Source organism: Onychostoma macrolepis, chromosome 03 (assembly GCF_012432095.1).
Source record: "Onychostoma macrolepis isolate SWU-2019 chromosome 03, ASM1243209v1, whole genome shotgun sequence".
Taxonomy (NCBI): Eukaryota; Metazoa; Chordata; class Actinopteri; order Cypriniformes; family Cyprinidae; genus Onychostoma; species Onychostoma macrolepis.
In genome coordinates, this window is record NC_081157.1 from 3,350,489 (window position 1) to 3,422,577 (window position 72,089).

General features: G+C 38.9%; 1 protein-coding gene and 1 pseudogene across 1 annotated transcript; both read left to right on the top strand.

Annotated features, from left to right (window-relative positions):
- Nucleotides 1-3,544: 3,544 nt before the first annotated feature.
- LOC131536785 (gastrula zinc finger protein XlCGF49.1-like) lies at nt 3,545-4,664 on the top strand. The gene has a single exon (XM_058769912.1). The coding sequence runs from the start codon at nt 3,738-3,740 to the stop codon at nt 4,194-4,196; it is 459 nt and encodes a 152-aa protein (XP_058625895.1). The 5' UTR covers nt 3,545-3,737; the 3' UTR covers nt 4,197-4,664.
- Nucleotides 4,665-26,560: 21,896 nt separating this feature from the next.
- On the top strand, nt 26,561-34,972 carry LOC131536775 (gastrula zinc finger protein XlCGF8.2DB-like; annotated as a pseudogene).
- The last annotated feature ends 37,117 nt before the right edge of the window (nt 34,973-72,089 follow it).

Consider the following 72,089-nt stretch of genomic DNA (forward strand, 5'->3'; position numbering starts at 1 on the left):
GTGAAAGGTTCTGTTTCCTTAAACTAGTTTCATACATTTCTCTTTCAACACATTTACAGGTAAATTTGCGATTAATCATGATTAATCACAGCCCGTGACTGTGATTAACGCGATTAAATTTTTTAATCGATTGACAGCACTAATATATATATATATATATATATATATATATATATATATATATATATATATACATACATACATACAGGTGCTGGTCATATAATTAGAATATCATCAAAAAGTTGATTTATTTCACTAATTCCATTCAAAAAGTGAAACTTGTATATTATATTCATTCATTACACACAGACTGATATATTTCAAATGTTTATTTCTTTTAATTTTGATGATTATAACTGACAACTAAGGAAAATCCCAAATTCAGTATCTCAGAAAATTAGAATATTACTTAAAACCAATACAAAGAAAGGATTTTTAGAAATCTTGGCCAACTGAAAAGTATGAACATGAAAAGTATGAGCATGTACAGCACTCAATACTTAGTTAGGGCTCCTTTTGCCTGAATTACTGCAGCAATGCGGCGTGGCATGGAGCCGATCAGTCTGTGGCACTGCTCAGGTGTTATGAGAGCCCAGGTTGCTCTGATAGTGGCCTTCAGCTCTTCTGCATTGTTGGGTCTGGCATGTTGCATCTTCCTCTTCACGATACCCCATAGATTTTGACGAGTTTGCTGGTCAATTAAGAACAGGGATACCATGGTCCTTAAACCAGATACTGGTTGCTTTGGCACTGTGTGCAGGTGCCAAGTCCTGTTGGAAAATTAAATCTGCATCTCCATAAAGTTGGTCAGCAGCAGGAAGCATGAAGTGCTCTAAAACTTCCTGGTATACGGTTGCGTTGACCTTGAACCTCAGAAAACACAGTGGACCAACACCAGCAGATGACATGGCACCCCAAACCATCACTGACTGTGGAAACTTTACACTGGACCTCAAGCAACGTGGATTGTGTGCCTCTCCTCTCTTCCTCCAGATTCTGGGACCCTGATTTCCAAAGGAAATGCAAAATTTACTTTCATCAGAGAACATAACTTTGGACCACTCAGCAGCAGTCCAGTCCTTTTTGTCTTTAGCCCAGGCAAGACGCTTCTCACGCTGTCCGTTGTTCAAGAGTGGCTTGACACAAGGAATGCGACAGCTGAAACCCATGTCTTGCATACGTCTGTGCGTAGTGGTTCTTGAAGCACTGACTCCAGCTGCAGTCCACTCTTTGTGAATCTCCCCCACATTTTTGAATGGCTTTTGTTTCACAATCCTCTCCAGGGTGCGGTTATCTCTATTGCTTGTACACTTTTTTCTACCAAATCTTTTCCTTCCCGTCGCATCTCTATTAATGTGCTTGGACACAGAGCTCTGTGAACAGTCAACCTCTTTTGCAATGACCTTTTGTGTCTTGCCCTCCTTGTGCAACGTGTCAATGGTCATCTTTTGGACAACTGTCAAGTCAGCAGTCTTCCCCATGATTGTGTAGCCTACAGAACTAGACTGAGAGACCATTTAAAGGCCTTTGCAGGTGTTTTGAGTTAATTAGCTGATTAGAGTGTGGCACCAGGTGTCTTCAATATTGAACCTTTTCACAATATTCTAATTTTCTGAGATACTGAATTTGGGATTTTCCTTAGTTGTCAGTTATAATCATCAAAATTAAAAGAAAAAAACATTTCAAATATATCAGTCTGTGTGTAATGAATGAATATAATATACAAGTTTGACTTTTTTAATGGAATTAGTGAAATAAATCAACTTTTTGATGATATTCTAATTATATGACCAGCACCTGTATAGCGCCTAGCTTTATTATGTTTTTCTCCGCTCGCAGAAGTACTGCAGGTGCGTGATGTGATAGCTATGATGATCATGTGAATCCTCATGTTCTGTTGTTTGCTGCTTTTTGCGCATGTAAAATTATTCCCCAGAAAACAAATGTTAGTATTTTTAAAGTCCCCCTGTAGTCAAATATTTTATCCTTTAAAACTTATCTTTGATCATCAAAATGACATATTTAAATGTTTTTTCTTGTGAAAATAATTCTCATGCCTTAAAATAGCTTGAATGTAACTCAACACCCTTGCCTCATTTACTATACGGTGATCTATGAATATGCAAATTAGCCCCGCCTCCACACAGTCGCACCAGCCAGTGCCTCCTGATCCACGGATAATGACTGATAAAACTGTTTTACTAGCGGACAACTACAGTGAATACTGTAACATTCGTTAAAGATACTTACTTGACGATGTTGTGTCCTCAAGATGCCTTGAAGACTCAAATGCAGCCATTTGTGATTCTTGATTCGCGCCCGCGAGCATGCACGTGTGAAGTTCAGATGCCGATGCGGGAGAGGTGGGTCTGACTCCGGGCTACTTTTACACTGTTGCCGCGGGTTATAATGCAAGTTAGTGATTCTAAATTCACATTAAACCACGGCTTCATGGGTTTTTTGCTCTAATTTATGTTTGGTTTTGTGCTGGTATTGTTATATTTTGCATGCTAGTGATATGAATCGATCCCTTGACGTTATTGGTTTGTGACGTAGCAACCCAAGGGCTGTTTCAAACGCATTTCTGGGTCAGCCTTTGGGAAACTACAGTTTTAAGGAGAAAATACTCAGCAATGGTGTTGTTTAATGGATTGGCACGTGGTTTGTCTAAAAGCATATTAAAATCAGCTAACCGATCACAACACTTTTCGGAAGGCGGGCCTTCATCAAACCCGGAACTAATCGAGCCGTTTGTGTCAGGCTGGGGAGAAACGTATTGTAATAATGTGAATTATGTGAAAAATAATGCGATTTTCAAACCGCCAAGCATGAGAGCATGTTCTAGTACACCCCCAAAACAAAATCAAGACTTTGTAAAAGAGCATAATAGGACCCCTTTAATAATTCATTGATAAACTAGTGCTTTTTTGTGTTTGGTTTAAGAGATGAAGTCGGCGACACGGACTCATCATCTCCGCAGTAGTGGATGCGCATGTATGCATGTTTCATATGGATTACATAATCAGAGAATATTTGTTTTCCATTTGAATTGGTTTGTTTGAAAGTAGACAGTTCACTCTCTATAGATATATTTTCCTGTGTCTGCAAGTATACACAGAGTTTCAGAGTTTCACGCTCAAGTTCACAGAGCACAGAGACGGCAGAAAGCGCATCCTGTTTCTTTAAATATTTTACAAAAGCGCCATGTTTGTTGTTATTGTGAGTGCACACAAATAAATGTAAAGTCTTTATAGATTTGAAAGATGTATTACTCTTATCTGTATAAGCAAAAATGACAAAGTATTTTAAGAGCAAGTGAGCGCACCAGCGCCTCCATCTGTCCTGCAGTGAGTGCTACTGTTCTCCACACTCCGCACAGACACTTAAATAGCACACATATTTCTAGATTAACATCAGATAGAGTGGCCATGTAAAGTTGCTGCTACTAACATATTTCAGATGATAAGCCATTATTAATAAAGTGAAGTGACATGTGGCCAAGTATGGTGACTCATACCCGGAATTTGTGCTCTGCATCTATGTAAAGAGTTTCAATGAACACGGAAACCTTAAAATTCACACTGGAAAGAAGACATTCAACTGCCAACAGTGTGGAATCAGTTTGATTCAAAAAGGCATGCTTAGCAGGCACATGAGGATTCACACTGGGGAGAAGGTTTTTCACCTGCCAACAGTGTGGAAAAAGTTTCAATAGAAAAGAAAACCTTAATTTGCAAATGAGGATTCACACTGGGGAGGACCCTTTCACCTGCCAACAGTGTGGGATAAGTTTTACTCGCAAAGCAAACCTTGAAAGACACATGAGAATTCATGCTGGAGACAAGCCGCACACTTGTCAGTGGTGTGGAAAAAGTTTCAGTGAGCATGGAAGCCTTAAAGTCCACATGAGAATTCACACAGGAGAGAAGCCTTACATGTGCCAACAGCGTGGAAAGAGTTTCAGTGAGCATGGAAGCCTTAAAGTCCACAAGAGGATTCACACAGGAGAGAAGCCTTACATGTGCCATCAGTGTGGAAAAAGTTTCAACCGAAAAGGAGACCTTAATTACCACATGAGAGTTCACACTGGGGAGAACTCTTTCACCTGCCAACAGTGTGGAAAAAGTTTTACTCTAAAGAGAAGCCTTAACAGGCACATGAGAAAATTGCACTGCATAGAATCAACACAATCTTAATCAACACGTGAGGACTCAAAAGAGATCTGTTTTATGTCATCAATGTGGAAGGAGTTTCACAGACAAGAATCATGTAATAACTTGTAACGATCAGCATAACAGGCTGGGCTACAAAGTTTAAAATAGGGTTAGATTTTATTCTGTGAGAGGTTTGTAGCTGTTAAACAAATAACATAAAACAGAGATACGTTTAGTAAGATCGGTGAATTTACAAAGTTCATGGGACCTTAAAACAACACAAAACCAGGACAACTTAGGCCGTTAAAAGCATAGAATCCATTGATTGCACCATACCCTAAAACAATCCAAGAATCCTAGTGTGCTGAAATGTCCCAATGTGAGTGTTCACCAGTGTATATACAGTCCAACAGAAGTGATGATCCAATTTGTTGCAAAGCAGTGACTGGAAAGTTTGCTTAAGTGCAGAACAAAAGCACTATGAAGGAAAGGAAGGATCGAAAAACAAAATTCCACACAATAATTGCTTTACCTCAAACATATTTGGCCTCATTCATGAAACATTCATAAATATAGGAGTAAATTCTGAGAAATTTGTGCGTGAAGCACAGATCAATCAGTTACAAAGCTACATGACAATATATCCTGTATCTGTTTCCTAAACACATCATCGAAGAAGAAGAACTAGTGGTTTACTAACTAGTGGTTTAAAAAATAACAACGAAGAACAAATTAAAAATAAATCTTAAAGAAAGAAAACAACTGTGAGGATGAAAATATTACAGATATTTGCTGATCTGATTCAAAAACTGTATTTTTCTACAGAAAGCACGTCTAACAGTTTGTATTAAGCCAGCATCATGACAGAACAACAGAGATCACAGTGAAACTGTTCTTCTTCCTCTGAGATTTAATGGTGTTTGGCAAACAAACGCACGTGTGTTAGCGCCACCTGCTGGACTGGTGTGTGATGGGAGGAAGGAAATAATGTGAGAGAAATACTTAACTAGTTACTAGGGCTGTAATCAACCAAAGAAAATCTTGGTCAACTGAAGTCCTGAAACTTTCGACTAAAAATCGACTAAAAATGACGTTGTGGAGAAAAAAAAAACGTACGTTACATTAATTAGATGCGCACTGTGCACTTGGTACTCGGTAGCCTTGTTGTCTGCCTAAATTAATTATAAATAAACATAAAAAACTAATAGGCTATTTGCAGTATATTAAATCGTTTTTCACCTAATTATTTTGCACTGAAATGAGTCTGACACACGAGTCTGTCGTCTCTGACAGCAGTGCATCACGTGCACCTGCGCAATATCATAGCCTGTGATTTCTGAAAACAGTACTATGTTGTCAACTAGTGATATCACAAAAACTTTTGAGGAATGTGCAACATAATTTAGAAAATTATTTTTGTCATGTTATAAGTATAACTGTCAGACACTATCATTTCAGCCGCTCTGCGCAGCACGCACAGAGCGAGGCTGAACATAAGAGCTCAGCTTCGCGGCTGAGACACGAATAGACTTAAAGCTTTTACTCTTAATAAACACAAAAGGCACGTCCACTTTAATAAAAAAATTATATTTATTAAACAAACAAGAGCAGAAACCAAATAAAGTGCATAACTGAAAAATAAAGCATCTTAGGCTCAAAACTAACACAAACAGTGGGCACAGCGCAATTGCGCATTCCAAATAAAAAATACAAAAATTAAAAAAAGGGCCCAAATCCAATAAATAATACTAGAAATAAATTTGCAGTTTGCACAATAATAAAAGGGAACCATAAAAGTAAAGTAGGCTAATACAACATGTTAATCATCCAAATTTTAAACGAAACCAAATAAAGTGAATACAACAACAAGGTAGCTGCGCTCAGAACAAATACAAAAATAAATCAATAAAATGCCCAAATCCACAAGTATTTAAAATTAATAAATGTGCAAAATTATAAAATGTTATTAATGTCCAAAACGAAATAAAGTGCAAAAAATAAATAAAGCATAGGCTCAAAACTAAAACAAACAGTGTGCACAGCGCAATTGCGCGTTAGGCTACAACAAATAAAAATAAAGTGCCCAAATCCAATAATACTTTAAATAAATGTGCAAAATTATAACATTTGATTAATGTCCAAAACGAAATAATGTAAAAACAATTAAATAAACAAATGGCTACTCACTCACAGAGAGTACAATCAGTCTCCATTCCACACTTTTTTGTGTTGTGTGCGAGAAACACAAGCATATCCACGTTCTTTGGAAGGAGACAGCTTCTTGCTTTATTGACAATAAATCCTGCCTTGGAGAAAATGCGTTCAGAAGGCGTGGATGTTGCAGGGATACAGAGCAGTCGCTTTGCAACTCGGGCCAGGTTCGGGTATCTGTCTTGGTTTTTTTCCACCACCCCAATGGTCCGGAGTCGATTTTGGTTCTGTCCTGAAGATAGTTTTTCATTTCTTCTGTCACTGCGCTTCTCCCACCTGATTCTCTAGAAACCAGATCGCCCTCATCTTCGCACAACAGCATAGCAATCTCCTTCTCTTTGTTGTTTTTCTGCTTTTTTGACACATGTTGCTCCTCACTTCCAGGTTCCCCTGTGCTGAGTGCGCTCAGTCGTTCTGCCAGCTGTGCAACTACTGTATAGGCCTCGTCTCGTTTGGCATCATCCAGAAAAGACAGCTGCTTAAAACGAGGGTCTACTACTGCAGCTGTGATGTATACACTGTTAGTCATCATCATTCGGTTTTTAAACTCCCACCTACTGTCAATTTCTTCGTCCAGCTTGCTTTTCATTTTTTTGGCAATGGGGCTATCATCATCCGCAATGGCCAGGTGACGTTTCTTCAAGTTTACCAACATGGGTACTGTTGCAGACAGGGGCGCGTTGTCCTCTTCAGACAGCAGCTCAGTCAGGGTTGTCATCGGTTTCAGCACATTTTTAATGTCCTCTATCACATTCCAGTGTGCTGTGGTAAGGTCCAGTGTACTGCTGTCGCTTTTCTTAGTAAAGTTTGGGTCAGACAGCACTGCGGTAATGGGCCAGCGTTGCTCCAGCAGTCGCTCCAACATCGAAAATGTTGAGTTCCAAAGTAATTCAAAAGAAACCATCATATGTTTGTAACACTGATCTTAAAATATACTTTGAAAAATTCAAAAGTTTTTCAGATTTATGTAACTGCTTTTTAATGTATTTTAATGTAATTAATTTTTATCTGATGGTGTAAAGATGCTAAATAGTACAGTATATTTATGATTTCTGCTGTAAAAACACATTATGTATAGCCAACAGGCATTTAACCCTCTGGGGTCTGAGGTCATTTTGGGGCCCTTGAGATGTTTTGACATGCCCTGATATTTGTGCTTATTTCAGCTACTGAAAACATACTATTGACCAACATGTAATTTTTTTTGTATTCAGCACAAACTGTGCTACAATAATATGTGACCAAGATGGATGTGCATGTTTGCATTTTTTAGAAAAAAAATATTATGCGTGATTAGTAAGTTTTGGGGGAAAAAATGTAGCTGAAATAAGGCCTTAAAACCCACACTAAATAGTTCTGAATAAGACTTTTGAGTAATCAGTCTTGTAGGCTAGAATATTTACTTCAAAATTATGTGAAAATCATTCTGCTTACTCATTCACAGAAAACAATATATTGATTTAAAATTTTCAAAACGTGTTTTGTGATCGAGGGTCTATATGCGAGGGAGTGGCAATGGCCATGAATATTAAGTGAGTCTCACCTGAGAGACAAAGGGCCCTCCCCTAATGGCCCATCAGTGTGACTGTGACTGTGAGGAAGGTAAGAAAGAATGTGAGAAGATTGAAAAAAAGGGTTTTTTAAATTATTTGTATTTTATTTACAACACAGTATAATCAAAACATACATAATGAAGGTCAAAGACACATTATTGTGCACACTGATCTAACCACAGAGATGTGAACAGACTTTGAGTCATTCCTGCAACAGATTCTGTTCAACAAGTGAAACAAGTAAATCATACCTGATATTTACGTGTTTTATTTAAGTGTTTCTACTTCTTTCCATGGATTCAAGAAGAAAAAAAAACAATCAGTAGAAAAGGAGCTTGTTTTAACATAGAATATCAGTGTAGTTGAACATCTGATGTTGGTACAGCGTGAAGAGACATCAGGATACATCTGGTGCTGGTATCTGATTCAAAATACAAACAAAAAAAAACATTTGTGAGCATGTTAATATCAGGAACATCTGTGTGTATATATATATATATATATATATATATATATATGTGTATGTTTTGTAGCCATAGACTCACACATGCTTTGTACTATCATAAAAAAAGAGAAAGAAATCTTATATCTGAGAAACTAATTATTATTGTTTAGCACGTTATTAAAATCTATTTCTGAACAGAGTAGGCTATTAATAATAAACATGTACTAAACATACTTAGACTCATAGCATTCATCACGTTACAGTGTACACTCATATTATTTTATTGTTTTATATAGAGCATGAAAACATCATCGCGCCGTAAGAAATTTAAATACAATGAATTGCCCCTCATATTAAAAATGTTTTACACTATTTCAAACACTGTAGTCAGGAATTATAGTTTGGGAAAAACCTAACTATGATTTTGTAGTCATACAGTCTAGTATGATTTTATAGTAGTCTATGATATGATTATGTAGCCACAGACTCAAGCATGCTTTGTACAATAAAACTATGTACTTTGTACTATAAAAAATGATATTTTATATCTGAGAAACTAATTATTATTGTTTAGCACGCTATTAAAATCTATTTGTGAACAGAGTATTAATAATAAACATGGTCTAAACATTCTTAGACGCGTAGCATTCATCATGTTGTCGTTCAGGAAAAACCCATGAACTGTTAGTAAATCTGTTCAAGTTTATGTCACAATAACACGGTAACTAATGCAAAAAAGAAGCATTACTTACTCATCAGATTGCTCTCCTCTACTGGATGAAATCGTGTTCTTCTTTGGAGGGAAAATCCTGCCTTTACTCAGCGTGTCTTCTTCCAGAAACAAACAGTAGCCGCCATGAAGTACCTCCTCTTTGTTTGTGTTGGGCGTTTGCACGCGCGCACGCACCACGTGGCTATTTACATATGAACGGCGCGTGCTGCACGAGGGCGGGATCACATTAGAGATAATGAGTCAGACGGGACAGAATGAACATCGTGTTGGTTTCATACAGATTACTTCATCACAGAATGTTTGTTTTCGATAAGACTTGCTTCAAAGTAGACACTTCAAGCTTTCTATAGATATAACTCCCATGTCTCTGTGTGAAGTATTTGCTGAGTTACAGTTCATTTTAGTGACGCGTTTCTAAAAACAGTTCGCGGAGACGGAGAAGACAGAGAGCGTACCCTGTTTGTTTTATTATTTTTCCAAAAGCACAAAGTTGTGTTGTTATTGTGAGTGTACTCAAAAAAAAGTAGACACTTAACAGTTTCGATTGATGTATAACACTTATTTGTGTGACCAAAATCAACAGAGTATTTTTAGTGTCTTTTGCACTGATCTTAAAAAAACGATCTGGTATCGCCGGCGATACCGTCGACCCCGGAGAGTTAATTTGCAAGAAACATTTTGCTGTTTAGAAAAGGTAATGAAAAAGTACTAGTACTAGGGCCGTTACTTTTCACGTTTTACATGTTATCCTTGGGAGATATTATCAGGAGATATGGTGTTAGCTTTCACTGTTATGCTGATGATACTCAGCTCTATATTTCTTCGTGGCCCGGTGAAACACACCAAATTGAGAAACTAATGGAATGCATAGTCGATATAAAAAACTGGATGACGAGTAATTTCTTACTGCTAAATTCTGAAAAAACAGGTGTTAATTATCTGACCTAAAAACCCCACATGTAATAACCTAGAACATTATCTAACACTTGCTGCTCTGTCAATTCTTCTTCATCAGTCAGGAACCTAGGTAATATATCAAAATCGACTGCGGGCGGCAGATCCTTTTCCTGTTTAGCACCCAAACTCTGGAACAATCTACCTAACACTGTTCGGGAGGCAGACACACTCTGTCAGTTTAAATCTAGATTAAAGACCCATCTCTTTAGCCTGGCTTACACATAACACTCTAATACGCTCCTATTATTCAAATCCGTTAAAGGATTGTTAGGCTGCATTAATTAGATCAACCAGAACCGGGAACACTCCCCATAACACACGGTGTACTCGTTACATCGTAAGTAGAATGGCATCTACGCTAATATTTGTCTGTTTCTTTCCTATTTTGTTTCTCAGTCCGTATCCGATCAGATAGTGGATCAGCACCAAGTGATGATGTCTGCAGCCCTGATCGTCAGCGGAGAGCCCCTTAGACATAAATTTAAATTATAATAAACAACACATATATATTATAAAAATACACAGAGAAACAATAAATGCATTAAACTATATAAAACTATATATATCATATAAATGAAAAACTTAAAATAATGAATAAAACACAAATATAACAAATACATTAAATTATAAATTAAAATGCTCATCAGGACGAGACCACGGGAATCAGATAAGCCCTTTACACAATCTGACATGGCTGCGGTTGGAATTGAACTGCAGATTTCATCTGATCAGAGGAGAACTGGCCCTCGACTGAGCCTGGTTTCTCCCAAGGTTTTTTTCTCCATTCTGTCACAGAGGGAGTTTTGGTTCCTTGCCGCTGTCGCCTCTGGCTTGCTCACTTGGGGACACTTAATTTCTAGCGATTATCGCCGATTTGATTTCACAGACACTATTTAAACTAAACTGAGCTAGACAGTGACATCTCTGAACTCAATAATGAAATGCCTTTAACTAAAAATTGAGAAAGTTGAGTGTTTAATCTTATCATTATACATTACTGACACTCTATCTTCCAATTTGATACTGTTAAGTGCTTTGACACAATCTGTATTGTTAAAAGCGCTATATAAATAAAGATGACTTGACTTGAAAAAATAAAAAATTTTAAGTACAGTGAACATCCATTGATATTTGAGTAAAATTAAATATATCAGTTTAGTTTATTAAATAAGTTAATTTTACTCTAAGTATATCATAAATATGTTTTTTTGCCAACTAGTAGGCTGACCAAACCGATACATTCATACAAATGATAAACAAATTAGACCATTTTGATGCACAGATAGCTTACCGATATGAGGTACTTTATATATAATAAGTTTGTTGAGATAAGAAAGAGTTGTTTAGTATTATTATTATCATTATTTTATTATGTGTGAGATCATTTGCCATTCTCATGCTGGTTTTACCACTGTGGATTCACACGTGGGAGTAAAGAAAAAGATGAAGAAGTAAAGAAGAGCATCTTTAAATGTGTCTGCATTCTTCTATGATTGAGTAATCTTTCGCAATTTTTTTTTCTGGGTAATTTTGGCCACACACACACCCACATCCTCAAACTTAACTCAACACTAGACTTACATGTGTGAGATCATTTGCCATTCTCATGCTGGTTTTACCACTGTGGATTCACACGTTGGAGTAAATAAAAAGATGCAGAAGTAAAGAAAAGCATCTTTAAATGTGTCTGCATTCTTCTATGATTGAGTAATCTTTCGCAATTTTTTTTTCTGGGTAATTTTGACCACACACACACCCACATCCTCAGACTTAACACTAGACGTACATGTGTGAGAACATTTACCATTCTCATGCTGGTTTTACCACAGTGGATTCACACGTGGGAGTAAAGAAAAAGGTGAAGTAAAGAAGAGAGACGTGAGAACATTTAACATGCTGGTTTTACCACTATGGTTATTAAAAAGTAAATCTTGCAGTGAATAACTTGTTTCAGCAACTTCAATCTGCCTATTGTTCATTTCATAGCATGGATTATTACATTAACATCTTCATTTGAGCACAGGTCTCCAGTTCTTACACAACTTAACCAGCTTGCAGTTTAATATGGATATCCAAATTTGTATCATTTGCATCATGTTCATCAAAATTATAAGACAGTTGTGCAGGCCAATGATAGTGTTAATGCAGGGAGTTCAGGACCCGGAAGGGAGAGATGAGCGAGTTAGTTAGGCTGGTGTGTCTGTAAAACAGTGGTTCTGCGTTCTAATAAAACGAGCATACGTGGGATATGTCCGAGCGCGAATTGGAACGCATCCTGCGCGATCTGAGTGGTCTCGTGGAGGAGATGCGAGACGAAGTGCGGAGCCATGTCAGGGAAAACCCCAAGCCTGCCACGATGTGGACACCCACGTTGGAAACGAGAGAAGTGGCTGGAGCCAGTGCACAAGCTACCTGCTCGCGGGAATGCCGCGATCTTTTCCTTGATGGCCCAATCGCCTCTTTAGAGGCGAAAACGCGAGATCCATGCGGGCTGGAGCCAGGATGATGATGATGCTTCAGCCGGTGCAAGTACACATGCTGGTTTTGAGTTGTTGAGGAAGTGCCATCCTCACCTACAGGTAAGCGAGGTGAATAGCGTTGAGTCTGGCCCAGCGCAGGTAAATGTTAAGCTGCCCAGATATGACGGATCTGCCCGAATACGCCAAGCTGAGCGTGCTGATGTTGACGATTCTGATGGGATATGTCGTATGGGTGATCTTATGCATCAAGAGGAGGGCAGGGAGCAGGCGAAGGTGGGGCATGTGGTCCGTGATTGTCCCGCCCCTGCACCTTTGCCCCCGCAAGTCTGCTGTTCCGGGAAAACTAGGAGTGAGCGGTCAGGTGGAGGGACGGTCGGTTCCACCACAGTCTACACCCCTCCATGGGAAATGTTCACTAGTAGGTCACACCCAGGGTTTGTACGTGTACTGTGTTCTAAACGGGCATGCCAGCAGATCCCTCATTGATATGGGGTCCACTATTTCCATTGTCCGTCCAGGAACCCTGCCTGAAGCGGAAGGGTCAATACCAACTGGGTGGTCAGCTGCTATGATGCAGATGAGAACGGTAACTGGGGAGTGAGTGGCCCTTAAAGGAGGAAGGCGCCTGCAGGTGACGGTGGGCACGAGTGTTTTCGTCCATGAGTTTTGGTTGGCGGACATAGAAGATGCTTGTATTATGGGACTAGACTTTTTGACGCTGAGTGGGGCCTGCATAAACGTAGCTGGGACTTACCTGCAAATTGGTCAGGAAGTCATTCCCCTAAAGAAAGGGCAAAGGGCAGATGATGTGCCCTGGGTCCCAGCAAGGGGACTAGCAACTGGGCAGAATAGTCCAGCACTCACAATGAAAACTAACCCCAGGAATGTCAGCAACACGCCGACCCAGTTCACCATATCAGTACCCTCCCCGTCAAAAGAGACTGTACAGGCCATTCAGGAGTTGTGGCAACGGAGCAGTGAAGGACTTATCCCCACTCAGTGTCAACAGTTGTGGAAAGTGCTTGCCCGCAACCAGGACATCTTTGCCGCACGCGATGAGGACTGTGGATGAACGAGGCTAGTACAGCACGACATTGATACCGGCACAGCTCCTCCCATCTGTTTGCATCCACAACGGTTAGCACTGGCCCAACAGACTGCAGCAGAGCAAAAGATCCAGGAGATGGAAAAGACTGGGGTAATCGAGCCATCTAACAGTCCGTGGGCAGCCCCAGCTGTGCTTGTCAAAAAGAAGGACTCCTCCTGGCGGTTTTGCGTGGACTATCGCCGCTTAAACGCGATCACGAGAAAAGACTCTTACCCATTACCACGAATAGACGACACCTTGGACTAGTTGGTTTAGCTCCCTTGATCTCCGGAGTGGGTACTGGCAGGTGGAGTTGGCTCCGGAGGCCAAACCAAAGACTACCTTCACCATTGGCCAGGGGCTATGGCAGTTCTGTATAATGCCATTTGGCCTCTGTAATGCTCCAGCCACCTTCTCCCTGTTGATGTAGTAGGTCCTGGTAGGTGTGTCCTGCCGTTGCTGCATAGTGTATCTGGATGACCTGTTGGTGCATGGACCACACTTTGATGGGACGCTACAGCATCTCCAGGTGGTCTTTGCTGCCATCCACCAAGCTGGGTTATGACTCAATCCCAAAAAGTGCCACTTACTACGGCGAGAGACTGTCTACCTGGGGCATGTGGTGAGTACTGCAGTGACAGTGAAGAAAAGGCCTGTCCCAAAGAACATCACTGATCTGCGGAGCTTCTTGGGCCTGGCATCGTACTACCGGCGCTTTGTCCAGAACTTCTCCACAATCGCCGGGAACTACGAACACCGGTGGAATTGGTTTTTGGCCCCCACCCAAACCAGAGATTCATGGGGTACCGGGGATGGAGTATTTGCAAAAGCTGCGGAACAGACTCCTTGTAGTGCATGAGGCAGCCCGGGACCGACAGGGAGCTGCGTCAGCCAAGCAGAAAAGGGCGTACGTAAAATGTCCACAGTAACACCAGAGACTTTGCTGCTGGGGCCAGAGTTTGGGTTTATAAGCAGGGGTGCACATAAGTTTTTCAGCCTGGTTCTCATATGAGAACCTGGAGATTTGGTTTGGTCCTCACACGGGCTATGGCATGTAGTGTGACCCATGAAATATAACTATAAAAATATTTATTAATAATAATGATAATAATATTATTGCACTTTATCTTGTTTTTTTTTGTAAAATAACTAACTAAAAATAATAAACTAAATAATCAAGTGTGATAATACTATTTTATTTTAAAATAAAAAGGGAGTATTACATACAAATGCAATTATTTTATAGTAAACAAAGATAAAATGCTAATATTTTTATTATTATTTTTATGATTATCATTATTTTAATTTTCATCATTTTCAAACGTAATATCAGCGAGCTTTTATTTTGGCGGGTTGCCGGCAAGTAAGAATCATGTGCTTCCAGGTTTAGCGCTGCTGATGGAAGAGCGTCAGTGAATGAAATGTCACAGTTTTGCTTTGAAAACGGCAGCGGGTAGCCTAGATTATGCTTTCAGTTTGAATAGAAATCTTATACAGTACAGTTTGTCGATCTAAAATGGTAATTGTGCATTAACAGCTGTCAACCATGTCGGTACGCAAATGTGCTGTCAGAACTTATTTACACAGCGTATTTTTAATTTTGGTCGCGCATGCGGACCTGTGGACCTCTTATGTGCACCCCTGTATACAAGTGCAGATGAAGGACTAGAGCTTTTGCAATCAGAGAGTAATGCACGCTACTGAGTTCTTTTACGGACACTGGGACAATTGTCTCTTAAGGGAGGGGTAGTGTAGCGCAGAGACTTTATAATCATGGGGAAATTGCTGTTATTTGTTTTGCACCGGCAATGATAGTGTTAATGCAGGGAGTTCAGGACCCGGAAGGGAGAGACGAGCGAGTTAGTTAGGCTGGTGCGTCTGTAAAACAGTGGTTCTGCGTTCAAATAAAGTGAGCATACACAGAGCGTCTTTTGTCTGTCATTCCACAGACATTACAGTACCCATATGGCTCCAGGGGGTTAATAAAGGCCCCTGGCTCAGAAAGGATCCAAACCCCCCCAATAAAAGAAAATGTATGCCTTTATAGAGGACAGAAAATTGTATTGACACTTTGCACCTGATAAACAAAAATAGTATTTAGGGGGAAAAAACTACAACAAAGCTATAATAAACTAACATAACGCAATGCTTTGGGCAAAAGTATTAACCTGTTAAATGTTTCACAGGTAGTCATGGTCATGGAGAGCAGGAACACAAACGTCTGGAGCAGATACAGCAGCAGCCAGATTGTCCCGCTCATGTTCTCCTGATCTTGTTTCGGGGTTGCGGGCTTCAGGGGGGGCATCATCATTATTCTCCCCAACCTCAACGATGTCCCCATTTTGAAGAGCGATATTGTGGAGCACAGCGCAGCATGCAATTACCTCATGTACGATGGTAGGGCTCACTTCCATGGCCTTAAAGAAAACAAATCACCAGCGTGTTTTCATCATCCCGAAAGCTTTCTCGACGATGTTCTGGGCACGGGAGTGCTTGCTGTTAAAGCGAGCCTGTAAAGGGTTCTGTACAGGCTCCCTGTATGGGGTGATGAGGCAGATGGGTGCACTCAGGCAAGGACAGCCACCATCCCCGAGGATGCACTTGCCTGCAGGTGGATAAAGGCCACCAGTATAGACAGGGCTGTTCCTCAGCACCCTGGCATCGTGCACGGACCCAGGATATCCCACAAAAATGTCAATAAATTTCCCACAGTGGTCAGTGATGGCCTGTAGCTGAATGGAGTGAAACAGCTTCCTGTTCAGACACAGTGCAGTAGTTGCTGGAGGTTTAAGACGGATGTGACAGCCGTCAATTGCACCAACTGCTGAGCTGAAAGCTGGTGACCCTGCCAGCTGGGCAAAACCTTCTCCTACCGACACCAGGTCATCACCGGTTGGGAGAGCAATCACCGTCCTCAAAATCCTGATGATTGAATTGCTCACTCTGTGCACAGTAACATGCACAGAGGACTTGGGGATATCGAAAGTCCGAGACACCACCCTGAAGGATGCCGCATGACAAAGCCAGAAGAGGAACAGCAGCACCTCAATGTCCCTTTCCCACCCATGGTCGGAATCCAGCCTAATTGCAGCAGTGAGGGACAAGATGGACTGGCGAGAAAGACGGAGGTCATTACGTAGGTTAACTGCCTCATCAAAATACAGCTGCAGGATTGGCACAGCTCTGTTCAGGTGGCAGTAAGATGATGGGGTGGGGGTCACCATCTGTTGATGTGTACATAGTTTGTTAGAACAATACATTTGTGCTGTGCAAGTTTTGATTTACACAGCACAGCACAGGTAAAGGGGGAGGTGTTGCTACAATTTATAGAAATATTTTCAGTATCTCTCAGAGGTCGGGTTTCAAGTATAATTCATTCGATGTAATGGTGCTTCATATAAAGTTATCCAAAGAAACAACTGTTAATGATAAATCCCCTGTGATGTTTGTACTGGCTACTGTATACAGGCCACCAGGGCACCATACAGACTTTATTAAAGATTTTCTGATCTTCTATCGGAGTTAGTGCTGACTGCAGATACAGTCCTAATCGTTGGTGATTTTAATATCCATGTTGATAATGAAAGAGATTCGTTGGGATCAGCATTTATAGACATTCTAAACTCAATTGGTGTTAAACAACACGTGTCAGGACCTACTCATTGTCGAAATCATACTCTAGATTTAATACTGTCACATGGAATTGATGTCAGTGGCATTGAAATTTTGCAGCAGAGCGATGATATCTCAGATCATTATCTAGTCTCCTGTATATTCCATATAGCTAAAGCTGTAAAGCCAACTTCTTGTTATAAATATGGTAGAACCATCACTTCTACCACAAAAGACTGCTTTATAAATAATCTTCCTGACTTATCTCAGTTCTTCAGCATATCCAATAGCTCAGAACAACTTGATGATGTAACAGGAACTATGGACTCTCTCTTTTCTAGCACTTTAGATGCGGTTGCTCCATTACGCTTAAGGAAGATTAAGGATAAGAGTCCAACACCGTGGTATAATGAGCACACCCGCGCCCTAAAGAGAGCAGCCCGGAAAATGGAGCGCAGCTGGAGGAAAACTAAATAAGAGGTATTTCGTTTAGCTTGGCGGGAAAGTACCCTATCCTACAGAAAAGCATTAAAAACTGCTAGATCTGATTACTTTTCGTTTCTTCTAGAAGAAAACAAACATAACCCTCGGTATTTATTCAATACAGTAACTAAATTAACGAAAAATCAAGCATCAACAGGTGTTGGCATTTCCCAAGAGCATAGCAGTAATGACTTTATGAACTACTTCACCTCCAAGATCGATACTATCAGAGATAAAATTGTATCCTTGCAGTTGTCAGCTACAGTATCGCATCAGATAGCGCACTATAGACCCCCTGAGGAACAATTTCATTCATTCTCTACTGTGGGAGAGGAAGAATTGTATAAACTTGTTAAATCATCTAAACCAACAACATGTATGTTAGACCCGATTCCATCTAAACTACTAAAAGAGCTGCTTCCAGAAGTCATAGATCCTCTTTTGGCTATTATTAATTCATCATTGTCATTAGGATATGTCCCCAAAACCTTCAAATTGGCTGTTATTAAGCCTCTCATTAAAAAAACACAACTTGACCCCAAAGATCTAGTTAATTACAGACCGATCTCAAATCTCCCTTTTCTGTCAAAGATACTAGAAAAGGTAGTATCCTCACAATGATATTCCTTCCTAGAGAAAAATGATATCTGTGAGGAATTCCAGTCAGGATTTAGATCGTATCATAGTACTGAGACTGCTCTCATTAGAGTTACAAATGACCTGCTTCTATCATCTGATCGTGGTTGTATCTCTTTATTAGTTCTACTGGATCTTAGCGCTGCGTTCGACACTATCGACCACAACATTCTTTTGAATAGACTAGAAAACTTTGTTGGCATTAGTGGAAGTGCCTTAGCATGGTTCAAATCGTACTTATCTGACTGCCATCAGTTCGTAGCAGTGAATGAAGAGGTATCATATCGATCACAAGTGCAGTATGGAGTACCTCAAGGCTCAGTACTAGGGCCGTTACTTCTCACGCTTTATATGTTACCCTTGGGAGATATTATCAGGAGACATGGTGTTAGCTTTCACTGTTATGCTGATGATACTCAGCTCTATATTTCTTCGTGGCCCGGTGAAACACACCAAATTGAGAAACTAACGGAATGCATAGTTGATATAAAAAACTGGATGACGAGTCATTTTTTACTGCTAAATTCTGAAAAAACAGAGGTGTTAATTATCGGACCTAAAAACCCCACATGTAATAACCTAGAACATTATCTAACACTTGACAATTATCAATTCTTCTTCATCAGTCAGGAACCTAGGTGTGCTGTTCGATAGCAATCTGTCATTTGAAAGCCATGTTTCTAGCATCTGTAAAACTGCATTTTTTCATCTCAAAAGCATATCTAAATTGCGACCAATGCTCTCAACGTCAAATGCAGAAATGTTAATTCATGCGTTTATGACCTCAAGGTTAGACTATTGTAATGCTTTATTGGGTGGTTGTTCTGCACGCTTGATCAACAAACTACAGTTGGTCCAAAATGCAGCAGCTAGAGTCCTTACTAGAACCAGGAAATATGACCATATTAGCCCGGTTCTGTCAACATTGCACTGGCTCCCTATCAAACATCGGATAGATTTTAAAATCTTGTTAATTACTTATAAAGCCCTGAATGGTTTAGCTCCTCAGTACTTGAGCGAGCTCTTATCGCATTATAGTCCTCCACGTCCGCTGCGTTCTCAAAACTCTGGCCGTTTGATAATACCTAGAATATCAAAATCGACTGCGGGCGGCAGATCCTATTCCTATTTAGCACCCAAACTCTGGAACAGTCTACCTAACACTGTTCGGGAGGCAGACACACTCTGTCAGTTTAAATCTAGATTAAAGACCCATCTCTTTAGCCTGGCTTACACATAACACATTAATACGCTTCTATTATTCAAATCCGTTAAAGGATTGTTAGGCTGCATTAATTAGATCAACCGGAACCGGGAACACTCCCCATAACACACGATGTACTCGTTACATCGTAAGTTGAATGGCATCTACGCTAATATTTGTCTGTTTCTTTCCTATTCTGTTTCTCAGTCCGTATCCGATCAGATGGTGGATCAGCACCAAGAGATGATGTCTACAGCCCTGATCGTCAGCGGAGACCAGGACACCCAGATGACCCCCAGAGATATATCCCCAGTGAAAACCTCGATTGAATACAATAAAACTAAAAAAAATTAACAAAATAACTAAAATACCTAACTACATAATACTACTATTGTTAGAAATTGCAACAACATTAAAATAGAAATATAAACTTTTCAACTGTGGGTTTCGTCTGGTCAGAGGAGAACTGGCCCCCCGACTGAGCCTGGTTTCTCCCAAGGTTTTTTTCTCCATTCTGTCACAGAGGGAGTTTTGGTTCCTTGCCGCTGTCGCCTCTGGCTTGCTCAGTTGGGGACACTTAATTTCTAGCGATTATCGCCGATTTGATTGCACGGATACTATTTCAACTAAACTGAGCTAGACAATGACATCTCTGAATTCAATAATAAAATGCCTTTAACTGAAAATTGAAAATTGAGTGTTTAATCTTATCATTATGCATTACTGACACTCTATCCTCCAATTTGATACTGTTAAGTGCTTTGACACTATATAAATAAAGATGACTTGACTTGACTTGATTTATGTTATGTTCAATTAATACTTGTGTATAAATGTATTAATTCATTGGAATGTCGTTTTTAATTCTTTTAAAAAAATTTTTATTTTATTCACATTGTTTTTTATTTCAGTAAAAGAAAAGTCATCTTTATTCATCTTTTCTTGGAAAAAAAATGAAACCTATTAATTTACTCAAATTGCCTATAGTTGAATATTGTGAGTTGTGACATATCTGTCTGTGTAATTATTATTTTAAAAATAATCTATTACAAATAAGTATATTATTGTGCACGTGTGTAAGGAGGTGCAGGAATGCAATATATAGCTACTTTTTACTTACATTTTCTGAATATAAAATTGACAAACGTATCCAAAGGCGTGCTCTTCGACCAGCAGCCCGACGCCTCCTTTGTGCTGAGGTTTGGAATGGCATAATAAATGAAAATGCAGCGATCAAATCAGCAGGTAAGTCATGTAATTGATGAAGGCATTTGCGCAAATCTAGCTTGGCCTCTTTAAATCTTTGTGCTTGTGATGATGTCATAAGTCACGTGACAAAGCTAATATGGCGGATTCAGAGAAAGAATGTACTTTTTTAACCCTTGAAAAGTAAGTACTTATTCAAAACAAGTACCTACTCAAGAGAGTATGCAGTTTCGGACGCAGTCATTGTCAGAAGCTTGATATTTTTAAGCTTAATAGATTCAGCTGTGGTTGCACATTTCCTGATTTCTCATCAAAATAAATGTATAATGCATGTACAGTATTGTTCAAAATAATAGCAGTACAATGTGACTAACCAGAATAATCAAGGTTTTTAGTATATTTTTTATTGCTACGTGGCAAACAAGTTACCAGTAGGTGCAGTAGATTCTCAGAAAACAAACAAGACTCAGCATTCATGATATGCACGCTCTTAAGGCTGTGCAATTGGGCAATTAGTTGAAAGGGGTGTGTTCAAAAAAATAGCAGTGTCTGCCTTTGACTGTACAAACTCAAAACTATTTTGTACAAACGTTTTTGTTTCTAGGATTTAGCAATCCACTAAACTAATATTTAGTTGTATGACCACAGTTTTTTAAAACTGCTTCACATCTGTGTGGCATGGAGTCAACCAACTTGTGGCACCTCTCAGCTGTTATTCCACTCCATGATTCTTTAACAACATTCCACAATTCATTCACATTTCTTGGTTTTGCTTCAGAAACAGCATTTTGATATCACCCACAAGTTCTCGATTGGATTAAGGTCCGGAGATTGGGCTGGCCACTCTATAACATTAATTTTGTTGGTTTGGAACCAAGACTTTGCTCGTTTACTAGTGTGTTTGGGGTCATTGTCTTGTTGAAACAACCATTTCAAGGGCATGTCCTCTTCAGCATAGGGCAACATGATCTCTTCAAGTATTTTAACATATGCAAACTGATCCATGATCCCTGGTATGCGATAAATAGGCCCAACACCATAGTAGGAGAAACATGCCCATATCATGATGCTTGCACCACCATGCTTCACTGTCTTCACTGTGTACTGTGGCTTGAATTCAGAGTTTGGGGTCGTCTCACAAACTGCCTGTGGCCCTTGGACCCAAAAGAACAATTTTACTCTCATCAGTCCACAAAATGTTCCTCCATTTCTCTTTAGGCCAGTTGATGTGTTCTTTGGCAAATTGTAACCTCTTCTGCACATGCCTTTTTTAACAGAGGGACTTTATGGGGATTCTTGAAAATAGATTAGCTTCACACAGACGTCTTCTAACTGTCACAGTACTTACAGGTAACTCCAGATTGTCTTTGATCATCCTGGAGGTGATCATTGGCTGAGCCTTTGCCATTCTGGTTATTCTTCGATCCATTTTGATGGTTGTCTTCCATTTTCTTCCACGTTTCTCTGGTTTTGCTCTCTATTTTAAGGCATTGGAGATCATTTTAGCTGAACAGCCTATACGTTTTTGCACCTCTTTATAGGTTTTCCCCTCTCCAATCAACTTTTTTATCAAAGTACGCTGTTCTTCTTAACAATGTCTTGAACGACCCATTTTCCTCAGGCTTTCAAATGCATGTTTAGCAAGTGCTGGCTTCATCCTTAAATAGGGGCCACCTGATTCACACCTGTTTCTTCACAAAATTGATGACCTCAGTGATTGAATGCCACACTGCTATTTTTTTGAACACACCCCTTTCAACTAATTAAACTAATTGCCCAATTGCACAGCCTTAAGAGGGTCCATATCATGAATGCTGGGTCTTGTTTGTTTTCTGAGAATCTACTGCACCTACTGGTAACTTGTTTGCCACGTAGCAATAAAAAATATACTAAAAACCTTGATTATTCTGGTTAGTCACATTGTACTGCTATTATTTTGAACAATACTGTAACAAACCACCTCAAATATAACATTTTTTATTTTACTTTTTTTACTGATTTACTTTTTTCCTACTGAATCCACAATATATTTTGGAGCAATTCTGTTGGAATCCGTGTATCATTCATTTTGTGATTTAATATTGAAAGTAGAAAAATGAAAAAAGGGCTCCTTTTTCATTTTTTCCCAGCTTAATTTTTCGTTCAGGAGTAGAAAAATTAATAAACAGCTTGAATATTAAATTTCTACATGTGGGCAGGAATTAAACGCCCCTTTCTGCTGATTGGCCAGTCGAAGATCAATCCGTGCCGTCATCAGTTCTTCTGCAGTATCACGCAGCAGAATAATAGTCCTCCACTGCTGCAGTTGCATGGATTCTTAACGCATTCATTGCAACTACATTTCATGTTTTTTCATCAAACAAACAGACTAATGAACAGCTCGACACAACTCATACCGGGGCAGAGTCTAGACAGGGCTTTCCTTTGTGTAGATATAAATTCTGTTCTTTGCATCAGCTGGGCATCATGGCAGGGTATGATATGACGGCTGTCATAGCCAACTCTGCTCACCCAGTAAGTCTGTTTGTTTAATTAAGTAATTAATTCATTTCAAAATAAATATTTTAAACACTAAGACAAAAAGGAAAGAATAATAAATTGGCTTGGGTATATATAGGCCTATAATGTTCACGCAAGAATTGTCATTCTGACTGACAACAAAAGTTTAGATGGTATTTTCTTTTCGTCTTGCCTCCGTATAATGCATATTAAAGTAGTGTTCATAACCGCAGCGCTACTTTGTTTATAGCGACAACCGAGGAAACGATGTTTAATTGATGTTCAAGCACCACCTGCTGGCAGAGAGTGAATCTGCATTAATTCAGCCTGTCTGCTGTTTCATTTCGTACAGATGGTTTATGTAGAATAGTTTCACAAAACTAAAGTCAGACCATTTTGTTTTTGCTTCAAATTTCAAAATTATACAATCCAATTTAGATTAAAAACTGCTCATGCTGCATGTATGCAGCCTCTTTGTTTGGATTGTGTTAAAATACAGTTGCCTCTAATTTTAAATTGAAAAAGAGCACAGACAAAGCCTTAGTTTGTTTATATGAGATTTATTTCATTTGTGTAATTAATTTGATTAATTGGGGTTTGTTTTAAAATGTAGTTTTGTTGTTTGACATTTCAATTTTACAAAGAAACGTGCAGCATTTTATCTGACAATTAATACATGGACACCTTTTCATTTCTAATTTGTCTTTAATTTTGTTAAAGTTTTTTTTGTTGTTGTTGTTGAGAAAATCATATCGTGAAATCAGTATTTCAAAACTGATTTAACCTCAATAACTAGCTGAAAGAACTGTTGCTAATAAATAGAACAAAGACTTGAGACGTGACTTGGACTCTGATTTAAAGACTTGAGACTTGGCTTGGACCTCAGAGACTTGTGAACATATCTGCTACGCCACGAGATGCATAGGACTATTTTACGACAGATATGCATTTTAATATAACTCATGTTTAGTTACTTTCATCTAAAGCAGTGTTGACAACAGTGAATTGTACTATAACAGCACACATACATCACTCACTCAGATGTCTGTTCATGTCTATTAAATGTGCTCATATGCAATTCTTTTAGAATATTGTCCTGTCTCATATTAAATAGACATTTAGTAATCGTCTTTAAGATGTATATGGTTTACACTGTGTGCAGAATTATTAGGCAAGTTGATATTCTGGTTATATATTTTTTTTTCCAAGAACATTTTACCAATTCCAAACCACATCAATCTTAATAACTACTATTGATTTTGTATTTAATCATTTCTAAGTGATATATAATTGTCCATGAAGGCTGAAAGTCAAAAACTCATTATTTCAGGTGTGCAGAATTATTAGGCAGGTTTTCTTTTACAGATAAAATGAGCCAAAAAAGAGATTGAACTCAGTCATGAACTCATGTCCATGAGAAGGATGCAATACTAATGCTGTGCTGTTCTACAAGAACATTCAATACTTAGTTTAATTTAAAGGTTATAGTTAGGCGCCCTCTTCTGTTCAAAGTTGGGTACTGCATGTAATGTTGTAGAGTCCTTTTATGACGATGTCATAATGACGAGTCAGATCTTCAGCAGCAGCAGAGAAGACCATGCGGTCATGGCTGCTATCACTTCCCGATTTAAGTTGATCCGAAGGCACATTCGGTATGAAACCATTTCTATATTTGATTCTATGTGCTGTATGTTAGTTAATTCGTTATACTTTATATGCCGGATGTCAACCTTATTGCCTTTATCGTGCCAATTGTCCGATCAACTTCCGATGGTGCAATGCTAGTCATTTTCTGTATAAAGAGCTTGTTATGGCTTATGTGATCACGTCATTGTGAACTTTTTGTATGTTTACAGTTTTACGTTATTCCAAGATCGACAGTAAAGTTGAAGAAAAGATTCCTTGCGTCTGTTGTTATTGGAAGGCGTTATCTGTCTGCCAAATCAAGCAGGGCATTTGATAAGAGGGCAGAACAGTAAAACGAATATCTTCAGTGACCAACTTCAAGTTTCTGACTCCACGGCGGGGAGCAAGCCAGCCATAACGTGATCTTTCTTCTACTATGTCCAAGTCAAGCTCCAAGTCAGAATCTCGGAGGCGGGCATCAAATGCATCATGTTCATCGTGTCACTCACGTGGCTCATCAGCTGTAAACACAGCTGCCGTAATGGCTAGAGCAGAAGCGGAAGCAGCTAAGGCAGAAATAGCATTTGCTAAGAAAGAGAGTGAACTGAAAATAAGACAAGCACAGCTTGAGGCATCACTAGAGACTTTAAGGCTGGAAAAGAGAGCTGCTGCTATACAAGCAAAGGCGGAGGCCTTAGAAACGGCTGCAGAGCTAGAAAGCAGAGGGAAATCAAGTGTGAGAGAATTACCTGTAGAGGACACAACCGAACGCACACAGGCGTACGTATCAGAACAGACGAATAGTGTTGTGGATCCACAATGCCAGTACTGGATGGGCCATTTTATGATAACGGAGGCATAAGCACTTCAGAAGTGCAACAAACACAGTCAACTGGATCCCATTTGCAGAAGGAAGGTCAGAGTACCTTTTATGCCACGCCACCCAAGTCTCAGCCTGTTAATTCAGAGAGCGTGCAGTACCCTGCCATCTCACAATCAGCGCATGTACGCTTTACATTCCCGGTTCAGCATGAGGCATGCTCCCCATTACCTCCAGATATCTATCACCCAGCATCTGCAGCATTTCAAGGCAGTGAGGAAAGGCGCCGAGACAGGCAAGTGATCGCTTGACTATTCTCAGACTCAGTCAGCTACCCCCTCACAAGCTGGACCATATCAAGGTAACTCGTATGCAAATAATCAAATACCCGATGTCGTCAAGTTTATCGCAAGACGTGAATTGGTGTCTACTGGCCTTACGCTGTTTAATGACCATCCAGAGACTTTTAGAGCATGGAGGGGATCCTTCATAAATGCCACTAAGGACCTTAACCTCTCACCAAGCGAGGAGATGGACTTGCTAGTTAAATGGCTGGGGCGAAAGTCAGCAGAGCATGCGAGATGAATTAGGGCTGTTCATATAAATCATCCACTACAAGGGCTCCGTCTGATCTGGGACAGACTTTACGAGACATATGGCTCACCGGAAATGGTAGAGAGTTCTCTCTTCAAGAGATTGGAGAGTTTTCCCAAAATATCGAACAGAGACAGTCACAGACTGCGTGAACTGGGAGATTTGCTCATGGAGATTCAAGCAGCTAAGCAGGATGGTGATCTGATGGGTCTTTCTTATCTAGATGCATCACGCGGAGTAAACCCAATAATACAGAAGCTGCCATTCAGCTTACAAGAAAGGTGGCTCACAGTGGGATCTAAATACAAAGAGGACTACAGGGTTTCTTTTCCACCCTTCAAGTTCCTAGTAGACTTTGTAAGTCAGCAAGCTAAAATACGCAACGATCCAAGTTTCTCCCTTATGACTGTACAGGAAGAGTCTCGCAGACCAAACAAACCTGTTTTTCCTAGAGCTGTCACGACACACAAGACTCAGGTCTCTGCTGAGAATCCATCAGCTGCTAGTGAACTCAAAAACAAGGTAAACCCAGCGAAACAGTGTTTTCTGCACAATAAGCCTCACCCTCTGTCCAGGTGTAGGGGATTCAGGATGAAACCTATGGAAGAGAGGAAATTATTGCTCAAACAACAAGGCATATGCTTTAAATGGTTGCTACTGCGTGTTTTGAGCTTGAGCTCCGTCAAGTTAATTTCTTATCAACGATTTTCTATCTTAAGATCATTTTTATACACTATCATTTTCGTTTCTATAACGTGTGATTATATCCCCTATAGCAGGGGTCTCCAACCTTTTTTACACCGCGGACCGGTTACGGTTTGAAAAAAATCTTGCGGACCGGGGGGGGTGGGGAGGTGTTGTGGATAGGGTCTTTAAAACAGCTCTATTCATTTATACTGTTATCAGCACATGTTGAAGTAGATTCGTCTCTTGTCTCTGAGATAATATGCGCTGTTAATGCTCCGTCAGTTTTTTTACTTTCACTTTCTGTATGACTGAAGTTAAGACGTTCACCGGCATAACTATTGCGCAAAGTTTGCACGTTGCTTGTGTGATATACATTGGCTCGCCTTCTACTGTATAAACTACATGAATACATGAAAGAGGAATCAATTCGGTATGCCGCACTGTCTGAAACACGTCTCTAAGCTTGTGCATGCTTGGTGTGTGCAGTACAGCGCAAGTAACGAATTGAGTTCTGTTTCGTTTCTTCTTTTGGTTTCAAATAGATTGAACGTGTAAATTGGCAAATTAATCTGCGAATCACATGCCGAACGGTGGGGTCTGGACCTGGTCCGTATATCACGGATCAACTGCGATCCGTTTAAGCAGATCAATCTTTTATTTACTAATTTAACCATCGTCAAATTGCTACTCGATATCAATCGCATACAACGAAAATAAAGAGTAATTAGAAAAATCATTTATGCACAATAAATAACAGAGCGTCATATCTATATACATTTTCCCCAGAACTTTCTCGCGACCCGGTAGGAATTCTTCCACGGCCCGGTAGTGGGTCGCGACCCGGTGGTTGGGGACCTCTGCCCTATAGCATTCTACAACAAAAGCAATCAGAGCCTTGTTATCACTACTTTTATTTTATTTTTTTCTTCCCGAGTCTGCTATTAGCTTATAGCCAGTTAGCATTGCCAGCATGGTTGCTGCTAATTTCGCTTACATTGTTAATACTCTATTACACACATTGCCATTGTTTCACTGTTACTTGCTTAAATGGCGGATTTGTGTCCACCTCTGAGTGCAGGTGAGGACACGTTCAAGCTACATTCGGTGCAGCTGGAGCTGGAGGCTGTGGAGAAGCAGATCCGCGACCTGGTGGAGAAGCAGGCCCAGCTGAGAGAGCGAAGAGCTGCACTGGAAACATCCCGGGCTGACGCTCACAAGTCCGGGGTAAGTATACAGCGCGCTGCTAACACTCCCACCACCTCTACTCCGTGTGTTTCTCTGCACAGGCCACCAGCAGCGGAAGACGCGAGCCAGGCCCTGGGTGATGACCTTTCCCCCTCCGCCCCTCCGGTCTTCGAGATCTCCACCCGGAACCGCTTCGCTCCCCTCCGCGAGACGGAATGTGCCGCTGTGATCGTCGGATACTCCATCGTCCGGCACGTCCGTGCTACGTTAGCTGAAGGTAAAGTGCACACTCACTGTTTCCCCGGTGCTCGTGTTCTCGATGTTTTTGCGCAGATACCCGTGATCCTGAAGGGCGATGAGAGCATCGGCGCTGTCGTGCTGCACGTGGGGGTTAACGACACCAAGCTGCGGCAGACGGAGACACTGAAGAGGGCCTGATCGAGACGGTACGCAGCACATCGCCCGCGACGACGATCATCTTGTCAGGACCGCTTCCCTTGTATCGACGAGGACACGAAAGGTTCAGTACACTTTTTGCTTTAAACGAATGGTTATTGTCATGGTGTAAAGAACAGAAACTGCTCTTTGTTAATAATTGGAATCTTTTCTGGGAGCGTTCTAGGCTTTTCCGTGCTGATGGCCTGCACCCCAGCAGAGTCGGAGCGGAACTCCTGTCGGACAACATCTCCAGGACGCTACGCTCCATCTGACTAGTAAGCCAATTCTCAAATAACTGCTATGATGACTTTTGCTCTACCCTCCTAAATGACAGAAGTACTTGCGTTGTCCAATCTATAAAGACTGTATCTGTTCCCCGAATAGTGAGGTCAACATATAAATTTAATGTAGGATCTAGACAAACCTGATCGTGATTAAACCTGAAAAATGCAAAATAAATGAACAAAAACAATTTCTAAAGCTTGGGCTCCTAAACATTAGATCACTCACACCCAAAGCAGTTATTGTAAATGAAATGTTCACAGATAATAGTTTTGATGTACTTTGTTTGACTGAAACCTGGCTTAAACCAAATGAATATTTTGGTCTAAATGAGTCTACTCCACCAAGCTACTGTTATAAACATGAACCCTGTCAGACTGGTCGTGGCGGTGGTATCGCTACAATATATAGTGATTTTCTCAATGTTACTCAGAAAACAGGATACAGGTTTAACTCATTTGAAATACATATGCTTAATGTTACACTGTCAGATATGCAAAAGAAATCTGTCCTATCTCTTGCTCTGGCTACTGTGTACCCACGTAGGAGGGGACGTTATCGCAACCTTGCGCAACGTTCCCTAAAAGTTCCCTAAAGGTGACGAAAGTCCCGAACCTCTACAGAACATTAGGGATGTTCCTAAAACGTCCTCTTTTGGTTATGAAAGTGCTGGTGCTCAATGTTACTTACGTGACTTAAGGGGGACGTTCTATTTTGGTTATTTTTTGGTCACATAAGAACGTTACAAAGAGGACATTTGGGACGTTAACAGAACGTTCTCACATGGTCCTCTTTAAGTCATATATTAACGTTCCCAATATGACATTAGGAGGACGTTCTATATTGGTTATTTATTGGTCACATAAGAACGTTACAAAGAGGACGTTAACAGAACGTTCCCATATGGTCCTCTATTAGTCAAATAATAACGTTCCAGATATGACTTTAGGAGGACGTTCCATTTTGGTTATTTTTTGGTCACATAAGAACGTTACAAAGAGGACATTTGGGACGTTAACAGAACGTTCTCACATGGTCCTCTTTTAGTTATATAATATTGTTCCCAATATGACTTTAGGAGGATGTTCTATATTGGTTATTCTATGGTCACATAACAACGTTATAAAGAGGACGTTTGGGACATTAACAGAACGTTCCCATAAGGTCCTGTTTTAGTCATATTATAACGTTCCAGATATGACTTTAGGAGGACGTTCTATATTGGTTATTCTATGGTCACATATAGCAACGTTACAAAGAGGACATTTGGGACGTTAACAGAACGTTCCCATATGGTCATATTTTAGTATATAATAATGTTCCAAATATGACTTGAGGAGGACGTTCTGTATTGGTAATTCTATGGTCACATAGCACACAGAGGACATTTGGGACCTAAACATAACGTTCCCATATGGTCCTCTTTTAGTCATATAATAACATTCCCAATATGACTTTTTTTTATTAAAGAAACAATGTGTTTTTTGAACAATTACACCTTCTTGAGCCATCAATGTGGCAGTATTTGTTTTGAATTAATTATAAAGAATTCCAAGCACCACAAAACTGCTCGTCCCCACAGCCATGTACAACGGAAAAGTGCTTTATTCTGAGGTCAAAAACAGGTTTTTCTTCCTGTTAATAAAATAATGTATACTGTACATAACTATCAAATAAATTAAAATTAAGCCAAATAATACAAAAAATATAAAATATTATATTAAATGATATATTAAATTATAATATATTATATAAAAAAATAAAATATTATATAAAATTATTAAAAATATTATAAAAAAGATAAAAAATCATTAAGCTATCATTTATGTGTATTCATAAAGTCAAAAGGTAATCTAATAATGTGGTTTAAAAAAAAATACATTTTAATACATCTTGCCATACTATTTGAACCAAATGTATTTACTCAGTATTAGGATATGACAACTTGTTTTTTATTATAGCCCGTGATAATTAATACATTACAAAAACATTGTAAAAATTAGGCTAAAAGAAAGTCATCCCATTCCTTTACGTCTACTTCTATCATCACTTTGATTACAGCGTCACGCGCCTTCTTTTTGAATGTAATTTTTCTCCAATGAGGGGGAGGATTTTGCGAATTACGCTACAGCACTTATATTATTGCACTGGTTGGCTATTAACTGCGAGCAGACAGAGTGTCAATCAATGCATTGGAGAATACGGCAAACATAAATAAAGAAACAAAGTTGTCAGATTTTCCTAACAAGCAACCATATTTTTTTTAAATAAGCCCAAAAAACCGCAACCTGCAACCGGGGATTTTTTCACGCAACTTTACAAAAAAAGAAGCCCAAAATCCTGTATAATACACGGATTTGGCAACTGTGTCATCAATCCACAGCGACTTTAAATTCAAATTCAAAATTTGCCGCTTCAAATGACTACAGCAGTATAATCGAACGCTCATTGGTCCTCGCCTGCTTCGTCACAGAGTGCGTCATGCCGTGCTTCTGGTGAGGTTCGTTTGAATGATGCAAGCTTTCACGGAGTGGATCGGGATGGTAATCTGAATAATATTTCCATCGATCATCAATTTAAATTCTGCTCTGTACTTCACACAAAACTATTGTATTTCACCTGCAGCTGCAACGCATCATCATTTGGACTACTTTTGGTAATGTTTTTGACATTTTTGCAGTAAATTATTGGGATTGCACTTGTCTGTCCATCATGCTTTTATTTATAGCATTACGTTGCTGTAAGAAATGGCTGTAGTTAGGTTTAAAGGAAGGAATGGGATTAGCAACCCAAAAATATATATTTTTTTGTAATGCTATGTTGTTACTAAAATGGTCATTTCCTTACATATTTCTGTCTATTATGTTTTATATTCGTTATTAAATGCGTTTTTTTGGGTTTGGGAGAAGGTTACCGTTAAGGTGTCTAAAAACGTAAATTGCTTATCGATAAAATTATTTAAAAAAATAATTTATATTATATCGTAATGATATAAAAGATTTGTAAATATGTTAAGTTTTTAACTGACCATGCTCAGATTTAACAAGACCTTTGTGGATCAGATTTTTTGTTTCTTTTCGGTTGTTTATCTAATAATATAATATAATTAATTAATTAATTAATTAACTTTTTACAGTTGTCTTTTCTTTTTGCACCCATTTGGTCTTTTCTTTGATTAGAAACGAACACCGTACTGCAGTGAATGCAATGTTTTCATACTGTGCTCTTTTCTGTGCTTTTCAGACCCTGCCCTCTTCATACAGGCTGTCCTGATGTCATCTCAGAAGGTAGGCTCATCTTGCAGAAAGGTTTTTCAAATTTGCGGCAGCATATTGCTGACAGGCCAGAAAAAGGGATCAATGTCACGTTATAATATGATACATTACCAGTTAAAAGTTTTTGAACAGTAAGTATTTTTCAAAGTTAGTATGTTGGACACAACATTGTGTTTTTTGTTATATTTTTTTAAGCAATAAGCAACATATGAAGTAAATGGACTTTCCAGACCGTCAGGGTTGTAAGAATAATTTAAAGGGATAGTTCACCCAAAAATGACTACCATAGTATTTATTTTTCCTACTGTGGAAGTAAATGGGGGGCGAGATCTGTTTGGTCCCTTTAACTTAACATTAGATGATTGATAGTACTCACTACAACAAAATTTAATTTACATTTATTAATTTAGCAGACGCTTTTATCCAAAGCGACTTACAATTGTGGAATACAATAAGCGATACATTATAAAGAGGCAAACAGACACATGAAATGCTTGTAATACAAAGTTACAGGCATTGTTCCGAGCAAATGTTAGCTAGAAAGGGAGAGGATAAAGAAAAAGAGCAAAGTTAAGGAAAAAGAGCAAAGTTAAGGAAAGAGAGTAAAGTTTTTTTGTTTTTTAAGATGAAGTCAAGTGATGACGGAAGAGATGAGTTTTCAAGTGTCGCTTGAAAATGGTCAGGGATTCAGCAGTCTGGATAGGGGTGGGAAGATCATTCCACCAGCCAGGAACGGTGAATGAAAACATTCTGGAAAGTGATTTTGTGCCTCTCTGTGATGGCACCACGAGGCGTCATTCACTCGCAGATCTCAGCGTTCTGGAGGGGATGTAGATTGTCATAAGTGAGTGGAAGTAGGAGGGTGCTGAGCCAGTGGCTGTTCTATACGCTTATCCTTTTTTATATAATTTGTGCCTAAAATATTTTTGAAAACTATAACTGACATGTCAATGTACCTCATTCATGCAATTAATTCATAAAAGCACACCAGAATGATTATGTTTCACAGCAGCTGTCTTGTTTCTGCTATTACATCAGGTCACATGAGAGTTCATACTGGAGAGAAACCGTTCACTTGTGATTAGTGCGGAAATCAGTTCAAAGAAAAAGGACAACTTAACAAACACATGAAAATTCACACTGGAGAAAAGCCATTTACATGTGATCAGTGCGGGAAGAGTTTCACATACAAAGTCTTGGGCGTCACATGAGAGTTCACACTGGAGAGAAACCGTTCACGTGTGACCAATGTAGAAAGAGCTTTACGCGACCAGCACATCTTAGAAAACACATGAGGATCCACACCGGAGAGAAGCCACACATGTGTGATCAATGTGGGAAGAGTTTCACATACAAACATAATCTTAATATTCACATGATGACCCACACTGGAGTGAAGCCGTTCACATGTGATCAGTGTGAGAAGTGTTTCACATACAAACATAATCTTAATATTCACATGAGGACCCACACTGGAGTGAAGCTGTTCACATGTGATCAGTGTGAGAAGTGTTTCACATACAAACATAATCTTAATATTCACATGATGACCCACACTGGAGTGAAGCCGTTCATGTGCAATCAGTGTGGAAAGAGATTCTCACACAAAGTTAGTCTTGAGGGTCACATGAGTGTTCATACTGGAGTGAAGCTGTTCATGTGTGACCAATGTGGAAAGAGCTTCACGCAATCAGCACACCTTAAACAACACAAGAAAGTTCACACTGGAGAAAAGCCACACACGTGTGAACAGTGTGGGAAGAGTTTCACATACAAAGATTATCTTAAAGAACACATGAGGATCCACACTGGAGAGAAGCCGTTCACGTGTGATCAGTGCGGGAAGACATTTAGTCGGTTATCAAACCTGAAGAAACACCTGACAGTTCATACAAAGGAGAAGTCACATTCATGTTCTGAATGTGGGAAGAGTTTTTCACAGATTCAAAGTTTACATAAACATCAGAAAACTCACACTGGTGTGAGAGAGTACTTGTGCATTGAGTGTGGGAAGACTTTTACTACAGCGAGACAGTTAAAACTGCACCAGAGAGTTCACACTGGAGAGAAAACTCACAAGTGTTCACACTGTGACAAGACATTCAGTCGGTCAGGATCTCTGAAAGCACATGAGAAGATCCACACTGGAGAGAAGCTGCACACGTGTGATCAGTGCGGAAAGAGTTTTGCTTTTAAAAGTCACCTGAAGATACATATGAAGATCCATTCAGTGGAGAAACCACACAGCGATGTTCACAAGTCTTTATTGCTGAAGTCTTGAGTGATTTAATGGCTTGCTAAAATCTCATTAAAAATCCTCATGAATTTAACTAATTACGAAGCTCGAGACTAAATATATGATCTTCTATGATATGCTTTGTAAGGTTAATGTACATCCAGCCTGTTACTTAGGTTTTTATTCATTACATTATACATAACAGTTGATCTGTAATGCAATTCTATGATAAGAGATCTACCTGATCTACCATGACACATAAGGAAATGTGACAGATATTACAAAACCATATAAATAATGTCTTTCTTTATGATACAATTCAGGGGTATTCAATTAAAGTTCTCTTCCCTGCGGAGGTCTGGACTAAAATAAATTCTTCTTCTACAGAATTGGTCCAAAGCCAGAGTTGGAAAGTCTTGAAAAAATAAATTTTTCCAAAATAAATTGTATGTATGCATATTGTATAATATCCAAGGTACACATTTCTAGTAATTGTGCAGTTAATTATCATATTGTATTTTCAGAAAGTTTTGGAATATTTGTCCTCTCCACAAATTTGTCCCTACTGAAACACAGTAGGGACAAATTATATTACTGAAATAATAATTTAATTAGAAGGGTTATATTGACCTTGTTATATTGATTGATTGATACTTCTACATTGTAAATATGTATTTTTCAGAGGTAAATCAATAATTATATTTTTAACAATATTTCAACATTTGTTGTATTTTGAATCCAATTTTTCTTTGTAAAAGGCAAAAAGTTGATCATACCGATTTCAAAGTTAAAGATTCATTAGTTAGAATCAGAGGTTGCGTTAGACTTTAACATTTAAATTCCGTCATAATCTACTATTACCTGTCATTTTAATTTTGATATTTTAGTTATAACAACACATTTAATTGCTTCTATTTTTGTTCTCATTTTCATTTTTTAAAAATGAACCTACAGGACAAGCATATGGGTTTATGGATTTTTATTTATGATGAGAACAGATGAACTGACTGTGCGTCATTTTTCATGTTAATATAGAAATAGCAAAATAAGAGAAAAGCAAGTAATTAAGGATTCTCTGTTTGAACAGCTTGTGTGCGATGGCATTTTACCAGAAGTTGAGGAACAACCTGCAGTTACGACAGAACCTGGCTGAAGAGGTTGCTTCTGGTGTAAATTAGTTTAAAAGACTTAAACCTTGAAGTTAAAAAGCAGGAGAATGAAAGTTTACGTTTAAAACTCGAGTGGTAGAGGCAGAAACGGATAGAGAGGTTAAACTTTAGCATTACGGTCGGGGGAGATGAGCAGGAAACCCATTCACGCTCCGCTCAGACCTCCCTCTGTTTCTTCCCCCGCGTCTTCTCCTCCTGCACCCGTAATCTCAAATGTAAGGGATGCTCAGGAATTTGATGTCAGTAAATACATCAAGCTTGTGCCTCCCTTTCGCGAGTCTGAGGTTGATGCATACTTTGTTGCTTTTGAGCGCGTCACAGGTAAGCTTAAATGGCCGAATGATATGTGGGTGTTATTACTGCAATGTAGTTTGGCAGGTAAAGCTCAAGAGATTTGTGCGTCGTTACCAATTGAGCAGTCTCTCGATTATGAGGTCCTTAAAGCCGCTGTTCTCAGAGCATATGAACTGGTCCCTGAGGCATATCACCAAGAGTTTCGAGTGCATGCAAAGTCAGAGAGACAGACGCATGTGGAATTTGCAAGAGAGAGAAAAGAGTAATGTTTGAAAAATGGTGTCTCTCCAGTAGGGATGGGCGATATGAGCAAAAATTCATATCTCTGTATTTTTGGCTAATGTACGGTATACGGTATATATCTCGGTATTTTGTATTTGGATTAAACAAATAAAGTGAATGTAAGCATGTAGGCCCTATATTATGTGCAAAAAGGGTTAAAATCACATTATATTCTAACATTGTAACATTGCGATCTAAAAACAAAAATAATGCTTTTAAAGCAGAAGTTAAATTTACTAAACTAAAATTGAAAATAAAAAAAAAGCACGGACTGAGTAAAAAGGCTATTTTGATTACCCCATTACACTTTACAGTTAGTGCTATCATACAAATACACTTACTTGTATGTTTAAAATTCTACACACGTCACATTTATTGTCCAACTACAAATATTTCAGCAAAATGTATATTTTAGTCAGAGTTATTGCTCGTTCTAAATGAAGTCTGTGAAGTTTAGTGGAGAATCGCAAAGCAAAAGCTCTCACACTTCTGACAGCAAAATGGAAATATTTCCGTGGCTTTCTAACATTTACAGATGGAGAATATACCTGTGAAATGTAAGTTAATGGATTAAGGAAAACAGCACGTCTCAAACACATTAAACAACGCGTCTCTGTCAGCGGCACACACAGCCTTTCTGTCAGAGCCGCTTTAAACTGAAACTATAAACTATAGGCTATTATATCGTATGATTTTTTTTAAAGCCCTTCATATAAAGCTTGTCACATGTTTAGAACTAATTGTATTATGCACTTTCTCCGCAACAGTTCAGTCTGTGTCCTCCCTAGAATATTTTCAGATGCGCTCGTATCAAACTACTGTATATCGATATTAACGGTATTGCTTCATATCGTATCGCTTATAAAGAATATATCGATATACCTGTCTTTCCAAGGGTGTCGTCATTCATTTAAATGAGCAAAAAGTAAATTTGTGGTTGGATCCTGCTGTGTTAGCAGACAAATTAGTTTTGACGCACCATAATGTGTTTCTGTCTGGCCGATCGTCAAATATTCCGCTTGCTAATAAAAATACGATACAAGATTTGTCACGTGTATCTCCGTATATGTCAAAAAGTAATGGAAATAGGGACAACAAGTCTGCCTCTTCAGGTGGAAGAGACAAACGTTCCTGCTTTTACTGCCGTGACCAAGGTCATCTGATTGCTGAGTGTCAAGCTTAGAAAAAGAAAAATGCTGAGGCTAAAACTAAAAAGACTGCGTTGTTGCAAACTATATCTGTAACGGCTTTCCAGTAAAGTAATATAAGTGAGCAAATTCTAGGACACAGCTTAAGATTATAGTCCCTCTTGCACGCTACTCTGCCGCGTGGTCAAAAACTGTGTGCTTCCCAATTACCAACACACACACACCTGGTTCTTACACCGGTGCTACAATTATACCGTGCCACCCAGTGGCCAAGTAAAACTTTACAACGAATGGCTCCAACAATATCTGTAATTAAGGATGAGTCCATGCAACCTTTTCTCCTTTCTGGCAATGTTTACTTGTCTGACACTCAGCATCAGCCTGTTGTGATTTTGCGGGACACTGGCTCAGCACAGTCCTTTGTCCTAAAAGAATTACTGCCCTTCTCGCAAGGTTTGTACACTGGCACGGATGTTTTAATTCGTGGTATTGACATGGGGTGTGATAGTGTTCCTCTCCATCAGGTACACTTAAAATCTGATCTTGTGAATGGATTAGTTCATCTCAGTGTGCGGGAGCAGTTACCGTTTGAAGGGGTGGGTCTCATATTGGGAACTGACCTGGCAGGAGGTCAAGTTTTTCCCAGACCTATTGTAGGGAATGACGGTAAAGCTGATGATACTTGTAGTCTTTCCCAAGAATTTCCGTCTACATTTCCTGTGTGTGCAGTGACCCGAGCACAGTCCAAAAAGTTTCAAGACGTTGTAAATCTTACTGACTCATTCTTACAAGTGCCCTCTGAACCTCTCAAATGTGAGTTAATGGTAAAGCCTGAGTTTGGGGTAGGGGTTGATGTAAATAACCCACATGAGACTCTTGGTGTTGACCGAGATCAGTTAATTGCTGCACAAACGGCAGACCCATCTCTTACTCTGTTTTGATGCTGCCCTTGACTGTAAGAAGGTGCCTAAAGCTAGAATTGCCTACTACTGTGATAACAGGGTGTTAATGAGGAAATGGAAGCCAGAGGATTATGATAATAGTTCATCAAGTTGTCCTTTCTGCTGCTTATCGTCCACAAGTGCTTAAACTTGCCCACATAAATGTACTTGCAGGGCATTTAGGTGTCAATAAAACCTTTCACCGTATAACAAAGTACTTCTTCTGGCCAGGGTGCAAGTCCTCAATAGCAGAGTTTTGCAGAACTTGTGAGATATGTCTGGCAGAAGGTTTGGCTGAACCGTTTGAATGGTTGATATTAGACTGTGTAGGTCCACTGCCTAAAACCAAAAGTGGTTACCAGTACATGCTGACCATCATGTGTACAGCAACCAGGTTCCCTGAAGCAGTTCCTTTGTGCACAATTAAGTCCCCTGCTGTGATTAAGGCTCTTGTGAAGTTTTGCACCACGTTTGGGTTACCCAAAGAGATCCAAACAGATCAAGGTTCAAACTTTACCTCATAGAAATTCACGCAAATGTTAACTGAAATGGGAGTGTTGCACCGCATGTCAAGTGCATTTCATCTTGAGTCGCAGGGTGCACTCGAGCGGTATCATCAGACCTTAAAAGCAATGATGCATGCATACTGTGTTGAAACAGAGAGAGTGGGATGAGGGGCTTCCCTTCCTTCTGTTTGCCACTCGTGAGTCTGTGCAGGAATCAACCAGGTTTAGTCCTGCTGACCTTGTGTTTGGCCTCACTGTTCACGGCCCGATGAAAATGCTGAGTGAACAGCTGCTTTCTGAAAATCATTCGCCAGTGCCAGTGTCAGAATATGTCAGTTCTTTCAAAGAGTGCCTGCATCGTGCCTGGGACATGGCAAGGCAAGTTTATTTATATAGCACATTTCATACACAGTGGTAGTTCAAAGTGCTTTACATAAAAGGAAAAATAATAATAAAAACAAGGAATTAAAAAAAAATAATAACCACAACAATAAAAACAAAATTATATAAAAATGTATTTAAAAAGAATTTAAAACATTTTAGAAAAGAAAATAATTATACATAGTGCAGTCAGTTCGGACGTAGCACAGCGCTTATTCAACAAATGCACAGCTAAACAGATGAGTTTTGAGTCTGGATTTGAATGTGGCTAATGTTTTAACACATCTGATCTCTTCTGGAAGCTGGTTCCAACTGCGGGCGGCATAATAGCTAAAAGCGGCCTCCTCTTGCTTTGTGTGAACCCTTGGTATTTCTAACTGACTCGATCCTAATGATCTGAGTGGTCTGTTAGGTTTATATTCAGTGAGCATATCTGCAATGTATTTAGGTCCTAGGCCATTGAGTGATTTATAAACGAGTAAAAGTACTTTAAAATCAATCCTAAATGTAACTGGAAGCTAGTGTAAGGACCTGGTGTGATATGCTCAGATTTTCTGGTTCTAGTCAGAATCCTGGCAGCAGCGTTCTGGATGAACTGCAGCTGTCTAATGGTCTTCTTTGGAAGGCCGGTGAGGAGACCATTACAATAATCCACCCTGCTGCTGATAATGGCATGAACAAGTTTCTTCAAGTCTTGACTGGAAACAAAACATCTAATTCTTGTAATGTTTTTGAGATGATAGTATGCTGATTTAGTTACTGCTTTGACATGACTACTAAAACTAAGGTCTGTCTCCAGAATCACCCCAAGATTTTTGACTTGATTTTTAGTTGATTGACCCCTAGAGTCAAGTTATGCATTCACCTTGAGAACTTCATCTTTGTTTCCAAATGCAATGACTTCAGTTTTCTCCTTGTTTAACTGAAGATAGTTCTGGCACATCCAACTGTTAATTTCATCAATGCATTGGCAGAGGGAGGCAATTTGGTTCTTTCTCATTATTTGACTTAGTGGGAGCATATACAGGCAAAACAGGAGCGGTGCAAGAATTGAGCCTTGTGGGACTCCGCATGTCATGGACGTCCACTTAGAAGGGAGACGTTATTATGTGAGTATAAGAGAGCATAAGTCTAAGTTTGACCTGAACCATTTGAGTACCATCCCAGAAAGCCCGATCCAGTTTTCCAGTCTCTCTAGAAGTACGTTATGATCAACAGTGTCAAATGCAGCACTAAGATCTAGTAGTACCAGCACTGATATTTTGCCAGAATCAGAATTGAAGCGAAATATCATTTAATATCTTAATAAGCGCGGTCTCTGTGCTATAATGTGCTCGGAAACCAGATTAAAAATTGTCCAGTTATGCATTTGAGTTTAAGTGGTTGTTCAGCTGATTAAAAACTACCTTTTCAATAATCTTACCTATGAAAGGAAGATTTGATATTGGTCTATAGTTGTTTAACATTGTGTTATCAAGATTGTGCTTTTTCAGAAGGGGCTTAACAACTGCAGTTTTAAAGGAGTTTGGAAAAGTCCCAGAAAGAAGTGAGGCGTTCACCACTTCTAAGAGATCTGCTTAATATTACAAATAAAACATTAAAGAAATCTTGTATGATTATTCCTTAAAAATAAGGTTTTAATCATTTTAGTAGTAGTAGTAGCCTATTCCGTACATTCTACTGAACAACAGTAATATATTTCTGCCGCAATGTCTTCATCTTAAACCAAACTTTTATTTTGACGGGTTGCCTTGAATACCTTTACCAAAGACTGAAAGGGACTTTGCCTTTACATTTCTGTGTGATGTGTGGATAATTTTACTCAAATGAAACATTTTACATGAAGTGACTCTCAGAGCAGTTCTGGAGATGTTCATGTATTTATGTCCTCATTAGTGAGACAGCAGACGTTAATATCACAGGGAGCGTCACGTGTGCTTCAGTACAAGTAGTAAACAAAACCATGCGTCTGCGCCATTCATTAACAAAGAGACACGTAGAATTCATATTTAAATAGTTGTTTTCCCTTAAATCAAGCATGCACGGTTTTGCTTCTGTTAAATGTGTTTCACATGAGGGTGAGTAAATAATGACATTTTTAACAGAACTAAAAGGCAATACTATTGTTCTTCTTAGGCTGCATTTAGACTCGGTATTAACATGCAATCACTGTGCCTGCATTACATTGGCAGTGTCCATATAGCGCGGGATTGTTGTGTCTTATTGATTGATCACAGACAGACTCCTTAATCTAAAGATACCAAAATTAAATTTCCCAACATTAATCAGTTATGAGTGCAGAAAAAGCATATAAAAAAGTGTATGGGATGTTTAATATGCAAAATGCCTTTTTTTTTTTTTTTTTTTTTTTATTAAAGAAATGCAAAAATCACCATCACTTCAAAGAGCATTAGAATTAAAAAGGGTAAGTATCTCTCCAAATTAAGTGAAGTTATTTAAATGAAGGAATATTTCAAGAGTTGATTATTCAAAAATAACTGTTCATGTTCAATCATCTAGGTTTAAATCCAATGATTATAGTGTGCACTGAATAAATTGTAGAAATGGGAGATTTATAAACATACTAAAAAAAATATTTAAAATAAAATTCAAAGTGTATTTTGATTATTCCTCTGCCAGTAACTTGAGCAGCATGCTGCTCTTCGTATAGATCTTATAACTGTGCCCACACCAGCAGTGCAGATAATCACCTCTTTCAGATCATTTTGCACAGTTAAAAAAATTGTTCACCCAAAAAGGAAAATTCTGTCATTTACTCACCCTCAGGTTGTTCCAAAGATTTTCTTTGTTCTGCTGAAAAAAATATAGTATTTTGAAGAATGTGGGTAACCAAACAGTTGCTGGTCCACATTGACTTGCATAGTATTTTTCCCCTCATATTATGAAAACCAGTTGGGACCAGCAACCTTTTGTTTCCCAGCATTCTGCAAAATATCTTCTTTTGTGTTCAACAGAAGAAGGATACTAATACAGTTTTGGAGCATCATGAAGGTGAGTAAATGATGACAATTTTCATTTTTGGGTGAACTATCCTTTTAAGATATACTAGATTGAGAAGAGAGTTGAAACTCAAAATGCAGTGGTTTTTTATTATTATTATTTGTTATCAGTGCACAGACAGGTAAGTTGAATATCACTGCTGTCTTGACAGAAGACTAATCACAGTGAATGTTTACAGGACCTGTAACCAGCAGTGGAGAGTCACGAAGGAAAATCAACAATGGAGACTGATAGTGAAGGGAAGTGTAACAGTTAAAGTGCATATTGCAGGTTAGAGACACAGTCAGTCAATGTATAGAAAAATGTAGGAACTAGATTTAAAATATGCTTATAAATACGCTAGAGGCTTCTGGAGTTGTTTTTGGTTGGAAAATTTTACTTCCGCCTATGAAAAACGCCTTAACCGGAAGTGTCGTAACAGGAGGAAGTGCGGTCAATTTAAACAATAGGAAAACAATGGATCGCAATGACAATTCGGACACTGAAGAAGTTGTAAATGTTTATTCATACTGGTATGATGGGCCACAGCCATACAATTGAGCCTGCTATGCTGCCAGCAGAGCAGGGAAAGGCCAGGATTATTCTAATAATTAAATTAAAAACATTTATTTTAATAATTAAATTAATCTAATAATAAATTTGTTTATCCATGCATTTGATCCTCCTGGTGACCATGAACTTGATTACGAATTAACTTTGCTAAGGCTGATGATACACGGGGCAACATTTTGAGCAATATTGCCAGGCAACTTTTTTTGAGCAATGTTGGTTGGGCACTTTCTGTGTATGTGGACAACATCCGAATACAGGTTGCATGTTAATGCCAAGTGTAAACACAGCCTTAGTTAATGCAACCTAATGCTAAAGTAATGCTAATGAATAGAATGGGGCTATGCATTATAATTACAACAACAAAAAAAACATTTTTCAAGGTGTCTCAGGGAGAAGCTGGCCTTATTGGCACATCAGGAGTGGGAAGCTCTTCACATCTTGATGGCGTCTTTATTGATTGATTGAAGGTGGTTTGCTTGTTAGGTAATTTTTTATTTTCTGGTGGAACTGGCAGCTGAGGTTCCACTGTTGTAATAGTAAAAGTTAATTAATAAAAAATACAAAAAAATAGGAAGAAAAAATGGAAAATCATGAAGTATACTGGTATTGGGATTGATTACTGAAACTGAAATTGTTATTCTGACACTTTTTATATGAAAATGTACACAAGTGGTAAAGTAAAAGAATCATAATTAAAACTGTTCCTTTAAGAAAGGCCTACCAGTGGTTTTGCAATCCAACCGGCTCTTCTTTTGGGGGCGAGGTGGTGAAGAAATATCTTTAAAAAAATAAAACAAATTATTTCTAGTCCTTTTACTCTTGTCCTTTACTTGTGAACTTTTCACATACTCAGGTTCGTACCTTCATCAGAGCTGCTGAGACACACTGCTCGTCTTTTCCTTTTGGGGGCATCATCTCCGCTCTCAAGTGAAGATTGCACAGCTGCTTTTTTCGACCTCTTTTTAGCTGTTTCATAGACATCTGAAGCAAAAATATGACGAGTACAATTTAGCATTCCTTTACAGTTGCTGCACAAATGTTCTTTTTTGAATGGTTGTATAAAGTAAAAAGAAATACCCGTTTTAGCAAACACCCTGACCCTGTGCTTGGTCCAATTTTCTTTATCGGGCAGTTCGAGCTTTTGTATTTTTTTAGTTGCGTTCATTTGTGGCTAGTAACAGTATTGTACCTGCATTAAAATACTTCAATATTTATATCATAACTCAATAATTGTACTATTAAAACATCAAAGCTCAGATATGAAAGCAAGAGCAGTTGAAAATCTAGTATTTGGTATTGGTATATTTTGCATGCTAGTGATAGGAATCGATCCCTTGACGTGATTGGTTATTGGTTTGTGACGTAGCAAACCGTGGGCTGTTTCAAACATTTCTGGGAGTGCCAAGATGGATCTCAAAATCATAAGTCATTGTTGGACAGGGGCCAAATATGCAGAAGATGCTGGAAAACCAAAGAATTTGCAGGACTTGGAGGATTTTTCTGAAGAACAGCAGGCAGTTGAACTGCTCTGGGCTGCATTTCCCAAAACACTAGATTGTAGAACCTGCAGCGTAGGACAATCAAGGGATTCATGAAAAACTATCGCAAAACATAAAAACAGCTGTGGGTCATCCAGGTCATGACACAGTATTAAGAATCAAGTGTATGTAAACTTTTGAACATTTTTATAAATTGTACATTTTCATTTTTATAAACTCAGTTTAATTTTTATAAATTCAGTATATGTAAATATCTAAAATTGCTTATTCAGGACGGTACTAAATGGAAATAGCATGGAATGTTTAAGATCGTCTTATTGTTATTTTATTCTTATTTTGATGGTGCCATTAGAGTTGTAGAACGTGTGTGACTGTCTGAGATGGAGCGGTAATCACTGCCCTGACTTTGCAGTGTGCAGTTTATTCATTATTGTGTTTGTTATTGATTAGTATAATTTTTTTTTTCTTTAAATATTTTATTGTTTAATCAGTTCACTTGAAGTGTCTGTGTTTGCAATCTTTTTCTCAATCTAAATGATTAGTTAAATGCTGCAGTCTTGTTGTGTTTGTTGAATAATATTTGCAGTCTTGCATTTGCTGAAAAATAAAATTGAGTTTTGTTGATACTTTGCTGTGTTTGTGGCTTTCTTTACTGTTTTTATGAGTGCATATGACACATTTTTGTGTAGAAGGCCAGTAGCATTTTAAAATATATTAAGTGCACGGTAATTTACAGATGTTTACTGAGATATTGGCCGTTTATGGAGATGCTTGTGAACAGGACGATACGTGGATTTACCGATGAGTGCGTCAACTAGAAATGCCAGGCCACTTACACTGAAACTACCGGAAACGTGCTGTATACGGGTTTGTGCGCTGACGTGAACAGTCTGGAAACGTGACAGTTTTTACTTCCGTATTGTGATGTACTTCCAAGAGAAACAGAATATACTAAATAGTATTCGAAAATAAAATTAGTATGTCCCAAATCATAGTATGTTTAAAAAAGTATGCCAAAGATTCCCGGATGGTCTACTACTTCCGGTGCAGATCGATGCACACATAGACATAATATACGTAGACGCCTCATGACGTGCTGGAACCTAATCCAGCGTCGCCGCCATATTGGTTGGGTCTCCTCACTCTACACTAACACCAGAGTCAATCGGAGTCAATGGAGAGCGAGCAACTATGCCTGTGTTTTGTGCAGCTTACGGTTGCAATAACCGGCGCAGTATTGATACCAGATCGCGTGGGATTACCTGATTCATCAGTGAAGGTGGTCAGAGCAGCAGAGCGTGTGATTCGACAAAACTCAAAAGAACAAGGTGTCAGTGTGTCCTTCATCAACCATTTCATTCGGGCGGAGATTGGTTCAGAGGATGCGTTCTTACTCGGGGAGCACATTGCAGAAACCCAATTCGGAATTGAGAACCATCATTTCATGCTTGTGTCATTTGTCATCATACGCAAGACGCTGTGCAAAACAGTTCTTTTTAGCTCCCCAGCTCCAGCTGCAAGCCTGACAGGGTAGTGTAAGATGCTGGAATGACCTGGAATTATAACGCTTACTTTTCCAGGCCTTTAAAAAAAATGTACTGAGCTGGTACACTATATATGGGAGCTTGTATGTATATGTGTTACAGAAGGGTCGTGTGTGTGTATGTGAGAGGGAGAGAAAAATAAATTCAAATGAACAATCAAACTTGTTTCTTTATTAAAATATAAAATTCATTCATTTATACATTTATCAATATGGGGGGGGGGCGCATTGGAGACCCATCCAAGATGGCGGCCGCGCTGATACGTACACCAGCCCTCCAAAAATGGGATTGAAGAGCCCTTGACTTTATTTTCTAGTAGATGTTAGCATATTAGTGTATTTGTTGTAGAACCTGGTCGCACAGAACACACACACATAATCTTAACTCAGAACATTCCTTAACTCATAACTCATAAACATGAGTTTACCCTCAATCGCCGAGTCATAAAATTGACAAATGACCAGCACGACGTCCAATTCTCCGACTAGCGTCCTGCCATAGACTCGTAAACCACGATAAGTTTGAGGATGAAATGACCGCGCTACATCTGCACGGAGTTAAGAACAAAGAACTGCTTCTTTGGAGAGGTTCCAGAATCAGAGACGCTCGCGATACTGCGACTCCGCTTACCATAAACGATGCTTCTGATAAACAAAAAAAGCGACTGACTTATAGCTTCGTCTGAGCTAAGAAGATCACCAGAGCCACACAACGTGACACTCCTAATGACCTCAAGACCTCAGCTTTGGTCTCCCACCTTCCAAAGGAATGCGCCTCTTTTTCTCTTCTTGTGCAAAGAACACCCAAACTTTTATGGACTTTGCCAAAAGGACAATAAAGAAAAAAAACTGCTGCTATTAAAGCAATATACCCAAGAGGCAATATATACATGAATGTGGTATTTTTTGCTTGTTTATCTTGCTGTGGTTATTAGAACTTAGGATATTTTAATCTATGACTTAACCCGTTGGTAGGTAAAATTATAGGTATTCGATATGACAAATACCTCATGTTTGATATTGAATTAAAGCTTATTTCAGATGCAGGAAGTTGCCATGAATTGTATGTCGATTTTGTCGACATACAATTCATGTATGTCGAAAGAATGATGAATACTTTTATAAGAAGTTATTAAGAAATGTTCCTCACATGATGGATGAAACATTAAGATAATGTATGCACGAAGAGAAGCAGTGCTGGGTGGGGCTCCGCCCTACAGAGACAATGTGATTGGACCAAACAGTGAATGGGATGGACTCAAATCAGTCCGATAAAAACAGACACCCAACTTTGCATGCTGCTGGAAAACTGCTGGAAAAATTTGGCTGAAAGCTTGGGCGTTGCTCCCACTGATCGCGCTGCGAAGCATTCGCAGACTTAACATCAAGCTGATCATTTAAAAGAACTAAACACTTGTGTGAGCATTTGCTGTGTTGTCAAATTGATGAAGTTGTTTTTTCTATTTGCAGCGCGTTGAGCTCTCTCGGCCACCATAATAAACACACAATTTTAATGTTATGTACAATGTTACAATGTAATGTAATGTAATTTGTTCCACGGTGTTTAACTACTGTGCAGTGTTTCTGTTTAATTTTTTTTTTAAAGTAACAGTTATAATAATAATAAAAAAGAAACACAAGTAAGTCACATTATTATTCTTTTTGTTTTTATTAATAATTATTTATTATGTAAGTACTTATTTGTAACAACCCCTCCCTCCCCTCCTCCCGGATTTTGGTACCCAAATGTTGACAGGTATGATGGCCACATTAGCAAATCAACATAGAAACAGATTATCACTGAATCTTATCAAGAATATTTTCTTTATAACACTATTGTGCACTTTATATAGTTCTTTTGTACATTGTCAAATTGGCAAGATCATAACAGCAGCTATAGCCTAAGTAAAAAAAAAAATACAAGTTTAAACAAATAACTAATTTCATATGCTATAATTCCTTTATATATCGTTTTGTTTGCTGACATAGATTTTTACTTTATAAAATAAATTCAATAAATTACCCAAGGGGACATCCTTAAGTGACATACCTAAGGCGACCTCAAGTGCCCTTCCATCATGACAGGCAACAAGTCCAAAATCATATTTTCTCACAGATGTAAATACAGACATTATTGGGGTGTCGCGGAAAGCATCCAATGGCAAAGGTTGTATTTGTAAAGAATCCACTCGGTGACGTAATGTGGGCGCAACCAATGATATTACGGTGTCTTTTCATTCGCACGACAACTTAAATAGTCAGCATTGTGTATGGAAGTTATACTTACGAACTTCGACTTGGTGGAAGGACGAAATATTGTTTGTGATGGCGTGCAAGAGGATCCTATGTTTTTGTACTCCTGTGACAAAGGGTCAGCAACCAGCATCAAGCCCACTGAGTTTAAACGACTTGATGACACAGCTGATCTCTGGTCAGAGCGCTTTGTCTCGTCAGCTTGAGGGTTTGATGGAGAGGCACACTGTTCTTCTTAAAGAGACTATCCAGTGTCTTGAAGCTTTGGAGCGCAAGTTTGACAAGGAAAGACCACAGGAAGAGCCAAGCCATGTGCATAAAAGAGTTAAGAGGGCGCGTAACGTAGGCATTGCGGTAAGTTGAGTTTTATATTAGCCGACCATATACTGTAGGTGTAAATAATACCTCGCCAAGTTAGCGCTTCGCTACACAACTACTTAACAGTTTGTAATGTCTGTAGTATATGATGTTGTTTGAAAACTCGTTGTTTCCTATGTATGTATGTGTGTATGTATTAAAGTGTTTTTAATTCAACGTTACAGGAAGCTGTGAGGCGCCTCCACAATTTGGAAAACAACACAGTTCGATCCACAAACTGGGTAAGACTGGGGTTTTCTTACATGCTATTTATTGGGTTTTGTGAATTCATTTAAATTTAATTAATGACACACGACTCTCTTTCAACACAGAATAAATTAACTTCATAATCAGGCAGTGATGACTTATCTGCTGCAGGAATTAAGGACAACTTTTGAAGATGCAGACCCTGAGTGTATAAAAGGTAATCATAAAAGTGTTATTGTAATTATTTTATGTCCCTCATTTTTTTTTCATCCCTATTTTAATTTGAATTGTTTCTGTCACTTATTTGAATATTTTTTTATTTATTTAGCATGTTGCAGGACTTTCTATGAGACATTGTGGAGGAAATACTCTTTGTCTCGGCCAGGAAAGTCCCAACTAAGAGACTCCATTAAGGCAGGGGCTAAAAACCGACAAAGGAAAATACAAGTAAGTGTAGAAATTAATCTATGTATTGTGTTTTTCGAAGTTAACATATGGTGTGTTTTGCAGTTGCTGGAGTCCAGGTCAAGGGTCATAAAAACCGATGCAGAGAGAGAACTGTGGCAGACTGCAACACTGGAACTGATGTCTGACGAGGAGGATGCCATTGTTGATGAAAGGCCGGTGTGGGTTGTGAGGTCTCCACCTCACAGGAATCAACAGTTGTCTGATCTTTGCCAGCAGCTTCAGCGCAGATTGGAGGCGGATATGCACTATGCCCTTACCGGTCACCGTGATTTTGCCAAGTAAGACATGTTCCTGGATCAACATCTTTTGTTGATCCTGGATCAACATTTTTGTCCAAAAATATAGACTTAACCCAATCTCTACCCCTAAACCTAACCCTACCCATAATTTATTCCTGAAATCAGTGAGAAATGATAGCTGATTAACGAGGGTGTCGAAGCACCTAACCCTGATCATAAGCCTAAAACTTCTATTTCCTGAAAAGTTATCCCTCAATTCTGATTGGTTGATTGGAATGACGTTCCAGGATCAACAAGGATGTTTTGAAGTGTTATAAGCTAACGCTATAGAAAATCATTCACGTTACGTGGAAAGGTAAATTCCAGTTTGTGAGAGACTTGGGAAAATGATAAATTAGAGCATATTAGTTGAAAGCGAACTGTTGAAGACAAAGAAATTTGTTTTATTTAAAAGCATAAAAGACAGACAACAGGTTGCATTAATCCATTTATTGGTGTATCTTTTGTTTTGTACTTCTCTCCTTTTGTTTTTTTGAATTAATTTATTGTTAAAACCATACATCTACAGCATTCACACACTTTTTGGCATTTACCTACTTAACTTCATATTAATACATCTTTGAATTTACTCATTTAATTGTGTTGTGTTCCATTTCTTTGATTGAATTGTATAGTGAGTAAACATAATTTAACAAGTAATCAGTTAGTAACACATTTCTATCAGGAGACAGCTAGACAAAGGATCAATAAGAATTTCGAACTCAGGCCCTCATCAGTCCAGCGGTAAAGTGATAAGGACACTACATATGGTTAAACGTTAGTAAACTTTACGCTTAGCATTTTTTTTTTTTTTTGCAAACATTTCTTTTAATAAAATGACCATAAATATGAACACACAATTGAATGTAGCATAAGACAAACTATTACTTTTCATTAAAATCTTTATTAATGCCAATAATGCTTACGTTTATGTCTTTTTGTTTGCTCGGGCGAACACTGTGAATGTTGCCGCTATAGCTGGTTTATGCCAAGATAATTCATACCCCTTCGTTTGAAGTGTGCTCCTGAAAAATCTTCATTTGAAGGGCTATCTGACCCTTCCCCCTACCCCTACGCCTCCAAATAAGAGAGAATCGAGACACCCCTACCCTTCACATGAATGTGTGAAATGGAGGGGTAGGGGTAAGTGTAGGGCTGAGGGGTGTAAATGGGAAATGGGATGAATACCATCTCTTTTCAACAGGTTAGGTCTGCCCCAAAAATTCATCCAATTATTTATGAAATCTGTATTATTCTTTGAACAAGGAAAAAGATAAACTTTATTTGTCCCCGAAAGGAAATTTGTCTCGGGCAGAGTGCTACAATGTTGCTCTAAACAATAATACATACAATAATGATAGACAAAACAGATTAAATAAAACAATTAAGAACATACATTAAAATACAACAATATGTAATATAAATAAATACAAAAAACACAGTAAAGTGCTAATGTGCCATAGGTGCGTTGTTCTTATTAGAATTCAATAGATTTATGGAGGCAGGAACAAATGAAAGCTTCAATCTATTAGTTTTACACAAAGGCATTCTCAGTCTCTTTCCTGATGGCAGCAATTGGTATTCACTAAAAAGAGGATGATCAGGATCAGTGCTAATACTTTTTGCCCGTCTCACCACTGCCTGTTCATATAAAGTCTGTATAGGCACATATTGTTTTATTCCTATGATTTTCACGGCTGTTTTGTGGATATGAGCCAATTAGTTTTTCAGTTGAACAGACAAGTTTCCAAACCAGACTGTAATTCCATAGCGAATGAGACTTTCAAACATGGCTCGGTAAAAAACAAGCAATATATTGCTACCCACCCCATACAATCTCAGCCTTCTTAAAAAACAGAGCCTCTGTTGTAACCGTGTGCACAGACGATCAATATGTGTCTTCCAACAAAGAACACTGTCCATATAAAACCCCAGGTATCTGTAGGATGTCACTTGCTGTATCAATGAACAATGAAACATGCAAACTAAGAGTTAACCAATAAATCTACAATGACTAAAACAATTCTTCCAACTGACCTTTGACATCTGTTACTATTCTGAAATTCAACTAAACCCAACTTAAAGTTTGCTGAAATCATGTATGTTGAAACAGCAGTGGGTGTTATTTCCTGTTTACAATGAAGCATAAAGCAAAGTTGCTGAAATCATGTATGTTAAAACAGCAGTGGGTGTTATTTCCTATTTACAATGAAGCATAATGCAAAGTTGCTGAAATCATGTATGTTGAAACAGCAGTGGGTGTTATTTCCTATTTACAATGAAGCATAAAGCAAAGTTGCTGAAATCATGTATGTTGAAATAGCAGTGGGTGTTATTTCCTATTTACAATGAAGCATAAAGCAAAGTTGCTGAAATCATGTATGTTAAAACAGCAGTGGGTGTTATTTCCTATTTACAATGAAGCATAATGCAAAGTTGCTGAAATCATGTATGTTGAAACAGCAGTGGGTGTTATTTCCTATTTACAAAGAATGCAATAATGAACATTTAGGGGTGAACTAAATCAATCAGGCTCCAAAAGAACAAATAAGAATAAGAAGTACTCTGATTTGAACATGATTTAATATTGTTATAATTTAAACTATAATATCATAATCTGTCATCCGCAGCTTTATGGCAAATAATTGGGAAGGTATGTGATTATTTAGCCATTCATCACATAGATCTGTCTAATCAAACATGAAAAACAGACTAATAACTCTAACAACTGTTTTCTGATTTTTATTGTACATTTATTTTTGGTAAAGGATACTTTTATTTCCAGGGCTATAATATTTTAGGGTTTGTTTCTGCCGGGACACTCATTGGTGGCGCACTCTAGGTGCTCGATCATATTAGTTGTGTTGTTCCTATTCTGTTAGTTGTGTTTCTATGGTAATGCAGGCATTTTAATCTAATAAATGTTGGGTTCTTTGTAAAACCAAATTAACAATTAAAGTAGTGATGACAAAATTAGCGCGTTAATGCAGGCAATTAATTTTTCCAGTTTAACAGCGTTAAACATATTTAATGCAGGTAACGCAGGGGCAGAGCTGGGATTAACCACCCCACTCACAAGTGCTGCTTTTGTCTCTTTTTTTTCTTCAATGTGTCTATTTAGACACAGAATGTCTTTTACAAACGCATCAAATGGGAGACTTTTCAGGCGCACACTTCAATTCGACTCTAGTGGCAGGCGCGAGTCAAATGAGTGCGGAAACTGTACAGGTGATGAGGAGCTTCCCAGCCGGCACATGACCGACCTTCAACGCTGAAATAAGGTCAGTTGTTGTTTTAACATTGAAAAAATGTTGCTAAATGTTTGAAAAAGGTTAACAAAAACACTTGTAAATCAACGCTGATTTTTTTTATTAATTACATGAACTGTATGTTGAATCAACTTACTGTCTTCAACAGCATATAAAATAAATTTCTGCCTTTTAAATTATTATTATTAAATTATTTAAGATCATTATTTTATTACCATTTTACAATATTTTGATTGTTAAACCTATTCTAAAATCTAAAGGTATATGTTAAAATATTATCATCATTAAAGCTGCGGTCCGTAACTTTGTTTGGTTAAAAATGATCCGAAATCAATATTTGAGAAAGTACATAACCAGCCAGTTTTCAAAACTATTACCTTACTTTAGCCCGATTCACAACGGTTTGCTTATAATAATGTTTTCTAATTTGAGTGGTACGGGTAGGTTTCAACACAGATTCGATAGATTGCTCTGCAGAGTTTTCTCGGCCTTATTGTCTGATGATGATAATAAAGTCTGTGTTCTGGCATCAAAACCCCAAGTGGCACAGATTCTGTGGCCACTAAAGGTAAGTCGTTTTTGCTTATATAAGTCGTTTGTGTTGTTTGCCAGTTAGCCCTTGGTGGTAAGGAATCTGTTTTGCTTTTAAGAGGGCCTCGACGGATAACAGTAAATGAGGGCAAATTGCGCGTGTGTCTGTGTCTGTGTGAGTGTATTTGTGACTATGATTGTGGTTGTATGAGAAAATCTATATTTTATGAATGAGTGTATGAGCCCTATCTAAAAAAGGGACAAAGGATGAGTGTCTGAGCCCTAAATAATAAAGAGACTTGTATAAATGTTATTTTTAAAACAAGGTGTTCCAAGATATTGACTTTGCAGATTATAGAAATAATAATATTATTTAATGAATCATCTTAATAGAGAAATAAAAATATTGCATGTGCTTAAACTTTATATCTTATATCTGAAGACGTCTGAATATTTGTATCTTGTTATTCCTGGGAGACGGTATGAAAGTGAATATATTACAGACTTTCAGAGATTTGGGTTTGAGTTAACTAAAGATAACTTGTGTAGCGCAATGTTGAATGAGAGCAAGATTGGGTGACCAAGTTCATAGAAATTTTGAACCAAAAGCTATAGGACATTTAAAAATAACAATGGAACTTGCTGATTAAATAATTTAATTAAATAAAAGGAATTATTTTATGTTGGTTGGGAAAATTCATTCACCATTACTAGATTATTCTGAACCATGTATGCAAATATAGGAAATAATTATGATTAAGTCTTTAGTTTAACATAGGCATGTCATATTGTTGTAAAAGAAATTATTCTTTTGTTTAATTTAATAATAAAGGTAGATTTCTGCTGCTTTCTGCATTTTGCAAAGAAAAAACTGCTTGCTATTTTTATGCAACGAAGAACTTGCTTTACTAAAATAGGATAAGGATATTTATGGTGACTGATGTTGTCCAGTTGCATATGACATTCAGAAACTACATGGAATGCCACCAGGTCTACGCTCAGTAGAGTCTAACGAAAAAAGTTCATGTTGTATTCAGAATCCGTGGCATTCCACAGCTAAAATCATCCAGTTCACAATCAGCTGAAATAGTCACTGTTTCCCTCGCTGACGGCAATTTGGGAAGGGGAATAAAATGGACCACCTTTGAGAATCTGTCCACCACAGTGAGGATTACGGTCTTGCCATTAGATGGAGGCAAGCCAGTAACAAAGTCCATCGCTATGTGTGACCAGGGTCGCAAAGGGACCGACAACGGCTGGAGTAGCCCTGCTGGGGGTCGATTAGAACCCTTACCCGCAGCGCAAATTGGACATGCCGACACGAACCGTCGAGCATCCTGCGCCATTGGACGGCCACCAGAACCGCTGCTTGATTAACCTATAAGTACGAGTCGCTCCAGGGTGGCAAGCTAGGTTAGAAGAGTGGCCCCACTGTAGGACGCTTGTTCGGACTGACTCGGGCACGAACAGCAGTTCGTAGCGTCGCCAAGCGCCGTGCGGACCTTTGACTCCACTCCCCAGGTGACAGCCGCCACAACCTGTGCGGGATGCAGAATAGCCACAGGGGGGGGTGGGACTAGCCTCAGCCTCAAAGATACGCGACAGCGCATCAGGTTTACCGATAAGAAATGGTAAACCTGAAACGTCCGAAAAATAACGCCCAGCGAGCCTGCCTAGAATTTATTCTCTTGGCGGTGCGGATGTACTCCAGATTTTTATGGTCAGTCCAAACAATAAACGGAAACTCTGCGCCCTCTAACCAGTGACGCCACTCCTCCAGCGCCAGCTTGACAGCTAGTAACTCCCTATTCCCGATGTCGTAGTTCTGTTCCCGTGGGGGTTAAACGATGAGAAAAGAAGGCGCAGGGATGTATTTTCTCGTCTGAAGATGATCTCTGAGACAACACTGCCCCAACTCCCACCTCAGACGCATCCACCTCCACAATGAACTGCCGAGCCGGGTCAGGGGTAGTTAAAATGGGAGCCGAAATGAACCGACTCTTTAAACTCTCAAACGCAGTTTGGGCCTGCGACGACCATCAGAATCATTTCTTAGTGGAGGTGAGATCCGTAAGAGGAAGGGCGAGCTGACTAAAGTTCCGAATGAACCGCCTGTAAAAATTGGCAAACCCCAGAAAACGCTGGACCGCTATACGATTATCTAGGGGTGGGCCAATCAGAAACAGCCTTTACCTTGGCGAGATCCATTCGGATACCTTCAGGCGAGAGAATAAATCCCAGGAACGGAACCGACCGTGCGTGAAACTGGCACTTCTCCACCTTGGCAAATAAACGATTCTCCAGCAGTCGCTGGAGCACTCGCCTGACGTGCTGGACATGATCGCTCTTGTTCTGGGAGAAGATCAGGATGTCGTCAATGTATACAAAAACAAACCGATCGACCATGTCTCTAAGCACGTCGTTGACGAGTGCCTGGAAGACCGCCGGGGAGTTAGAAAGGCCGAACGGCATGACCAAGTATTCAAAATGCCCCGTATGGGTGTTAAAGGCGGTCTTCCATTCATCCCCCTCCCTAATCCGAACCAAGTGATAAGCACTGTGGAGGTCCAACTTCGTAAAGATGGTTGCCCCCTGCAAGAGCTCGAAGGCCGATGACATCAACGGCAAAGGGTAACGATTCTTTACCGTGATGTCATTCAACCCCCGATAGTCGATACAGGGGCAAAGCGAACCATCCTTCTTCTCCACGAAGAAGAACCCCGCCCCAGCTGGAGAGGAAGAGGGACGGACAATGCCTGCTACCAGAGAATCGTGAATATACCTCTCCATGGCCTCCCTCTCCAGACCGGACAGAGAGTAAAGGCGCCCCCTAGGTGGAGAAGTGCCAGGCAAGAGGTCAATCGCACAGTCGTACGGGCGGTGCGGAGGCAGAGATGAAGCTCGGGACTTACTGAACACCACTCTCAAGTCATGGTAAGCCTCCGGTACATCCAACAGGCTCACTGGCTCCTCCTGTAACACAGAACAAGACATGACCGGGGAAAAAGCAGCACCCAAACACTGGGCTAAACAGAAAGGGCTCCAAGCCAAAACAGAATTGTGAGCCCAATCAATATGGGGGTTATGTTTAACCCTCTGGGGTCTGAGGGTGTTTTGGGGCCCCAGAGAAGTTTTGACATGCCCTGACATTTGTGCTTTTTTCAGTTGCTTATAAACATTTCAATGGCTAAAGTCTAAAAGCACTGTATTCAGCACAAACTGGGCTACGATAATATGTGAGCAGCATGTACGTACATGATTGTGTTTTTGAGAAAACAACGTTTATGTGTGGTTTGAAAAAAACTAAAATTTTAAAGTAACTGAAATAAGGCCATAAAACACATACAGAACATTTGTTCACAAGACTTTGAGAACTGGATCTTGTAGCCTAGAATATTTGCTTCAAAACTATCTGAAAATAATGTAACTCACTCAATATATTGATTTAAATATTCTAAGTCACTTTTTGAGTGGAAAGGCTCTATGCGAGAGGGCGTGAACTATCCTGGATAATGCTGTGACTGACAGCTGAGAAGACAAAGGCCCGCATAATGAGCTCCATAATGAGCCATTCAGTCAGGTATGTGACTGAGAGAGAAGAGTTACAAGAAAGAATGTGAGGAAAAAAGAAATGTGTATACATATAACTATCACATAAAATAACTTGAGATTCACTTGCGAGTGCAGTTAAACAGTTTATTAGGAACAAACAAACAATACATACACTACCAATCAAATTATTTAAACAGTAAGATTTGTAATGGTTTTTTTTTTAAGAAGTGTCTTCAGCTCATTTATTTGATCCAAAGTACAGCAAAAACAGTACATTATATTTATTATAATATATAGGCCTACATATTACTATTCAAAATAAATAAAGCCCCCACTAAAATGAATAAATAAACTAGTGAGCATGTTGATAGTCTTATCAGGAGCAACTATATTATTACATTAGCAGTCACCAATATTGCCCACGTGATTTTATAACATAGATGCACACATGCTTTGCATGTATTTTCATACAATACAAAAACAACATTTTATAACTGAGAAACTAAATTATTATTGTTAAGCTTATTATAAACATGTTTGAGCAGGTATTTGCAAACAGAGTAGGCTACTTCACAGTAAAGATTGGTCTAAACTTTCTTAGACATTACTTTTATATCATTGTTTATAGAACATATAACTATCCTCACGTCGTGCAACATTTAAATGCAATTTAAATACAATTTCAAAATGTTGCACTCGATTTCACACATTTTATTCTGGAGTTATAAATGCCTTCAACTTTGTCACAACAACACATTATCGAATGCCAATAAGAAACATTACTGACTCGGTATAAAGCATCTCCTCCTCCGCCGGCTCCAGCCGCGCTCGCGTTCTGTTTGTGAAGTAAACAAAGCTTTTTCCTCTCAGTGCATTTCTGAGGTAAATACAAGGTTTTTTCCTCTCAGCGCGTTTCTGAGGTAAATACAAGGCTTTTTCGCCTTTTTCACAGCATGTTCTTCCAAAACTGAAAAGAATCCAAGATGAACGCATTCCTGCTTTGTTTACGGTGGTGTGGGCGTTTACATGCAGTGTGGCTCGCGTGGAGATTTGTAATAACAATAGTGCGAGCAGCGTGTGGGCGTGACCTAATTAGAGATAATGAGACCAGACAGAAAAACTGGACATGTCCTTGGTTTCATACGGATTACTTTATCACAGAATATTTGTTTTCAGTAAGACTTGCTTCATTTAACAGCAGACATGTCAAGCTTTCTATAGATATATTTCTCATGTCTCTGTGAGAAGTATTTGCTGAGTTACAGTTCATTTTAGTGACGTGTTTCAAAAAGCAGTTCGCGGAGACGGAGAAGACAGAGAGCGCACCCTGTTTGTTTTCTTTATTCTTCAAAAGCACAAAGTTTAGTTGTTATTATGAGTGTATACAAATAAAAGTAGACCCCTTACAGATTCGAATGGTGTATTGCTTTTATCTGTACGATCAAAAATAGCAGAGTAATTCAAGCTCATTTCGGCCTTATCAGGAAAATCTGCCTCAAAACGCGTATACGCGTTTGTCGACCCCAGAGGGTTAACCAACCAGGTGTGACCCAACACCACTGGAGCGGTGGGCGAGTGAATAAGGAGGAATCGGATCTCCTCAGCATGATTACCAGACAACGTTAATGTAACAAACTGAGTGACATGGGTAATCTTGGTAAGTAGGGTGCCACAAAGAGTCCTAGCAGAAATAGGTTCGGCCAGGGCAACAGATGAAATTCCCAGGTGTGTGGCCAATCCAGAATCCATAAAATCGCCCTCCGCTCCAGAGTCGATCAATGCAGAAACCTGGAAAACAGCTCCCCTGAACCGTAATGAAGCTTGAAACTCGAAGATGGCAGTCGAGTAGTCATGACGCTCACCATATGCTCTCCCTTGCGTGATAAGCGTCGCCCCGCTACAGGGCATGAAGCTGCCACATGACCCGCCTCACCGCAGTAGAGACACAGCTGATTAGCCAAGCGACGCCGTCGCTCCCCCACAGTCAACCGTGCTCTTCCGACCTACATAGGCTCCTCCTCTGGGAGGACGAGACGTTGAGACAGCGTATCACAAACTGTTACAGTCTCGGTGCCCGTGACGCGCTCGCGGGGGAACCTCCCTCTTCGGTGCCAGGAACGGAGAGCAATCCGGTCGTCGTCTCGAATGGCGAGGTCGATCAACCCATCCAAGCCAGCCGGCAGCTCAAGGGAACAGATCTCATCCTTCACATGCTCAGCCAAGCCGTGGAGGAAGTGATACCAGAGTGCCTTCTCATTCCAGCCACAGGATGCGGCGAGCGTACGAAACTCAATGGAGTAACATGACACGGACTGCTCGCCCTGCTGAAGCAGCGACAAGACTCGTGCCGCCTCAATTCCCCGAGCTGAGCGATCAAACACCTTGCGCAGCTCCTCCGAGAACGCCTCTAATGACTGACAGCAGACATGCTCGCCATCCCACATGGCCGTGCCCCACTCCCTCGCTTGACCCACCAAGAGCGTAATGATGTACGCTACCCTGGAAAGCTCCGTGGGAAAACAGGAAGGCTGGAGAGCGAAGATCAGCGAGCATTGGGACAGAAATGACCGACATGAGTTGGGCTCACCCGAGTAAGGAGTGGGCGGATTAAGCCGCGGCTCCGCGTGGCGAGGAACTGCTCCCTCCGGGCCAGGTGCGGGTGTAGCAGCCCGCGCTGCAGCAGGGCTGACCTGTAACTGGTCCAGCCATTCTACCAACTGGTTAAGCTGGAGCGAAACCTCCGAATAGGCGCAGCTCCGTTTCCTCTGCTGAAACCATGCGTGGTGAGTAGATTCTGTCAGGGTGCGGGTGATAGAGGACTCAGATGCAGAGTAAGAGAAGGGAGAAACCTTTATTCTCACCACAAAACACAAAATAACATAAACGTTATTTAACAGCCGCTTAGGGAAGCGGAGAATCCAGAGCTGGCCGGCAGAGTCTGCGGACCACACAAGCTGCTGGATCTCCGTGCTACGAGTCCTGCAGCACAAGGGAACAGAGAGTCAGAATAAAGAACGTGAATCTCATACAGCACACGAACAAGGACAAAACAATCTACTCACAACGAGGAACAGAAAACAGGGACATATAAGGGAGTGGAGAAATGAGTGACAGGTGGGGGAGAGTCAGCTCGTGATCCGCGCACTCCCACAGCATGATCAGCACTGATTGTCCAGACCACGAGCTGCCGAACCTGACAGGACAACACAGACAACAAGAGGAGCCGAGAGGGCACCCTGAACCATGACATTTTGTTGTGGCAGAAAGAAAAACAGTGCCACACTTGCGCAGCACATTACATGGGAAAGCAAAGCAAGCTTGATCTGTCCGCCCCACATCTAACTTTCTGTTTCTTTTCACTTTTACTTTTCAGCATATCATGATGGAGCTGATTCTGTCAAAATGATAAAATATTGTCTTTCTGACTGTTAACATAACTAAAGTGGGTTGAGTGTTTTCCAGGTTAAAAGGCCCATGCTACTGAGCAAGATAGGCCCAGGAAATTATCCAGTGATATAATCGAACTCAGTTTATAAAACAAAGAGATAAATGAATTAGCAAATTGTTGAGAATAAATTTGAAATGATTTGAAAAATAGTAAGGATGCAGATAACTGAGTAAAACCAAATTCTTTATTATATTATAGAAAATGGGTATTAACCCAATGTACTGACAGCAATGGATTTGTGAGCTCAAAAAAATGCCTAATGCATCTAATTATACAAGCTCAAGCCGTAGACAGCAGCACCCAGATATCCCTAGAATTGACTTTTCAACCCTCATCTGAATCTGGCAGTGGCTTTTACTGAATTATAGATAATTATAGACACATTATAGATAAGAATTATAATATCAATCATAAGAAAATTAACAATTACAATGTTTTATGGGAAAAGGAAGAAAAAAATAATTGGTATAAATGGGTAAAATACACAGCAGAAAAAGAGACATGAGAAAACTGCATAGTTTGCTTTGAAGCAAGACCAATTTTATATATTGTACCAATACTTATACACAATTCCAGTTGTAGAATATTTCATATAGAATTTTCAGTATTTAAAGGAAGGCCCACCACCTATATTTGATTAAATCAATATTGCATTGGCAGACATGTGGTGGACGTGCAAAAAATATGGCCTCTTGCCAACGTTACCAAAAAAGGGGTCAGGATCAAGTACTAGGGTTATGCTGACACATAAAATGAGTCACATTTCTCTAGAAGAGGAAACAACAAATGAAGAGAAAACTACAATCAAAAGAGCAGATGAAAAAGACCCTGCGGTTTAAATAAATTCAATTGGTCAACCTAAAGGCATACCTAACAAATCTAAAGCAAGAGATGAAGTCAAATCAGGGACTGAATCAATATTCATTTGGATTACGCAAAATAAAAATACAGAATGGATCAATTATATAAATTACAACCAGCAAAGATGTATTAATTACACTGATGAGGCCTTATCACTTATCACTAGGAGAGCAATTGGATTCAACAAGCAGAATGACATAACAAAATAGAATAGCTTTATATTATTTGTCAACAATTTGTCAAAAAAGAAAAAGTATGTGTTATGTTTGGGGAACAATGTTATACTTATATACCAAATAATACTGCTCCAGAAGGAGCATTTAGTAAAGTAATAATCAAATAAAAAAAAACCTAAGAATGGAAGATAAAGCAAATGCTGGGAAAGATAATCAAATGTGAGATTGGTTTGATCTAAAGTTAGGAGCATATTTAGCTAAATTGGGAATGTTTTTAGGAATTGTAGTTTTGATAGGAGGATTGCTATTTTACTGTGTACTTCCTATATTGAGGTCACTAATTATCAAGGCCACAGCTAAGCAAATGGAAATTCTAAGATGTCAAGATGATGGAAAATTGATTTTTGAGGGTAACCAAAATGGCCCTCCACAATACGCAAAGTGTCTGGGCTTAAGATCAACTATGCAATTTTTTTTTTGATGTTACATTTTTGATGTTTACTTCTATTGTATTCTACACAACTGTGACAACCACAGGCAAGCGCTGAACCAATTGCACGCTCATGCTTATAACATTGATTTATCTTAAATAAGGGGTTACAGAGACGGGATCTTTTACTCCTTCCTAGTCAAGTGCGGGGGGAGAGGTTTGGTCCTGATGCTCCGCCAGAGTGCTGTTACCTAATCTAGTCATTGGTGATAAAACTGTGTGACTTAATTTAGTCACTGGGTAGTGATAACTGATGAGACTGAATTGTGAAACTGCACTCTGGGTAAAGAGAAGTAAAGGTGAGACTTAGTAAGTCTCAAAGTGGGGAATGACGAAGAGTTTTATTGATCAAAATATGAGTTGGTCAAGTATAATCAATGCGAATGTGGACATTTGTGTGTCGGGTTGTTTAGTCATGTCTCTTCCTGTGTGTAGAGGCCTGCACGAGAATGGAATGTGCAGACATTACAAAACTGCAGTATATGGTGAAGCTGCACACTCTATTTGAACATTAAAGAAAATGGTCACACTTTATATTAGGTGGCCTTAACTACTATGTACTTACATCAAAAATGTAATATTGTATTGCAAAACACTTTTACTGCTATTGAGGTGGGATATGGGTAAGGTTAGGGACAGGTTTGGTGGTATGGGTGGGTTAAGGTGTAAGGGATGGGTCAACAGAGTAATTATAAATGTAATTACAGAAATGAATTACAGATGTAATTACATACAGGTATTTTTAAAAATATAAGTACAATGTAAAAACATGTATGTACACTATAGGGTTTGAAACATAAATATAATTTAATTTAGCTCAAAGGGAATCATTTATGATTTTATAGGGAATTTGAACAGAATCACTGTTTTGCGGCTGATCACTGAGTCGGCAGCGATTCACTGAACGAGCCATATAACATTAATTCTGCACTGGATATTCAAATCCAAAATATAGTGAAAACACTATTAATCAGCACAGTAACAAGATTGGCAGATTAAGACATTAACTTGTAAGCACAAAACACAAGATACTTCTCTTTTAAATATAAATACGACTTTATTTATATAAACCTAAGACATAAACTAATCTAACACATGAACGCAAGCAGTCACACATCCATACGTTGCAGAAAGAGAGAAAGGAGGAATTTAGAGAATGAGAATGTGAAATCCCAAGTTTATAGCAATATGTGCTATCACATAGACCTGAACAAACCATCAATCACTTAATTAACCCTCGCGTTGAGTTTCTCAATGAGGTTAGAATTTATATTAAATGCACCAGTTCAGTTAGAATCTGGAGTTTGTACTTGCGTTGCCTTGTGTTACAGGGATTCCCTTCTGTCTTCGTCGTCGTTGCAGGAAAGGGGTTTTCCCGAGTTGGTGATTGGCTGGAAGTTCAGTAGTCTTTGAAGTGATGTCTTGGGAAGCCAATGGTTGGGCGTTGGCTGAGGATGGTCTTGGAGTCCGTTGCTGGTTGAAGTTTGAAGCGGGTGCAGTCGGAGCTGGACTTTGCGGCAAACTTAACTTTTGAACACGAGACTCAACGGAAAGAAAAGAAACTAAAGTAAAAGAATAAAATGAGTAACGAGACTAGGTGGTTTTTCTTCTCATCGTGGTGTTAAGTAGCAACTGGCCTGTAGGCCAGAGCACGCTCAAAGAGCGCTAAAACAGCGTCAAAACGCGGTGGCGAGAAGAAGGGAGAAGGACGAGAGAGGAAAAGGGCAGATTTGATGGTGTCCTGAGGTTTTAAACTCGTCTTTTTGGACACATCCCATCTGGTGTCTTGACCAATTAGATATAGCTAGGGTTGTTCCTTCCATCATAAATCAGCATGTTATCAGTCACATGGTCCGAATTTTACACACTCCGGCAAAGTACACTTTTGGATGTGATTTCTATAACCAGAATATGATACATTTGACCAAGAAACAATTGGAAGAAAGGTTTCAAGCTAGAATTGTCAAGCTCATACATACCAAACACGAATACCTTAAAGTCATTCAATAGTTATTAAAAAGACATACATAATATGTGCTTAAAACATGATAGTCTAATGTGTGGGTTACATACATAATATAGTGTTATGCCTAGAAATGTCCTTTTAGGATGGTTTTATGTGCATATGAAAAAGAAAGTCTCTGTATAGTTCTGTGGAGACCAAAAGACATGTTCTTTGGACAGAGGAATTTCAGTCTGGTTCTTTGTCTTCTATGTGTGGGGGAAAAGTCAATCTAAAGAAGCTCGTGATTTCTCTTGTGGATCACATGTGATGGCCATTTCTTTGACCATTAATCTTCATTATTTACCCCAAATTTGACGATCTCCTTCCGGCATTGTACTTATCAATAAGTGTTCTTTTGTCTTAATGTTGCAAGCTGTTCTGTGAAAGAGGCTTGTTGGTTAGGCTTGCTCCAGAGGTCAGAGATAGGCATCTTTATGACGTTGTCCTGTTTCCTTGGGGCCTCTCCGGAATTTCGGCTCCTCATGTTTCGATGTTCTGATCGAATCTTAGTTTTGTCTGACTCGTTCTGATGCTACAACACAATAAGTGCATTGTACCAAATGATTAATTTAAATGTAAGTACATAGTAGTTAAGGCCACCTAATATAAAGTGGGACCAAGAAAATATATGATCAGGCCTCCTCATCTCCCTTAACATAAGCTGAGACCACCTGTCCACTTCCTAAAAGCAGACTGGAGGCACAGCCAAAAAAGGTAAAAGACTGAATAAACAATAATGGCAATGTAATAATAATAATTTGTTACATTTATATAGTGCTTTTCTGGGTACTCAAAGTGCTTTACATGGAAGGGGGGAGTCTCCTCATCCACCACCAGTGTGTAGCATCCACCTGGATGATGCGACGGCAGCCATATTGCGTAAGAACGCCCACCACACACCAGCTTACTGGTGGAGAGGAGACAGTGATGAAGCCAATCAGTGTATGGGGATGATTAGGAGGCCGTGATGGTCAGAGGCCAATGGGCGAATTTGACCAGGATGCCGGGTTACACCCCTACTCTTTTTGACCACAGAGAGTCAGGACCTCGGTTTAACGTCTCATCCGAAATATGGGGCTTTTGACAGTATAGTGTCCCCATCACTATACTGGGGCATTAGGACCCACGCAGACTGCAGGGTGAGCATCCCCTGCTGTCCTCACTAACACCTCTTCCAGCAGCAACCTAGTTTCATGAAATGTATATTGAACACGCCTTGAGGAAAAATTATGTTTTATTAACAAGGTTCGGGAGGAGCACGATCAGACAATCAACTAATTTGGAGCAGGTGCAACTCTATGCTTACTATTTGCTATCAGATTAGATGTAAGAGTGAACTCGTGAAACTGTATAAAAGAGTGTACTGACACAGATTCAATAGATTGCTCTTTTTTTGCAATTTTCTTGGCCTTATTGTCTGATGATAATAAAGTCTATCTTCTGGCATCAAAACCTCAAGACTGAGAGTGATATCTCACAGCAATGGCAGCCCTTATGGAAAGAAAATATATTTTATTATATACGAACGGTCAATATATTAAAGAATTTTCAATATATTGGTAATTATATAGAATAATACATTGTGGTAATATATTACAATATACTGAAAAATTCATCAGGAATTGCCGTTTTCCATATATTGGGGAATGTATGTCAACATATACATATACAGCATATATAGTGCCCTCCAAAAGTATTGGAACAGTAAAGACAAAATTGCTCTGTTGGCTGTTGAGTCAAGACATTTGCAAATATGATTAAAAAAAGAATATGAGACAAAACTACAGAATGTCACATTTTATTATTGGGTGATTCAACACATAGATGTTTTTCCAGCTAAGAAGTTCAGCACTTTTAGAGTTTCATCCCTCTATCTGATGTGAGATAAGTATTGGAACAGTTGCCTCACAGGTCTTTCTGAGTGATCAGCTGTGTGCTGATGCATTAATTCTTCAGATATTAAAAGCAGGGAATGTGTTGTATCAGTTATATCCATTACTTCTTCATTTTCAATCTCGCAATCGATGATGACACACACAAACCAGGATGAAGATGAGGGAGCTGACTTTGAGAGAAAAGCAAGCAATTTGGATGCTAAAAGAAAAGAGGAAGTCAACTAGAGCTCTAGCAAAAACAAAGGGCATGGAGAAATCAAGAGTTTGGAAACCAACAGCGACACCAGCAACCAACAACTACCTGATCGTCTGAGAAAACAACAGTAGTTGATGGCAGACAAATCATAAAAGCTGTGAAAATGAACCCTAAAAGACGAGTCTGTAAAATCACCAACAACTTCCAGAAAGCTGGGGTGATGCTCTGACAATCTACTGTCCTCAGGAAACTTTGACACAGAATTACAGATGCTACACAGCAAGATGCAAACCTCTGACCCACACCAAAAATAGAAAGGCAAGATTAGAGTTTGCAAAAAAGCACAAAGGTGAGCCAGAAGAGTTTTGGAACTGTGTTTATGGACCGATGAGAATGTAATTGCGCACAAGGGATCTGCAACTAAATAATAGCTTTTAATCTTTTATATCTGCCTTATGTTCAACTTTCCCAATACTTATGCTCACATCAATGAGTGGGATGAACTCTAAAAGTTTTGTCCTTTTTATTTGGTAAAACGTGTATGTGTTGAAACAGCTAATAATAAAATGTGACATTCTGTAGTTTTGTCTCATATTCATCTTTTCCTCATATTTACAAATGTCTTGACTCCACAGCCAATAGAACAATTACTTATGGAGGGCATTGTGTGTATGTATATATATACATGTGTATGTGTGTGTGTATGTAAAGTATTTTCACATGTAGCTACTATATATATATTAACACTTATATGGGAACATGTATGTTACATATATATGTAACCAAATCTGACAAATATATTTTGTAATATATATCAATATATGTATGTATATATCCCGTAATGTATGACTATAGAGCTTGGCAACCGGCGTCACTGTGCAGTGCATTCTGGGACGTAAACAAGAGGGTGCCGCCATATTGTGTGGCCACATCGGGCGAGACTTAAAACAACCACACGAAAAACAATGTTGAAAAGTCGATTAAAAGAACGAAAATGTACTATACAGAGACAAACTTCTACCGGACGCAAGAAAACGGTACCTGGAAAAGATGGCCAACCACCCACACCTATATTTTTGTCTGATTTAGATAACCGCACCCGATCGTCACATTCAGGGTTAATATACGGTCATGAAAAACCTGGAAAAGTCATGGAGTTTTAAAACAGCAATTTCCAGGCCTTTAAAGTTTTGGAAAAATAAATAAACCCAGAAAGTTTTGGAAAAGTCATGTTTCACAATTCTGTGTACAGTAGAATTATGTTTAATCAGGTCCTGAATTTCGGTGTGGGATTGCGCATATATTCCCGCAGCTTTCGACTTTAAAATGAGGGAAATTCCTGCAAAACATTTATTCAATATAGCGTGTAGGTTAGATGAGTGATGCTGCACACTACGATACAAGACTTTAGCTCACATTTTGGTAGACTTCACAGAATTGTCAATTGCCTAATCAGTCATTGTTGCATCGTCACAGAAATGTATTATTTGCACGTCTTTTTAAGTCTTTCGGTACTCGTGCGCTCCAGAGGCGCTTTTCTGTGCACTGCAGTCACGTCCAAAGCGTGCGCTGCGAACAAACAAACAAAGCTTGTTGCGCTTAAGTGGACAAATACACACAAAATAACGTCAAAATGGTTGTCCTGGCGAGTATCCTCATAAGCATTGTCGGTTTTGTCTTAAGTTGCGAACGCATATGTATAAGTATTGGATCCGTGAAACAGGTCTTGTGACAGCAGCCTAATAAAGCTGTGCCATCTGTCATTAATGTTAATCAAACAACAAAAGACAGAAGAAATCCCTCACTGCTCTTGACTAAATAATGTTTTGTTGAATAACTTTAATATGTTGATTTACAGTTTATTCAATTTCTGTATCCTATTTAAAACATGTTCATATTACAACTTCCTCGGTGCGTCGCAACAAGTGGCCTCACAAAATGGCGATTTTTCCCATCAGCCACCGCGGCGCTAGAGCAGTGACGTCACGCCCCCATCCCCTATACATATGTGTGTCTATATATTAATATATAGTAAATATATTAATATCTACTAAATGCATGTGAAAATACATTTGTACTATATATATACTGTATGTATATGTGTGTGTATATATATATATATACACACACATATATATATACACACACACAACTTGCTATGTGTACTGCATTAGGCTAACTGAGACTTGGCACAGCACTTATATATTGTTGGTTATTGTTGGTTTGATTGCTATTGTCCTCATTTAAGTCGCTTTGGATAAAAGTGTCTGCTGAATGATTAAATGTGGACATTAATTTGCCTGAATCTGTATAAAATTGGGGACCTTTGTAGGCATATTGAATGTATTTTTGAGACATTTAATTTTGTATGTTTTTGTATTTAGAACCAGTTTTAAGGAAGATTAATTTGCTTTTTGGATTAAAATGATAATTTCTTAATATGAAATTTGAATGGTATGACAATTAGATATTAGACTGTACAAAAATTGAAATCTACACGCTAATACTATACTCATAGTCACACACTATATATATATATATATATATATATATATATATATATATAGTCAAGAGAGTCAAGACTGTTGAGTCAAGACATTTGCAAATATGATTAAAAAAAGAATATGAGACAAAACTACAGAATGTCACATTTTATTATTGGGTGATTCAACACATAGATGTTTTTCCAGCTAAGAAGTTCAGCACTTTTAGAGTTTCATCCCTCTATCTGATGTGAGATAAGTATTGGAACAGTTGCCTCACAGGTCTTTCTGAATGATCAGCTGTGTGCTGATGCATTAATTCTTCAGATTTTACTGTAAAAGCAGGAAATGTGTTGTATCAGTTATATGCATTACTTCTGCATTTTCAGTCTTGCAATCGATGATGACACACGCAAACCAAGAAGAAGATAAGGGAGCTGACTTTGAGAGAAAAGCAAGCAATTTGGATGCTAAAAGAAAAGAGGAAGTCAACTAGAGCTCTAGCAAAAACAAAGGGCATGGAGAAATCAAGAGTTTGGAAACCACCAGCGACACCAGCAACCAACAACTACCTGATCGTCTGAGAAAACAACAGTAGTTGATGGCAGACAAATAATAAAAGCTGTGAAAATGAACCCTAAAAGACGAGTCTGTAAAATCACCAACAACTTCCAGAAAGCTGGGGTGATGCTCTGACAATCTACTGTCCTCAGGAAACTTTGACACAGAATTACAGATGCTACACAGCAAGATGCAAACCTCTGACCCACACCAAAAATAGAAAGGCAAGATTAGAGTTTGCAAAAAAGCACAAAGGTGAGTCAGAAGAGTTTTGGAACTGTGTTTATGGACCGATGAGAATGTAATTGCGCACAAGGGATCTGCAACTAAATAATAGCTTTTAATCTTTTATATCTGCCTTATGTTCAACTTTCCCAATACTTATGCTCACATCAATGAGTGGGATGAACTCTAAAAGTTTTGTCCTTTTTATTTGGTAAAACGTGTATGTGTTGAAACAGCTAATAATAAAATGTGACATTCTGTAGTTTTGTCTCATATTCATCTTTTCATCATATTTACAAATGTCTTGACTCCACAGCCAATAGAACAATTACTTATGGAGGGCATTGTGTGTATGTATATATATATATATATATATGTGTGTGTATGTATGTAAAGTATTTTCACATGTAGCTACTATATATATATATTAACACTTATATGGGAACATGTATGTATATATCCCGTAATGTATGACTATAGAGCTTGGCAACCGGCGTCACTGCGCAGTGCATTCTGGGATGTAAACAAGAGGGTGCCGCCATATTGTGTGGCCACATCGGGCGAGACTTAAAACAACCACACGAAAAACAATGTTGAAAAGTCGATTAAAAGAACGAAAATGTACTATACAGAGACAAACTTCTACCGGACGCAAGAAAACGGTACCTGGAAAAGATGGCACCTATATTTTTGTCTGATTTAGATAACCGCACCCGATCGTCACATTCAGGGTTAATATACGGTCATGAAAAACCTGGAAAAGTCATGGAGTTTTAAAACAGCAATTTCCAGGCCTTTAAAGTTTTGGAAAAATAAATAAACCCAGAAAGTTTTGTAAAAGTCATGTTTCACAATTCTATGTTGTTACGTGTCTGCCTGTCTGAAGTCCCCGTTGTCCTTATTTGGTTTAGTTCCTATCCTCATTAGTTAATTATCTGTCATTGTCCCCACCTGAGTTGAATTACGTTGTTTGCTCTTTTGTTTCTGTTCTTATAAATGTCCTCAGTTCTCCCTGTGATTTTGTCCGTTCTTGATGTTTAAGCCCATACATTTATACTGTGCAATATTTTTTTTTTTTTAGATGACCAGGGGAACGCTGCCCTTGTAACTTCTGGTTCACCTCATCTCCCTGACTCGGTTACTCAAGGTATTATTTAAATGCGGTGCCATGTCCATCACTAGGCACACTTGCTAATGTGCAGTCAACACTTACATTGTTTGGTTAGACATATAATGCATATAAAGAAGCTGGATGTATTTTATTTTTAACAAGCAGTGTAATGAAATGTCATGTTAATGAAAACAATCAAACTTGATTTTTAGCAGAGCTAAAGTCAATTTATTATCACACACATTTTATCTACACAAGTTCCAGCTTGTTTGGCAATTTTGAACGGCAACATCCCTACCTGCAAGTACATCTCACAGGATCTTTTATCTTTTTTAATCTTCTAATCTTTTTTTTTTAATTGTTCAGGTTTCCGTGTTTCATCAAGGCGGTGTGTGAAGAGACCATGGTCTGAGGAGGAGATACAAGCTGTGATGAAACACATGAGGCCTTTTATTGAAAACGTTGTCACTGTCACCAGTGAGCAGTGCCTGAAGTGCAAGGAAAAGGAACAACCTATCATGGAGACAAGATCCATTCAAAACATTAGAGATTTTGTACGCAACAGAGGCTTGGCCTTTAAAAGGCATTCAAATGCTAAACACTAAATGCACTTTTGGACAGCCTGAGCCTTTACCTTTCTAGGCATGTTTTAAACGTTGGTGTCCTGTGTTCAGAAATTGTTTAGGTAACTTCATTTATTTTGCTAGCAAGCAGTGTTTTGTTTTGTTTGTTTTGCTATGTGGTTAGCCTGGGCCTTTTAATGTCAGGATTCACTTTTATTTTCCTTTTATTCATTTTTACAATGCTGTCCTTTAAGGAATTGATTCTTGGGGTGACTAAATCAAATATAGTTAAGTGATTCAACAAATGTTGTGTGTTAATGACAAACCTAGATTATTATTTTCAACATTTTTAGCTTAAATGCAGATGAGTTAAGTTTATTAGTCAAACATAATGAAATCAACTAATGAGCTAAATATACTTGGTGAGACCTCAGCAAGTTGCGATCCTATTGGCAATCTCCACAAAACAACAAAATAGCAAGCATAAATCAAGCGTATAGCATCAGTTCTGGCAGGTAACGTTAGTCAAGCTTGCATCAGCTGATCACGTCCACCTATAGGAATATGACGTCTATCACAGCATATATATATATATATATATATATATATATATATATATATATATATATAGCTCCTATATATAGTATTATCAGCTGCTATCGTGTTCTTCAGAGCTCATTTACTGGACTGGTTGAAGGGGAGTGGGTGAGTGCATTTTCTTTTAAAACTTTGACAATGTCAATCAAGATATTAAAGCACGGAGGCCTTCAAGTTACTTATTAGGCTATTTGGGCTTCGTTCTCCTTTATATGTTGTTGCTTTTTATGTTCTTGTTGCATTCTATAAACCCTTACTTTTAAAATTGCTAGTAAAGCCGATGAGCCGATAGAGATCCTTTTTAAATAGGTTTTCACAAGTTCACACTTACATATATTTAGCACGAGTAACGTAATGCGTATTTGGCGAGTATGGTAATACGTTGTTGGTGTGCTGTCCTGGGGAAGGGCTCCGAGCTCGGGAATTGCCCGAACCCAGAGTATCCCCCCTACTGTGATGTGAACTTTAGTGATAATGGTGGAGGAAGGGGTGGTGGAGGGATGCTGATTAGCCGTCAAATGAAAGGAGGTATGTCAGCTGTTGTGTTAATTAGCCTAATGGCGTACCACTTGTGTTAATTAGGCTAAGTATCTGACTTGCTCCTCCCGAACTTTGTTAATAAAACATCATTTAACATATACCCTCACTTTATGTAATTTGTGACAATATCCCAAAGTAGATAAACATGTTTTTGAAGAGTGGGTTGGTAAGGAGCAAGTGTAGTTAGTTATATTTGGAGAAATTAGATTCCTTTATGCATGTTGTTGATGTTAAAAGTCCAGGTCACTTCTAAAGGTATATTTTATGGGGTATGAACCAGTAAA

Bases quoted from the DNA above. Each gene is read 5' to 3' on its own strand.
- LOC131536785 (XM_058769912.1), top strand. From the start codon at position 3,738: ATGAGGATTCACACTGGGGAGGACCCTTTCACCTGCCAACAGTGTGGG.